The sequence below is a fragment of the Notechis scutatus genome, chromosome 6 (genome assembly GCF_049901735.1).
Source record: "Notechis scutatus isolate UNSWTSFEM ecotype Mainland chromosome 6, rNotScu1.2, whole genome shotgun sequence".
NCBI classification, from domain to species: domain Eukaryota; kingdom Metazoa; phylum Chordata; class Lepidosauria; order Squamata; family Elapidae; genus Notechis; species Notechis scutatus.
Genome location: NC_142014.1, coordinates 41,951,185 through 42,023,273, shown reverse-complemented (window position 1 = coordinate 42,023,273; position 72,089 = coordinate 41,951,185). Strand labels below are relative to the sequence as shown.

The following is a 72,089-nucleotide window of genomic DNA, read 5'->3' as shown; positions in this document are numbered from 1 at the left end:
CTCCCCTTTGGATTGGCATCTGCCCCCAGGACATTTACCAAAGTTCTGGCAGCTGTAACAGCTCACCTTAGAACTGTTCCAATTAGAATATTGGCCTACTTGGACGATATCCTAATTCAATCTGTTTCCCTTGATTTATCTACTAGGAACTTGTGCATCACCTTTCAAACTTTAGAATCCCATGGATTCTTGGCTAATCAGGAAAAGAGTTATTTTGAGCCTTCTACCAGACTTTTACATTTAGAGGCGATAATAGATACTGAATCAGATGTAGCTTTCCTCCATCAACAAAGAAGAGAGGACATTAAAGCGTTAGCAGCTCAATTTTTTTCTCACACGAATGGCCCAAATGTCAAAATTACTAGGCAAAATAATATCTTGCCTTGATGTCATACCATGGGCATGACTGCACTCTTGTGAATTGCAGTGGTTTTTATTACCATTTCAGTGAACACTGAAAGGTACCTCACCCATCCGAGTAAGATTGCCAACCAAGGTATTAACATCCTTGCTTTGGTGGACATCTCTGGCCTTAGATAAAGGATGCTCCTTTAAAGACAGAGATTTCCCAACCATAACTACCAAAGCTAGTCTTTCAGGATGGGGGGCCCATTGTCGAGACAAGGTAGCACAGGGCATTTGGAATGATATTGACCTCAAACATAATATCAATTGGATAGAGTTAAGAGCGGCCCACCTGGCTCTCAGGAAATTTGAGTCACTAATTGTGGGACAAGAAGTGTTAATCCTGACAGACAATGTGGCCACTAAGGCGCACATCAATCGTCAGGGAGGAACACAATCCAAGACATTGCAGAAAGAGGCTTCCCATCTCTGCAGCTGGGTGGAAAAGAATTTGCTCTCAATCAAAGCTAAACATATTTCAGGGATGCAGAATGTCAGGGCAGATTGGTTAATTCTATTCTATTAAGCAGATCCACAATAGATCATGCAGAGTGGGCTTTGCATCCGCTTCTCTTCTAAGAAATTTCCAACAGATTTGGACACCCAATATTGGATCTCTTTGCATCTGAGACGAATCATCAACTGCCTCATTTCTTCTCCAGGTTCCCATCCTGGGGAGCAGAGGGAGTCAATGCCCTTTGCTTCAGTGGCCAAGAGGACTCATTTATGGCCTTCCCTCCATTACTGCTCATCTCGGCAGTCATCAGGAAGACCCTACAACAGAAGGCGGAGATTCTCCTTGTGGCGCCATATTGGCCCAGGAGGCCGTGGTTCGTGGACTTGGTCAGTTTGTCAGTGTCGTGTCCATGGAAGATTACTCCCGACAGGGTTTCTCTCAGCCAGGGGCCAATTCAATGCCCAGGGCCTCAATGGCTCCAACTGGCCGCCTGGCACTTGAGAGGAGACTGTTGAAGAGGGCGGACCTTTCCACACAGATCATTAACACTATACAGGCAGACAGAAGACAATCCACTATTAGACTTTACGAGGCCACTTGGAGAGTATTATGTAATTGGTTCAAGGATAAGGATTCAGACCCTGGGGAGGCTTCAATCTCCCAGGTTTTAGAATTTTTACAGCAGGGACTGGACAAGGGTCTTGCCTCAGCAACTCTTCGTAGACAGGTTGTAGCACTTTCATTGGTACTATCATGTACAAGTTCAGACTTATTATCACAAAATCCTTTAATTCTGTGTTTTCTCAAAGGGGCAACAAATTTAAGACCAGGGGTCATTCATACATTTCCATCATGGGACCTTACCAAAGTCCTGCAGGTCCTTACGCTTTCACCTTTCGAGATCTTGAGAACTGTCAGCCTACAGTACCTATTTTATAAAGTAATTTTTTTGGTGGCAATCACATCTGCCAGAAGGGTATCTGAGCTTGCAGCTCTGTCAATAAGACCTGATCTCTGTATTTTTCATACAAATCATGTCATTTTACGATTGGATCCTACCTTTATACTAAAAGTCAATTCCCATTTTCATAGAGCACAAGAACTCATTTTGCCAACTTTTTGTCCAAAACCATCTCACCCCAGAGAGAAACTTTGGCATACACTAGATGTAAGGAGAGCTCTCCATATTTACATAAAAAAGACAGCTTCTTTTCGAAAGACAGAATACATGTTTATTTCTTATCATCAGAAATCTTTAGTCAGAGGGTGTCCTCTTCTTCCATAGGCAGATGGATTAGAGCAAACATTGCTAACACATACATAGCACAGGGATTACCTGTTCCATCTCACATCATGGCTAACACGTAGTGTGGCCACTACAGCAGCTTGGAGTACTCAGGCTTCAGTGGAGAAATATGTAAGGTGGCAATGTAGTCCACTCCTTCACCATTTGTTAGACATTATAAACTTGACTCTTTCGCCTCTGCAGAGGCAACATTTGGAAGGAGAGTACTACAAAAGATACTGATAGGGGATCTGAATAATTAGGGCCAGAATCCCTCCCATCGGGCATTGCTTTGGTATGTCCCATACGTGGATCCTGTCGAAACCATTTTGGAGAAGGAGCATTGGTAGACTTACCTGAGAATGTGCCTTCTCAGATGGTGTAGACAGGATCCAGGCCCGCCCATTTTTATGTTTCTGCCCATCATATTGTGTATTGGACTAACCTTTAAGATATTACTAATTATGAATGTAATACAAAGATGGGACTCTTGCAGCAACTACAAGAAGGCCTCGACTTCATTCAGAACTGGGGACGGTGATCTGGAAGGGGTGTGTCTTCAGTTTTTCTATTCAGTCTATAGCCGAACAGAGCTGAATACATCCCATACATGGATCCTGTCTACACCATCTGAGAAGGCACGTTCTCAGGTAAGTCTACCAATGCTCCTTTTCAAACGTTGTGCACCCGCATGCAGCGCTTATCAGCTGTCTGGGCAGCACAGCTTTAGGTGTATTACACACGCATGAAGCAAAACGTAATCACCGAACCAGTAATAACACCGATTGAATCCCACCCCTGGTCCTATCCTATTCTGGATTTCACTCAAGAATATTTTAAATGATTTGTGAAAAGAAGGGGGGAAAGAGCAAAGTGGAATGCAAATAAACAAGGGATAAGCAAGATACTCACACTGACGTTGACAGTGATGATTCCTGATTGCTAGGAAAAAGATTAGAGTTTTATAGAGCTTTCTTCTTCTATTTTCCTTCCCAGAGCTGACAGTCTGTATTTATTAAATATGGTAAATGGTGACATCTACTGGAATTTTCTGCACCAGCCAATATAATTTCAACAACATACTATATTTTATTCATTTAACTGTAAAACTGCAAAGTAACTTTAAAAAATAAATAACCAGAACTAATCTGTTTAGCTGGATCTCTTTAGTACCCTTAAAAACAGACGAGATAGAGACCAAGTAATACCATTGTGATCAGTGGTGGGATTCAATTTTTTTTTAACTATTGCTTCTGTGGGCGTGGCTTGGTGAGCGTGGCAGGGGAAGGATACTGTAAAATCTCCAGTTAGAGGTGGTATTTGCCAGTTCTCCAAACTACTCAAAATTTCTGCTACTGGTTCTCCAGAACTGGTCAGAACCAGCTGAATACCACCTCTAATTGTGACGCATTTTGTGTGAATGTTCACATAGAAAAACCCAAAACTACTTAATATACTGGAAGAATACCACAGGCAATCTTTACCAGGCAATCACCAACTTTCTCTGAAGGTAGATGAAATATTTCTCAGGTCATTCACTTTAAACATAATTTTCCTTTAATGTTCCTTTAATTACTTTTATCATATTTTGTGTCATTGTGACTTTTTTGAATTTCCTAGTAAAGGGTACTTCAGACTTGCAGGACTCTAGTTTTTACTATATTTTCAAATTCCAGTTACAATTTAGGCATACTATTTAGAATGCTTATTTTTGTAGACAGGAATTAAAGAGACAGAAAGGAAATTAAAGAAAGGGGATAAAAATTGCCTACACCACGGGTGTCAAACTCAATCATGTCACGTGACATATCATGACATATCATGATTTTTTTTTTGCCTTTGCAGAGCTGGAATGGGTGTGGCCTGCCCATGGCACATCCCGCCCACGAGTCACCAGTTTGATAGCCCTGACCTACACGCTGTTTGATTAGGTTCAGTAAAATCTAGGGGCAATTCTAGATGCTGGGAAAAAAATACAGAAAAAATTATTTTTCACATCTGGTGATTGTCTAGTAGCCCATATATAACCATAATCCCTAGCAAAACTTTTAAAGAAAGATGACTAGCAAACCAAGTATATTATTATTTTAAATTTTCATTTCTGTGCAGTTTTATCCATCACATGTAATTAATAGACTTGTGGTGGGGAGGCAACTTGATCTCAAAACCACATTGCCACATGATAAAAACATGTGAGCTTTGGAATCTTTCCACACATATTTAAAATTGGTGTGTGTTTTCTGCTTATGTTTTAAATACATCCAAAATGCTGTACATTAATCATACAACAATACTTGAAGGGCTGATGATTATACTGTATTTCCTGATCTTCCAAAAACCCATAGTGGTTTATCCATTGATGAGATGTCATCATTGGAAGGAGTAAGGCCATCTCTTTAATGCTGTTAAAGGGGAGGAAAAGAATAAGCCACTTTTATTTTCATATTTAATTTGCCCACCTCAAAATACAACCCAAAAAGCTACCAGTAGTATTCATTTTCAAAATGACCAAATACTGATTTTGGATTCACATCTTTGGGATGTTTTTAGGTAGGAATAGATTTGCTTCCTGGATGACTGATTACATTCTTTAAAAAGAAACAAAAAAAGAAAAAAATTTACTACCCAAATCTAGTCAGTCTTGGGGAGCTAAGAAACTATATAAGCCTATGACTGACTATGCTTGCAGTGATTTACAGACAGAATTAAAGAGTTGGAAGGGAAAGTTTTCTAGTCCAACCTCTTATCAGGGCAGAAATGCTCATATCATCCCAGACAAATGTCTGTTCAGCCACCAATGTTACAGCACCCATGACTTTAGGAGGCAGGCTGTTCCATTGCATAATACTCTCAGAGTCAGGAAATTCCTCCTTATTTCAAGTTTGGATCTCCTCACACTGGGTCTTGTCCTACAGTATAGAGAATAAAACCACACCTTCCTCCCTGTGACAACCCTTCAAATCTTGGAAGATTGCTGTTATATGTCCTCTTCATCTTTTTTTGTAGAAAGTTTTAGTGTGGATTTTACCTAAGTCAATGTTATCACTACAACAACTAATCCAAGGGGTGAGATGCTACCAGTTCGACACGGTTCTATAGAACCAGTAGCTGTGAAGAGCAGCTGACACGGAACTGGTTTGGTGTTTGGCCCACCCACCTGCCCGGGCTCTAGGCTGTCCTTTATTCCCTGCTTTTCCCTGCTCAGCTGCTTTGCGCGGCACAGCTGAGGTTGAAAAAACAGAAAACAAGAGGATTTTCAAATGCTGCGCACCCCCGCGCGCTTGTCAGCTGTTCAGGCAGCACAGCTGATTTCTTGCAAATGCTGCACATATGCATAGTTTGGAGAACCGGCAAATTGCTCCACTGTCTGGCCCCTCCCCTCCCTGCCCCCTCACTCCTTACCTGACATGCGAGCCATCCAACTTGCCTGGTTTGGTAAATTGCTATTTTCCTTTTTTTCCCCTGACCATCAGTTATTCTGCTCTGCTGGGAGATTTAGATGAGCTAGAAAGTAGGAAATCCTTGGATTTCTTGCTTTTTAGCTAATCTAAAAGCAGAGCCGAACCTTCCTTAGGACTGAACCTTTTACTTTTCAGTGCAGAGTCAGACTCAGGTAGCCGATTGGAGATAGATCGATCTCTAAGTGAATCTGTGATTCTGTGAGCAACTCAATCTGCTTGCCTGCTTTTGGGTAAAAGTTGCTTTTTTACATATAAAAAATTCAATATTTACATACATGGTGTGTTGTGAGTTAATTTTGTGAGTTTGCTTGCAAGCAAATTTTATGTGACAGACTCAGGTAGCCGATTGGAGATAGATAGATCTCTAAGTGAATCTGTGATTCTGTGAGCAACTCAATCTGCCTGCCTGCTTTGCCTGCTTTTGGGTAAAAGTTGCTCTTTTTTATAAAAAAATCAATATTTACATAAATATTTATAATACTTACATACAAGCCATGCCCACTGAGTGACATGACCACCAAGCCAAGCCCACAAATTAGGCCACACCTACAGAACCTGTTGTTAAGAAATTTGAATCCCACCCCTGACTAAACCCATACATAACTCACTGAGAAAATGTTTGCCCATTGCAAATGTAAAGCAGCAAGAGTACAAACTTGTTCAATGAAAAGAGTATCCTATTGCAAAACTACATCCTATTTGCTTAATGTCATTTTGTTTTATAAAGCCCATAGATTTGATATATTAAGACTGTATTTATTCTGCTCCACTTGTTTTGGTGAAATGATACGTTTATCTGAGAAAAAAAGAGCAAAGGAATGTGTGAATGGCAAAGTACAAACTGCATAATTGTAATTATAGAATGAATTGACAAAATGCTCATAAACCTAGTCTTCGGTTTAAAAATTGTAAATTCAACTTTATTAACCCAAGCCAAACGTTCATTGCTAATACTGCTCACAAAGTTCCTGTATTAATTGTTTTGTTCATGTAATACCATAAAATGGTCGGGGGGAGGGGGAATAATATTGAGAATTGTTACTAAGGCAAAGCAACAAGAAGCACTTTGATCTAGTAGTTAAGACACCAGGCTAGAAACCTATAGTCTGTGAGTTCTAGTCCAGCCTTAGGCATAAAAGCCAGCAGGGTGATTATAGCCAGTCACTCTCTCTTAGCCCATTTGACAAACTGTTTGGTCAATTCTTGTATAGTAACCAATAGATCATCCTCAGTTGATCTGAAAAAGAAAAGACCCTGCACTTATGAAAAGATGCTGGGGATTGGGGGGAGGCAAAACTACAAAATCCAGAAGCTACGCTTGGCAACAGATAATCCAATGAATGGTAGGAAATTACCACAGTAGCTAATTCTCTTACGTTTGATCATGCTAATCTAAACATGCACATGTGTTTAAATATAATTACAGTGGGGAATTAAAATTATATAGAAAAACTGTATATCTGTAATCCCACAGTTTATTTCCATAGGGTTTCACAGTCTGATTTAGAAAGACCAACCAAGTGTGTAACTACTGCAAAAGTAGTTGTTGTATAGTTAAATGAGAGCTTTAACTAAACAGGATCATTTAGGCCTTAAACAACAATGTATTTCTTGAAAAGAGTAACAGTAAGGTATGGTTCAGAAAACTTTTAGTACCCCTGTATACATAAAGAAATCTTTATAATGAGCCTGTTGATTTTATTCTCTGAATCCTTCAGGCAAAAGTACTTTTCCAGAATCTTATTACCATCCCATGAGATCAAGCTCTACAAAAGGAGACCAACTGAGAGAGCAATAATTAGTGCTACATTGTAGGAATTGTGATGTTGGATACTGCAGAAGAGACATAGCTTTTGAAGAAAGAAAAGGGAAAACAAAGCAATTTAATATTGATTAGCTTCTCCAAATGACATTAGCAGGCAGCAGGATAGAGTTCATAGGAGTTTAGTTCATTGCATCAAGCTATCACATTGGAAAAAATTGCCATAAATAAACCTTAATTTTTGGAAAGCTGCTAGTCCTCATTGCCATTTTAACCCCATCTATATTATTTTATATGGTATGAATCCATTGTGTTGTATTCCACAAGTTATGTTTAAATAAATATGATTATCTTGTGAACTCACAACTACACTGAGTGAACATCTAAACTGGACTTCTAGGCATCCATCATTACATGTACATGCAATGATTCTTGTACAATCAAATCATCTACATGTACATTATTGTACACGTGAAAATGTTCTCTTTCAGATGAAGAATTTCAAATGTAGCGAGATGGGACATAGCAAAGGACACAGAGGTTTCATAGCAGTATGGATGGATCAATCAGTTCTAGTTGCCATTATAGTAACACAATGCAGTAAAAAGAAAATCATTTTCTTCCAGTGAAAATTGAAAACAGCAATCATTCAACACTAATCTGAAGCTGCATTTAAAAATGTTTATTTTATAAACCATTGAAAGGCAATAGTAATGAAAACACTTGTTTTATATGTATTGCACTGTGCTGAAAATAAAGACATTAAAAATCATTCCCTAATTCTTGGTTCAGATAATTAAAATTAGCCTTCACGGCACTCAGTGTTGAATCACTGAATTATCCCCAATGATATGCTAAGCCACAGTAAAGGATTAAAGAGGATATGCAAGTCATCATCTCTTCTTCCCTCCCCCATGTGCCTCAGTAATCAAAATCAGTGGTTTATTTGAGGATTAGCATGTCACCCAAAACTGCCAAAATAGAACAGCCAGCAGTCTTGAGAGACCCCCCAGGACACCTATGGAAAAGCCTCTGGTAATGATACAGCAGTGCTCACTGCTCAAATGAGAGAAGCTGTTAGGAATATGAGTCACCTAACAGCTATTTGGGTTAGAAATATATAAACCAGGATAAACATTTTAAAACTGTATCTTTAAGAAAATGCAAAACTGTAATTAGGTGTGGTTTCTCAAACGGCCATAAGATGGAGCCAGAAACCTGGGTTGTTTAGCCTTAGTCTCAGAAGAGAGTGAATCTTTGTTTCCTTCTGTTGGACCCCCCCCCCCCCCCCCCAACCCCCAAAAACAACCCCACCCACCACCGGAAACCACCCCCCCCCCCCCCCCCCCCCCCCCCCCCCAAAAAAACCCCCAAACCCCCCCCCAAAACCCCCCCCCCCCCCCCCCCCCCCCCCCCCCCCCCCCCCAAAAAAAAAAAAAAAAAACCCCCCCCCCCCCCCACAAAAAAAAAAAAAAAAAAACAAAAAAAAAAAAAACCCCCCCCAAAAAAAAAAAAAAACACCCACCAACCCCCACAAAAACCCCCCCCCCACAAAAATTTCTGGGGGAGGGGTGGAATGTAGAAAAGAGAAGCTATATATTCTGAGCATAAAAGAGAACCTAAGTACTGTATTCTAAAACAGTGGTTGCTAGTGGTCCATGAGAAAATTTTGGTGGGCTGCAGTGCACCCATGTCTGCAACAGGGGTGATACCGGCAGCAGATGGACTGATGCACAGGCGATTGTGGCATTGGAGCCCTTCCCAGGTGTTCTCTGCCTGCGGTGGGGGGGGGCATCTGAACTGGTGCTGGCTGGTGGGAATCTGATGTCCAGAGGCCAACGAGCCACATGCTAAAGACCAGAGGGCTGGCAGCAAGGTGGGGCAATCCTGCAGTCTCCCTAGCAAACCCATGTTATGGCTGCTGCCTTCTGCCTCAGAGCATCAAGGAGGCTGAGTAGCAGTGGGAAGAGTGTGGACCTCCTGAGCTGCAGGAAGCAGCTGCCAGTGATGCCCTCAGGTGAAGATGTTGTGAGGGGGAGGCTTGACTCCTCCCCTCAGGAGCCACAGAGCGTTCGCTGCCCCCTGGCACCCACCAAGCCTCCACCCACTGTGCTTCTCTTCCTCCTTGCCAAAAGCGCTCACACACCTAGCGGGAAGGTTTGGCGGGTGCCAGAGGGGAGTTGAGCGCTTTGCAGCTCCTGAGGGAGGGGTCAAGCCTCCCCCTTGCAACATCTTCCCCTGAGGGCATTGCTGGCACTCAACCTCCTCAATGCACAGAGACAGGAGACAGGAGGTTACACCAGTTCAGAGGTTCCTTCCCCCCAACCCCACCCCATTGCAGGCCAGGGAACACCTGGGAAGGGCTCCAATGCTGCGATCTCCCGTGCACATCAGTCCATCTGCTGCCAGTATCACCCCTGTTGTCCCACCTCCCCACCAGCCATCTGACCTTCAGCATGTGGCTTGTCAGCCTCCGGACATCAGATTCTCATCATCCAGCACCAGTTCAGAGATTCCTTTCCCCCCACCCCTGGGTCAGGGAGAGGGGGAGGGGAGAGAGAGAAAGAGAGAGAGAAAGGGGGAGAAAGAGAGAGAGAGAGAAAAGGAGAAAGAGGGAGAGAGAAAGAGAAAGAGGGAGAAAGGGAGAAAAAGAGGGGGGAGGGAAAGAGAAAGAGAGAGATGAGAGAGAGAGAGAGAGAAAGAGAGAGATGAGAGATCCTAGTGTTCTGTTTTCTGTGGGAAATGGGTTCAAATGACTCTTTGAGTATTTGAGGTTGCAGAAACAGGCAGCCAAGCTAAGTGCCTGAAGGACCCCATACCATCACTGGGAGTCCAGGCGCTTCAGCAAGCAGCGTGCTGGATTCATATTAGTGGTCCACAGGATTTAAAATTATGAGTTTGATGGTCCCTGAGGTCCAAAAGGTTAGCGACCCCTGTTCTAAAAGATGCTTCATACCATTAGGTATTTCAGTTACTGAAATACTGAATATATAGCTGAATATGAAGACTGAAACAAGTTTAAGTTGGCGTAGAATAATTATATAAGGGGTTTCACATGGGGGGGAAAGAGTCTGAATCTCAAAAGCTTCACTTTCATTTTCTCACTGTGCATGCTGAGAGCATAATTTATTCTTGAAAACTGCATAAAGTAGGAAAGTATTTTAGGATGGAAGTGATTTCTCAAGGAATTGAATCTGTAAAGTGATCTGAAGTATAATTGAGAAAGGATATATATATCTTACAGTATCATAATATATAATGTCAATTCTCACATTTTTTCTCTTGCCTAGATGTATTCAATCAGAACTACCAACAGTGGCCAGGGATAACAACAAGTGATTCTTCAACATACTGGAAGAACTAATTTGGACATGACTGAGTTACAATATGCTACAAGGAGTCTCCAGTTCAAATTCTAAATCAACCACTAACCTTTATTAACTAGAGCAGTGGTGGGATTCAAAAATTTTTACTACCAGTTCTGTGGGCATGGCTTGATGGGTGTGGCAGGGGAAGCTTCCTGCAAAATCCCCATTCCCTCCCCACTTCTGGGGGAAGGTTACTGCAAAATCCCATTCCCTCCCCATCCACTAACCTGCTTTTCAGTTCTGTTCTCCTGTGCAGGGCAACAAAAAACTCAGCCAATCAGCTGGGACTTGGGAGGCAGAGAATAGATGGGGGTGGGGCCAGCCAGAGGTGGTATTTACCAGTTCTCCGAACTACTCAAAATTTCCGCTACTGGTTCTCCAGAACTGGTCAGAACCTGTTGAAAACCCCCTCTGAACTAGAGTACATTGTGTTGATCTGTAATATGGTTTGATTTTGGCTTGATTTATTGCCACTGAAGTTTGTAAACCATCATATTGCACATATTACCTATTTGACAGTTTCATAATTCATTGTGGTTTTTAAAAAATAACCTGAATTCAGATTTAATCTAAGATACTTTAGACCAGGGGTCCTCAACCTCTGCAGGCCAGTGATGGCTGTGGGCCATGGCAGCAGTGGGGAGGGGGTAGGAGAGAATGGAAGGTTTTGCGAGTTCAACCTAATTCCACCATGCATAAATGGAGATTTGTGCCTTCATTCATCACTTGCACGGCCCATTTCCCAAAAGGCCATGGACCACTACCGGTCCACAGATTGAGGATTGGGGACCCCTGCTTTAAACTAAAGGAAGGACAGCATAGGCTATAAATATTTCGGAGGAATATAGATAACAGTTGTGTTATTTTTAATTACTAAAGATACATTTAGTTAATAAAACAAGATCACTTCTTTTAAAAAAGTCTACATTTCCTGCAACACATGAAATCATTTCTGATCTATTTTTGTTTCCCTTTTTCAATAAAATGTTTTGCTGAGTAAAACAAAAAACAAAACCAGATAATCCTGAAATAGTTACAGTCCATGATCTGGAAAAGGTGACTGCATCAAATGCTAATTGAGTTAATTAACTATAAATCATTTCTCTCATAAAATGTTCTCACCAGCTGGACTATTAAAATTATTTGCAATTAGAGGAATAAGTACTTTGCTTGGGGAAACAACTAATGACCATAGATTTTTACACTCATTTATCAGACATTGTGGTGAACAGAAACAACACAAACTATGTAAAAATGTTTCCAAAGGAAGCCCTTTATTAAATTCTAGTTTCTTGTCAAAGTAAATTAATTTATCATCCATTATAATTATTAATATGAATTTTATATGAATTGGACACTGAAAAACATTATACTAAAACTATTCTAATACTAAAACTGATAAATATTTATTATTATTCATTAACATTTTGAGAATGTGTAGAAAACATTGAGGCTTTGCTTAATTTTTCAATTACCACAGTTTAGAAAGTTTAAAGTCCCACTAAATGACAGCATACCTTTAACACAGTAGAATTCTGTGAGTGTTGAGATCTTTAAAAAAAATTATCAAATCTTGAACGTCAGAAAAATTTATGAGTTTATGACTATATCATCATTTGTTTTTACTTTATTTTAAATCAAGTTAGAAAAAAAAATCTCATTATTCTCATGAGAAACCTATCTGCATTTTATTGTATACTTACTTAAAGTATACTTGAAATACTTTTCTCAGTATTTTCTAAGTCAAAAGTGCAGAATAGCTGATTAATTGTAGAGAAGTAATTTAAACTTCTAATGCCTACTGAAAGGTCACAAGGATTCCTCAATTATACAAAACAGCTTACAAAACAATGAAGAGAATTTCTAACAATTCATTAACTGGTACTGTCAATTTTAGTCTTCGTCTCCTTCCCCCAACAGCCAGCTAAAATCTTGTTAACGATGGCACATTCCCCAAAAACTTTTTAAAAAAATGTTTTTACTATGATTTTGTGCTTAAAAACAAAGCTATCTGTTATTTTTAACGTTTTAATGTTTTTAGATTCTTGCTTTTATTGCATTTAAGGTGTCCAGAGTCATTCCAATAGTGAGATGGGCAGGATATAAAAATAAATAAAACAATGCTGTTTCCAAAACATAATGTATCAGATGTATCAGATCCAATATAGTTGGGGTATTCCTCATGTATATAAAAGTACTTGGCCATCTTTAACAACTAATCTCTATTTGTTACATTCTCTAATTATCAAATTAACTCTTGTAGCAACTTTTCCGATTAATCAATTAAAAGGCACATAAAATGAATGAAAATAAATGTCAGGAAAAGGGCTAACATACCACATTCTTGTTGTTTTTGCCTCTATAGACCAACACTGTTCTTTTAATATTCTTAATCATCAGGTAAGCAATACCTCAGAGGCATGTATTTATGCTTTGAGAAGCAAAAATTACTGAAATGCATGAGTTTAATTAGAATTTTTTTTTAGACTTATCTATTTAACAATGAAATGTGTGGATCAATGAATTTGTCTGAATGTTACCTTGCAACTCAGAAAATAATCCAATTCAGTTTGGAAAGTGCTCAACAGCCTAATCCAAATTTTGATTCAAAATATAGAGGTTTGGGCCTCTTTCTTACTTTCACTGCAAATCAACCAGTGTACTTATTGTTTCTGTCTGACAAAATTGGATGGAATGTGCAGTGTTATTGCATTCCTTATGCAGAAGCCTGTGAAATGTCAATAAAGTATAAAATCTTTTTGAATCAGTGGCCTTTACATTGTGACCTTTAATTAAAAAAAAACCTGACAGTATTTTCTGAAATTTATGGGCATTCTTGCCATGCTAAGAGGGTCAAGGTTTTAAGTTAATAGGGTGAAAGGGAAGGGGGGATGCTACAAATTTTGCCCTTTTAAGAATGTTTGGATTTTTCCTAGGCAACACTTATAGAAATGTCAATCACTTTCCCAAAGAGATTTATGAGATTAACCTAGTTTGCTAAAGCAAACAGAATATTCTTTCCTGATTGGTAGATTAATCTACCAACTGTTAATAGGTAGATTAATAACCTTTTCTTTTTTCCCTTTCCCAATGTAATTTATGTATTAAGAGTTTCGTGCCTCTTCTAAAAAAAGAGATGAGAGCAAATTAGAACATTGTTATAGAATTGACTGTTGAGATTCAGTAAAAGCCAAGTAGAAGCTGAAACACCACTAGTCTCTGCAACATCTTTAAAATTTAGACCAGCGGTCGCCAACCATGAGGTGGGCTGCAGAGAAATCTCACCCCCAGATTTAAAATTATGAGTTTGGTGGTCCCTTAGGTCCAAAAGGTTGGCAACCCCTGGTTTAGACCTTGTTGGGAATGTTGATCTCTGGCCTGGAACATCTGAACTCTTAAGCAGCACCTCCAGTACCAAATAGAGGGATGGGTTTTTGAATAGTGGAGAAATTTTCAAAGACAAGGTCAAGCTCTCAGGATACAGAGAACTACCATGATAAGGGAAGGGAAGAAGATATCAGAAATAAAAATTACAAATGGACTCTTTGCTATAAAATGGACAGAAAAAAAATATAGTTGCCAGGATTTTGAGATTTTGTTCCCATAGCCTGTATAAAGAAAGTAGAATTCCAGTATTTCTTGTGGAGTCTTGGATGGGGTTGCACTATCCCAGAGACAGCGGTGGGATTCTACCAGTTCAGACCAGTTCTATAGAACCAGTTATTATGATTCTGTGCAGTTTGGAGAACCGGAAAATTGTGCTCCTGGCTGGCCCTGGCCCACCCCTCTCCGCCCGCCCCTCCCTTTCCAGTCATTCCTTATTGCAGATACATGACATCACACGCATGCCCGACATCGCTGACTGAGTTCTCCCCTGCCCAGTCTCTCTTTAAGGTATTTCTTTTTCCCCCCTCCCAGTGATCAGCTGTTCCGATGATCAGCTGTGCCAGGATCCCCCTCACTGTCTTACTGCTTCACCCAGGCTGCTTCCTTGAGGCCCAGGAGGCAAAAAGGGCCACACAGGGGAGGGGAGCAGGAGGGGTGCTGAGCTCCATTTTTTGCTTTCCTGGGCCCCAAGAAAGCCTCCTGGGAGTAAAAACGCCTCCCCAGGAGGCTTCCCTGAAGCCCAGGATGCAAAAAACAGGGGGGATGCTGCAAAAAAGCCACACCCACTGTTAGGGATAACATTAGTTACCTAACTTAGTTTGGTTAAATATAATATATGTTAGTTAGTTTAAATGTGTGTGTCACTTTAAACTGTAAGCCAAGTATTTGGGTGCGGTTGTAAATCGCCATAAGAGGGAGCAAGAGAGCTCACTGTTTGCCGGCTTTTACTGGAATGCTGACAGAGAAGGATTGATGGTGATTACTGTGTACGTTTGCTGAGAGAAGAAAAGAAGGTTTGATTTTGCTTCATATCTCTGACTGCAAAAGAGATACATCATTGGACTGATTGTTTGTGAGTTAAACGACCTATTTTCTACACTGGACTTTGCAAACTGAATAACCCTCGGACTGTCTGAACTTAGTGTATGACATTTGGACTGCTTTGACTATGCTATAACTCTTGCTGGAATAAAAACTATTTAATTGCACAGTGTATCTGTCTTACTGATTGTAAAGCTACGACAACGCTTTATCTCACACACACTCTCTGTCTGCTTGACTGCCGTTGCACGTTCTGCTAGGGTGTTGTATCCCTAACACCCACCCAGTCATGTGGCCATGCCCACCTAGCCACACCCACAGAACCGGTTAAAAAATCCCACCCCTGCCCAGAGACCTTGGAGTATAACTTGTGGGTCATCATGGACTCATGGCTCCTGCTTAATAAGTAGCTGGTAGCCATGGCCAGGACAGACTTTGCCTAACTCTATGTTGTGCACCAATTACACTCTTTCTTGGACAGGAAGACTCTACTATCAGTCACTCATGCACTGGTCATCTTCCGATTGAACTATTGTCAATGGCTCTACATGGGGTTACTGTTAGCAGTGATAGTCACCTAACAGTTGGGTTGGCAATATATAAAGCAGGATAGTTATATATTGGATAGTTACTGTTGTATCTTTAAGAGAATGCTGTAATTGTGATTGGCCGAGGTTCCTCCGACGGCCATAAGATGGAGCCAGAAACCTGGTTTGCTCTTCTTGCATTTCCCTATTGCCTTTTGCCTGATCGTCGTTCTGTTTGGATTGCTGTGAGTCTTGCAAACTGTTAGCAAACTCCGTTTACTGAACTTTGTTTATGATACTGGACTTCATTTTTGGATTATCCCTGGACTGATTGTATTGAATACTACCTGCTTTAACCATGTATGATTTGGAATGTTTGTTGGACTTTGTTTACCCATTTACTGGAAGTAAAACCTACATTTTACTATTCAGTGTATCTGTATGCTGGTTGTGTGTTATTCAACACCACTCTCACTACGTTTCCCTGAGTGCACTCATTCTCCTAATGGGGAATACCTCAACAGTTACACCTAAAAAGTATCTGCAAACTTCAGCTGGTGCTAAGCCCAGCTCTATGCAGCATACTAGGTGCCCGAAGACATATATATCTTTGCTGCACTGGGTACCAGTTTGCTTCTGGGTCCAATTTAAAGGTATCACATATAAAGCCCTACATGGCATGGGGCCAGGTTACTTATAGAACTGGCTTTGTTCTATCTCATCAGCCAGTCTCACTCAATCAGGTAGAGAAGGTATGCTGCAGACCCCTTCAAAGAATTTTGAGTGGCAGGGTCTACAAAGATAGCCTTCTCTGCTGCTGCCCCAACATTGTGGGCCATCCTTCTCCCAGATGTGAGGAAAGGCCCCAATCTCTTGACGTTCCACAAAGGGTTAAAATCTTGGTTTTGCTCTCTTGTATGGGAGGCACAGAAGACCATGAAAACTGTGTGGCTGGCTAACCTCATAAACCCCCCCTGCCCTTTTTAGATTTTTTTTCCTCTTTTGATGTTTGACGTTACTCTATAATTTAATTTTTTTAAATGCTAATTTAATTTTAATGGTAATTTTAATGCCTTATTAATTGATATTACATTATGCACTGTGCAGAACCCCTCTATGACATGATATATAAATTAATAATAAATAAGTATATTATTGTCTTTGGACCCACATACTAGGTTGGGTAAATCTTTCTTTAATATCCTAGTCTATCTTGGGTTTCAACCTTGGCTGGCTCTTATCTCTTTTTCTCTCAATTCCTACAGTTCCCCAAAATATCACAATGGTTCCTCCAGGCAAAATATTGGCAATTTAAAAAGAAAAAAAAATGAGTTATGAGTGGAAATTTTGTTGTGGTTGTAGTTTTTGTGTTGCCGCAAAGTTTTAAGTTATCAGAAAGTTTGGCATAGGGTATATGATGGATGTGGGACATACAGAACAGAGGAGTATGTTCATTTTAGTGACCACAAATACTATCAACTCTGAATTAAAACTCTGATATATTACTTCAGCTTCCTTCTCCCAAGGCACCAACTGAAAAATGTTGGCAAAAACTTTTGTTACAATTAGAAGCTAGAGCTATCAATCATGGACTATGTCTCTATCATTTCAATTTATACTCCATCTTTGTAGCCATTAATGGCCAACACCTTAAGCATAATTTCATTATATGGATGAAAATAATGGTCAATTAAAATGAAGAAAATATATTTTCTTACAGAGACAGGCTGGGAAGAAATATATCACATTCTGTTCTGGAACCACTCTGCATTGGTATCCAGATTAGGATTTCAGATGTTTTTCAATTTGGATAGTTCAAAGATTTTGTCAATGAACCCTATGCAAGATTAAACTCAGGATTTATTTATACCGAATGAACAATTTTATTAATGAACTCTTGCTGGATTGTAAAGAATTCTACTGTAAATAATTCCAAATCTGAAACATGATTGGAGGTAGGATAATTTGGACATACAGAAAACTGAAAAATAAATTTGTAAGAAAATAGTTTTCAATATCAATGTGCATATTTATGTCCATTATTCAGCAGATTAGTCTCCAGTTCTTTAATGTTGTTTTATGGCTACTATGTTCATATAAACATTATTTTATATTTATTATAAGTAGTACAGAACAATGCAGGGGTGGGATTCAAATTTTTTAACAACCGGTTCTGTGGGTGTGGCTTAGTTGGTGGGCGTGGCTTGGTGGTTATGTTATTGGCTGGGCATGGCCAACTCAATATCACTCACATAGAGGCACACATCTCCTCACCTGGCCTCTCATGACTGTAGGGATGCTGCAACAGTCGTAACTGAAAAACGGTCATAAGTCACTTTTTTCAGTGCCATTGTAACTTTGAATGGTCACTACCCACAAGCAAAGTACCAGCAAAGGAGGGGAAAAGACTCCAGAGAAGTTCCTGAGACAGGAAGTCTAGTCCTGCCAAGAATGAAATAAGGGTTAACGGAGAGGCAGTTTAACAGATTTAACAGATTTAACAGATTTAACAGATAATCAGAGTTGGAAGGGACCGTGTAGGTCATCTAGTCCAATCCCCCACCCAAGCGGGAGACCCTACACCATTTCTGGCAAATGGCAGTCCAATCTCTTCTTGAAAGTCTCAAGTGATGGTGCTCCCACAACTTCCAAGGGCTAGCTGTTCCATTGGTTGATTGTTCTCACTGTCAGAAAGTTTCTCCTTATTTCCAGGTTAAATCTCTCCTTGTTCAGTTTCCATCCATTATTCCTTGTCTGGCCTACAGGCACTTTAGAAAATAGCTTGACCCCTTCCTCCCTGTGGCAACCCCTCAAATATTGGAAGACCTCTCTCATGTCTCCCCTGGTCCTTCTCTTTACTAGACTAGCCAACCCTAGTTCCTGCAACCCTTCATTGTATGTTTTAGCCTCCAATCCCCTAACCATCCTGGTTGCTCTTCTCTGTACTTTTTCTAGAGTTTCAACATCTTTTTTATAATGTGGTGAACAAAACTGAATGCAGTACTCTAGGTGTGGTCTTCCTAAGGCTTTATAGAGTGGTATTAGTACTTCCCTTGATCTTGATTGTATCCCTCTATTAATACAATTTAGGATTGCATTAGCTTTTTTGGCTGCTGCTGCACAGTTTCTGTAAGCAACACCAGAATGTTTCCTTCTTGCCTTCCTTACAGGATTAGGCCAATAATTTCTTCTAACAACCAGTTCTCCGAATTGCTTAGAATGTTAACAGCCGGTTCTAGCGAATAGGTGGGAACTGGTAGAATCCCACCCCTGGAACAATGTTAAATAAATAGTTGGTAAGTCTGTGCACACACACATAAAAATATTTTATAACATTGCCATTGTTACAAACTTTTTGTTAGAGCTACTGAAGAAACCTCATAAGAATTAGCCCGATAATAGTCCCATAATTTAAACAGTGGTGATTTGGATGATCCATAGTCTTTTAAAGACCATTTTAACATTTTAATAAAGCCCATGGAACTATTAATATTGTCAGAATGTCCATTTGTAATCAAATATTAATACTGTCAGGATGTCCATTTGTAGTCATACCTCTATATGGAGTGGAAAGAAGGATTAGTAGTAAACTGATATTTAAATTTTGAATAGTTTTGAGTCTAGAGATAGTAGTAAGTTTACTTAGCTGAGTAAACACCTAAGGGAAATTGTTCCTATTTTCAATAACTGCATTTTATATGAATTCCTTAATCATAATTGCTGAATGAAGAAGGCATCTCTTTAATACTGAATAAGGAAGGCTGCACAGCAAATATTCAACCCAACACACTACTTAGGAAGAGAAGATTTGTTGCAGCTGAATGTCTGAAAAATGGGATTTTATAGCTTGCATATACTATTCCTCGCTGGGGACAAAATCTGAAATTTAGACTTGGTCTATTGTATAAAAAGTTCACTGAAACTGTAAAATGAAGGATTTACAAACATGCTCAATAGATAAATACTGTAGATTATAGTTATTGACCACAATATAACAATCAGCAATGGACAGAACAAAATAAGTTACATTCACCTATGTAATCAAAATAGCCCCAATTTTGTAGACAGTGTGATAAAATGCACATATTTCCCAGCTCCTGAATCAATGTTTTTCAGGATTTTGCAATGTTTCGCTCCACAAAAATATGCAGGTATGTTTATTAAAGAGTAAAGCCACACCTCCTTTAATGGCTTCCTCATTTTAGCAACTGTTTGCAAATACAATGGTAATTTAAAAAAAAAAATTCTTCAACCAATGTGCACATTTCTAACCAAATTGTGTGGGTTTGACAACCAAAGCCTTTAATGTGGAACTGATTAAGTTCAGGTCAGTTTCAGCATCAGCTGAGCTGCTGAGGACTCTAATGAACTAATTAAGGCACAGAGTTGAGCTTGTTAACTTGAGGTTAATGCTTTTATTAGATGTGCTGTGCAGGTGCAAAAAAAGTAGCTCAGGAAGAAAGCTTTGCACTATGACGGGGCAAAAAAGGGGGAAGAGGTCAAGTCGACAGAGATAACTATCTGAATGAGACAGTAGCAACTACTGATCTTTGCAGTTATGTGCTTAGTTAGCAACCATTTCACCTCAGATTTTCCTGTTTTGTGAAAGATAAAACATTTTTTAACTTATAACACCCAATAATACTTTTACTAAAACATTACTAAAATGTTCTTACATAAGAACATTTCATATCAATAGGAATGTTATATTGATATGAGGAAGACCAACACTAGGATATCAATTTTGGAGTAGCATATTTTAGAGGTCATATGGAACTCAATTGCTTGGTAGCAACATTAAATGTGTATGAATGTTATTCTGGTAGAGAAAAGCTCCCTGAGGATGGGCTCCAGCATGAATCTGAAAGCTCGGAAGACTAAACCTCTGGTTCTGTGACCGAAACAGATAGGATCTTGCAACATTATCCTGGGACATGTATATTTGGTTTCATTTATGAATTTTATGTATTTTTCAATATGTTTTTCATTATTTCAGAATTTTAACTCAAGAAAGGTAAATTCATCCTTTCTGGCTGAGAAAGATCCTGGGACTTTGTGTTGTCAATTAATTAACGCAACTTCGTCCTCAAATCGATTATGTAAATTATAGCCAAGAAAAATTATCATATTGTGTTCAGCTCTCATATAAAACTGAAAAAACACTGTTTTTTAACAACCCTTTTATTAACATGAATATTATCTGTCACTGCTTTGGACTCAAACATCCTTTTTTAAACATTAGAATTATTTGTTCATTGTTTCTTAGATATTTTGAGATATTGTGATTTTCCAACTGCATAATGCTGCATTAGTTTGTTATTGCACAGTGCCTTCATTCTCTACTCAGGAAAAAAAATCTACAGCCTAGTTTTCACAAACAGCAGTTGAACAGGCAATGCTGTGTCTACAGTAGTCCACACCACTTAAAGCTGCAGTGGGAAGCCAACATGATTAAATGAGCCTCTATACAAAAACACAGTTGCCTGGATGTTGAGAAATTGCACTTCAGAGACAGCCTAGTTTTTTTCTTTCGTATGCCAATTCTTATCTACGTGCAAAGAATTAATTGAAGGAAGTTCGGTCATGTTTATTTCATTTCAGCATTGTTTTCAAAGAAAGCTACCTATGAAGAAAAGAATAATGTCTTACCATCTAGAATCTCTAATTTTTATATATACATAAATGCCAATTATTACTTGATGTTGCAATCATCAAGTGATGATGACAATGCCATGTGTGAAATTCCTTTCTATTCTTAAAATTTGAAGTATTTGGTCATGCTACGGGATTTGCAGGTAAAATGCTTTGCAAATGTCAAAGATAATTTATTACAGTCTTATAAGAATCTTTGAACATAAATCTTAATATAAAGTATCTATGAAGATTCTTAATCATCCAGGTCATAGTTGTATCAAAAGTGGTTTTTATATTTAAGTTGTCTTCCCAAAAAAGAAAAATAACAGTTCAGTTTGCCTTTGTAAAAAATAAAAACCACTTTTAATTAATACAAACTACTTAAACACAATTGTTAAAGTTATATCAATCTAACTCTGTGTCAGGTGAATACTTCATGTTAAAATGAGGTAGAAGCAGTTCTCATACAAGGACTATATTAATTGATGCATAATTACCATTGCAGCAGACCTGGTTTTTTGGGGGGGTGGGGGGGAGGATTAATATGTTGTTTTGAAGAGGTACTCCTCTCAAGCATCCCAAAGTAAGTCTTCTGAATAATTTTTGAAGTAAACACTACACTACTAAATAGTACTATTTTCAATAAAGGGGGTTGTGGAGATAGGTGGATGTGGGTTGTGGAGATAGGTGGCTGTACTTTTCTTTCAAACTTTCAGTAAAACACATTCAGGTCATCTGCTAGTTGTTGATTTCCTTCTGCCTGGGAAGGAGGTTTGCTGTAGCCAGTGCTTTTTAAGTTTTCCACATGTTTGCTGGTTCATTTGTTGAGAACTGATTCCTTAACTTTTCAGAGTAGCTTCTTTTTGCTGCTCTGATCTCTCATTAGTATGTTTCTGGTCTGATTGTATAGCATTCTGTCACCTTTTCTGTAGGCTTCCTCTTTGGAACGATGTAGCTGCTCAAGTTTAGCTGTGAACCAAGGTTTATTGTTACTGTGATGACCTGTAGTCCCTCAAAATAACCCCAAACCCAAAACATATATTAAAGCCCAGTAAAGCCTTCAACTTAACTTCACTGTTTTATTAGGCACAGTTTAAAGTCACAAAAGTAAATAAGTAAGCAAACAGAAAAACCAAAACAAACCGCATTGATGAGAGTTCTGAAGCAAGCCAAGATAACTAATTATAAACTCCAGGAAAATAACCGAGAAAAGTCCACGTGAAGAACGCCAGCAAAGATAAGCCTCTTTCAATGACTTCAGCAATTCTAACTGTGCAGTTGCAAACTTATATACATAGCTCCCACCTGCAAGCCATGAGGAGGATCATGGTAATCTCCTCCTGAGTAGACCTCGCTTTTCCCTGATCCTCTCCTCCCTGCGTGACCTAGGATGGATAGGGGATGGGCCTGGATCCTCCTCTGACTGCTCAGCCGGCCTCTGCCCTTCCCCAGCCTCCTCCACCACCTCTGGAGCCACACTCCCACTCCCTGTTGACTGTTCCTCCTCTTCCTCAGAGTCAGACTCCACCAGAGGCATGACAGTTACTATATATTTGCAGGTTCCTTGTTGGTACCCATAAGTCTTTGCAGAAGCTGACATATGATGTTACAGCATCTGTGAGCTCATCTAGGTCTGCAGAGGTATCTTCAAAAACATTCCAATCAGTGCAATCAAGGCAAGCCTGGAGCTTCAGCTTTACTTCATCAGACCAAGTCCTCACTGATTTAATTGTTGATTTCATGGTTTTAAGTCTGTCTGTAGGCAGATACAAGGTGAATCATGCAGTGATCAGAGTGTCCCACAGCTGCTTGTGGTAAAGACCTATAAGGATCTTTTAATGTTGCGTAGCAGTGGTCTAAAGTATTTTTTGCCTCTGGTGGGACAATTTACATGCTGGAAATATTTTGGGAGTTCTTTGCTTAAATGTGCTTGATTGAAATCTCCTAAAATGATGGGAAGGAAATCTGGGTGTTTGCCTCCATAATTTGATCAGCTAGAGTTTGTAATGCCTTGTTTACACAAGCTTGTGGAGGAACATACACAGCTATTAGGAGAAATGTGGAGAACTCACGTGGAGAATAAAATGGCTTGCAGTTGATATGTAAAGACTCTAAATGTTCATCACAGAATTTATATGTTATAGTTATATCCGGAGACCAGCTGTTGTTGATATATAAACATAATCCTCCACCCTTTGTTTTACCTGATGTCTCTTCAATTCTGTCTGATCTAAATATCTGAAATCCTGGGATGTAAATGGTGTTGTTCCCATGAATTTGTGCATTAAGCCAGGTTTCAGTAAAACAAAGAACTGCTAAATTGTAGAAATCAGAATCCCATCTATTTAAGAGATGTATTTCATCCATCTTGTTAGCAAGTGAGCGTAAATTAGTCAGAAAGATTGAAGATCGTTTACCTCGTCTCCTTTTTCAGTGCTGTGCTTCTCTGCTTTGTTTATTGTAATCCATAGCACCAGGGAATTAGTTAGAATCTCCTCCTCCTTTGCAAAAACAGTTTTTTTGTTTTTTTTTGAGGGATCAGAAAATTAATCCTTAAGGAAACATTGCCTAATTATTAGCAGATGGTCTCGTATGAAATCCGTAGTGAATTTCAGATAATAATAAAGAATAAAGAAACCATTAGACAGCATTTCACCAAGGCTGAAAATGGGCCTGTTTCGGCACTTCTGGTATTTCCAGAAGGCCTGTGTTTCTGCCTCCTGAGGCTGCAGAGGCTTCCCTCGAGCCTCCAGGAGGGCGAAAATGGCCTCAAACATCTGGGAATGGCCGAAAATCAGCTGGGAATCGTGCACATGTGCAGTTCAGGTAAATTTGGCTGGGGCTCACGTGCCCACACAAATAGCTCTGTGTGCCACCTGTGGCATGCATGCCATAAGTTCGCCCTCACGGATGTAGTGTGTTTCAGTAGGCAAGAAGCAGACCAGCATAGCTACAACAACATTTATTGATTCAAAACTGGAACTGAGGAACAGCAGGCAAATGCCTGTAATTTATACCCTGGACCCACAGGGCTTTAACCAATCATAATACTTGAAAAAGCCCGCCCAAATATGAATGTTCTAAGTTTCCTTCCAAAACAGTTGGAATTAACAGTTAGGGTCCTCTAAAGGTTAGTTTCACTTGAGCAGGGCTTAACACAACTTTATATATTCAATACGTAACAGATTTAATCTTAATATACAAGATATGGATTATATTTTACATCAGTATAGAACACATATACAGAAAACAGGTTAGGAGAGTGAAAGAGACAGGAAGGGGATTTGAAACACTTCATTCCACTTCATGGTCCCAGGAGTAGAAAGAGTCTTCAGCAGTTTGCAGAAGAGAGTCCTGCACTGTATCACTAGCTGTTCACCAATGTTTTGTGACCAGGTCAGCTAAGCAAGCATTAACTCAACAAGCGGTTTTCCAAGCCTATGGTTCCTCTGAAGTCAGGGACTCATATTTGTTCAGAGAACAGGTATTTGTATACCATTTCTTTCTCTTAATCTGATTTCAGCTGTTCAAGAAAACCCGTTAAACTCTGTTAAAGAGACTTGAAGGATGCCTCAAAGAACTTCTGAAATAAGCAAAGACTGGCAAGAAGTTCATTCCTAGGATCTCAGCTCCTGCGTCCCCTATGATTTACTTCAGCATGGAATGAAGATAAAATCTCAACATGAGATTTCTTTCTCCCCAAGAAGGCTTTAAAAAGCAGGATTTTTAGACTAGGTCCCTCCAATATAGACAATTCAAAGGGGCAGCTAAATTATCCCATCACCTAGCTCCAAAAAAAAAAGACCTCCCAGTTCTTAGAAATATGCTTGGAAATATTTACAAGATCATCCTCTTCTTTTTACATTCATACCCACTGACATTCATGAGCATTGATTATATTTCTAATGATATTAATATTTCAATAGCAAAAATATCTGGGATGGATGGCTCTAGATTACTATTAGATGGAAGTAAAAATATATAGAAAATTTCAACGCTTTGCTATCAATTAATAATAATTTAGGGTTTTGCAACCAAGTTATGAAAGCATTTTCAGCAGGATGTCAAGTGCTGCTTCCATCTCTCCAAAACAGTTATTCCTGGTTCAGCATCACCATAAACAACATTAGCATCAAACCTGGTAAAAAGTGATGTTTGCAAATGGGAAGATGGAGAATGAAAATAAGACAAAGAGGATCTCTCTCAAAAAAAATTGTTCTACAGTTATCCCATATTTATCGAAAGCCTACTAGGATAGGAAAAAGCTTTTCTTCCTATGTAAGGTTAACATGTTGCAATATGAAGATTTCAGAGGTATGAGTAGGCACATCAGGAACAATTTAAAAAGCAAAGATGGTAGCTATAGTCATGGGATCAAAGTCTGCGCTCCTTTTTAGGTGAATGATATATACAAAGTATACAAGCGGATGCAGGCTTTAATCATGCAACCGCATCTTGACTTTTTAAAACTTGCATCCCTGCAATAGATGCACCTGAGTGAAAGTTTTTCAAGACAAGTTGAAAGGCAAAGCTTTTTGACCAAATTGGAATTATGACATTCCTTTTCCTACCCATTGATATGCCATTTTTATCCTTTTGATTAGACAATACAATCACAAATATTGCATTTCTTTTTAATTTGTTTGCTGGATTTTTATTACATTTCTCTTCAGATATCTGCATATGGTCAAGATGGATTGTTACATATTATGTTAAGTTAATAATTTATACCAGGGGTCTCCAACTTTGGCAACTTTAAGTCTTTGGACTTCAACTCCCCGGAATTCTGGCTGAGGAATTCTGGGAGTTGAAGTCCACAAGTGTTAAAGTTGCCAAAGTACGAGACGCCTGATTTTATACATCAGCATGAAGGATAAACTTTATTTTTATATTTCATTTGTCATAATCTCTAAATATATTAACAATAAAAATACACAAATAATGTAATTCTTAATCATGCAAGATAGTCATAAAAATCAAAACAAATTTACAATATTTTTTCCAAGTTTTACTTTATCCTGTATTTGAAAAGTCTTATTTCTTCAAAGCCACAACTGCATAGCATCTGGGGGATTTTATGGGATCAAATAACTTTACAAGTCCAGACCAGGCAATGTTTTCCTGTAAAATAATATTTGATCAGAAAACATCAAAAAGAGATTAACATGAGATTTAGCAATATATTGAAATAAGGAAAAACCATGTTATAAATAAAACATGAACAGTAATTAATCCTCCAATATAGATCAACATTATTCACTATTCACAATCTTAATAATATTGGTGTAAAACCCTTTATTGGTTTTGACTCAAGCCAATGGGAAATACATCTTTATATGCTGCTGGAATTAAAAAATGACAAATCAAGTAGCATAAATCCTAAATGGTCACAAATCAAGTAGAATGAATCTTAAGACAAATGTATCTGCCACAGAAGTACAATCTGTTATAGACAGACAATGGATTAATATTCAAGAAACTATGTCTTTAACTTTAAATCCTTAACTTAGAGCAGGGCTGTCAAACTTGTGGCCTGCGAGCTGAATGCATCACACACTGGCCACACCCACACCTGGTTTAGCGAAGGGGGAAAAAAGTCACAATATGTCACGTGATGATGCCATGACAACTTGAGTTTGACATCCCTTAGAGCAATTAGTAATTCACAAAATAATTTTACAGTCACTTGGTAAAAATTATCAAGGATCCACAATGTATAGACATATTTTTGAAACATAAATATAAGATCTTAAAATAACAGTTGCACAAAAGTCATTTACTATTTCAAGCATTAATAATTAAGTTTTCTATGTAGGCAATATCACTTCAATATTACTGCAGTAATTTAACAAGCAATTTAAACTACACAAAAACTTTATTACAGCAAATTTTCCCAAAATAAAAAAAACATTTGCTGGTAAATGATGGATGTGATAGATTAAACACACGAAAACAACTATTTGTTTCTTTTAATATGATTTTCTTCAAATACTTTAAAAAAAACTTATATCATGGATAAATCCACCAAGAATTACCTGTTCTTTGAGATAGCAGAGACGATCTAGAAGTATCAACACCTCTATGCAAGGTCCTAGAACAACTTTCAGCTGAAAATTTAAACACAACTGAATCATATTTCTAAAATGCATACTCAAGAAGAAAGAAATACTACCTACAACACAGATTTAGATTTCTTAATTAAATATTTGAAGGTAAACTCTCATATGATCTCATTACTTCCAGGATATTAATTATTAAAAATGTATGAATCAATTCCAATCTGGTTCAAAATGTTAATCTCATTTGGATTGTTTAATTCAGTGGTCGCCAACCAGTGGGCTACGGCCCACCGGTGGTCCGCAAGAAAATTTTGGTGGTCTGCAGAGAAATGTCACCCCCAGAGCACCCCCCAAAGCAATTAATCCAGGCTGCGCAGGAACACAAGTCTGCCCCACCCACATGGCCCGCGGGAACCCTCCCTGCCCACTCAAACTTGGCAAACTTACCTGGCAAACTTGCCTGCTAAGTTGCTATTTTTCCTTTTTTTTCCCCCGACCATCAGCTGTTGTGCTGTGCTGGGAGATTTAGATTAGCTAGAAAGCAGGAAACATTGGATTTCTTGCTTTTAGCTAATCTTTAGATCTTCAGCTCTGCTTTTAAGCAGAGCCAAACTTCCCTTAGGACTGAAGGTTCTATTATTCAGTGCAGACTCAGATAGCCGAAGGCAAAAAGATAGATCTTCGAATCGGTGGTTCTGTGAGTAATTCAATTTGCCTGCCTGTTTGCTTGATTTTGGGTAAAAGTTTCTCTTTTTTTATTTAAAAATTCAATATTTACATACATGGTGTGTTGTGAGTTAATTTTGTGAGTTTGCTTGCAAGCAAATTTTATGTGACAGACTCAAATAGCCGATGGCAGAAACACAAATCTCTAAGTGAATCTGTGATTCTGTGAGCAACTCAATCTGCCTGCCTGCTTTGTCTAATTTTGGGTAAAAGTTGCTCTCTTTTTTATAAACAATTCAATATTTACATAAATACTTATAATATTTACATACAAGCCATGCCCAGCCAGTCACATGACCACCAAGCCACACCCACAAATTAGGCCATGCCCAAGAACCAGTTGTTAAGAAATTTGAATCTCACCCCTGCCTCTGTGGGTTTGTGTGTGTGTGTGTGTGTGTGTGTGTGTGTGTGTATGTATGAGAGAGAGAGAGAGAGGGAGGGAGAGAGAAAGGTTAGATCAGATATCTCTCTCTCCCACCAATGTCAGCACCCCACCGTCAGTCAAAATTCATATTAGTGGTCCCCGGGATTTAAAATTATGAGTTTGGTGGTCCCTGAGGTTCAAAAGGTTGGCGACCTCTGGTTTAATTCATAAAACCAAGGCTATTTAAGAAAAGGCTTTTAGAAATAGTTAAAAGATATTATAATTCTCAATTAGATCTGAAAAGTTTAGTTGACTGGGAAAGTCAACTGAATGAGTTTTTCATTGATACTAAGCAGGATTTTTGAAGTGGCTAGGCCAAAACAATTTTAACTGCTGTCAAAAAGATATATTAGGTAACGTAGGGTTTATCCATGACTAATTATTAGCTATTTAATATAATCATGTAAATATTATACAATTATTTTGTAACTTCATAGAACATCTATATTATTTTTGTTTCATGAAAATTTCTGAAATCATTTTTGGCATTTATTGTTTTACTACTGAACAGAAAGTTACTACATTTTCCTACCAAAACTATTGAAGAACATGGAATATTTATCTTAATAAAACAAATTGTGTATTATCTTTCCAATTCCATTTTATTGGACATCTTCAAAAAAAGCAGCATAATCTTGATCAAAGTCTATGAAAGGTGTTAAGAATGGCATCTATTACTTAGTAGTTCTAAGGTGTAACTCAGCATGAAAAACACTTAAGTGGCAGTAATTTTGTTCAAAGTTGAACAAAGCGATGTATTAAAAGGAATATAGAAAAAAACAAGATGGGTCCAAAATCCACCCAGCATTGCTAACACACTTGTTTGGTAAGTGTGTTAGCAAAAGAATCTTCATATGTTCTCAATTGAGTGTTAATATAATTTTGGAACAGAATATGCTCCTAGTTAAAAGCTATTTAGTTTGTTTCCTTCTTTACAGAAAATATCAAACACAAACTGACTGACTTCATCATAAAATGTTACCACAAGTGTTATTAATGCCATGGTAGCAAAAAATCATAATATTTCTGTTACCATATTAAAAGCTTCCAGTTCATTCATTCTGTGCTTGTATTTTTCGAAGTATTCCAATACGAGGCTGTCTGAAATCTGCAACAGCAAGAACATTGATGATGGCAACAACATTTGCCTGACGCATATGCTAAAATTATTTTTATAATTAAAACAGTTCAAAAACATAACAATTATTTTACAATCAACATTTTCTAATTTATTATAATGGCTTCTCAAACTTTTTTCAAACACATGACAATACATAAGAAACTATATTTAAAGTGTTCAAAAAACAGTCTAGTTTCAGTATCCAAAAGTATTTTGTATCAAATCATGAACACATTAATCTGTGAGCATCTTTAAAACATGCAGCAATTATAAATCAGTGAACTTTATCAAGTCTTACCAGAATGTTCTCATGTCACTATTTTTTTAAGAAAATCAGGTAATTTCTGAATATTCAATAAACATAGCAATAGTAATTTATAAACTGAATATGAAACAATATAGCATGACTGTAAAAAAAGGAAATAACATTTTAAGTCACATTAATAGAAGCATAGTTTCTTATTAAATGTTTAAATCAACAATCAGTTTGAAAATCTGTGGCTAGACCTCAGTGCCCGATTAGATTCACGAAGCATGAAGAGTGAAAAAACTATAGAATAGAATAGAATACCTTTATTGTCATTGCATTCTACAAATACAATGAAATTTGAAAGCTACTCCAGCACAGTGTCCCAAACATCACATCACAATCACACTAGAGTATTTAAAAATTACAATAATTAAAATAATAATTAAAAACCTAGTCTAAAACCTATCTAAAACATATAGTAAGTTAGATAGTTTAAAAATGCCACATAGGGCTAAATCACATATGCATTGTTTGATTCAAGACAATTATTGCCTTGGAAAAGAAATTGTTTCTCAGTCTATTAGTCCTCATTTTAAGACACCTATAACGCCTCCCTGATGGTAACAATTTGAAATATGAATGTCCAGGATGAGAATGGTCTGTGGAGATTTTTAGTGCTCTAGAGAGGAGTCTGGTCTTCTCAATCTCTTCCAAAGAAGAAAGAGAGCAACCAATGATTTTTTGTGCTGTGTTTATAACACTCTGGAGCATCTTCTTATCCACTACAGAGCATCCAGAATACCACACCGTTACACAGTATGCCAAAATGCTCTAGATGGTAGAACGGTAAAAAGTAACCAGCAACTTCTCACCCAGGCCACTCTTTTTCAGCAACCTCAGAAAGTGCAGGCGCTGTTGGGCCTTCTATGCAGTGGCCATAGTGTGGACTGACCAAGTAAGGTTGTCGGAAATACAAGTTCCTAGAAATTTAAAACTATGAACTCTTTCCACACAGTCTCCATTGATATATAGTGGGAGAGGCTCTGCTTTGCATCTTCTGAAGTCTATAATCAATTCTTTGGTCTTTTTGATGTTCAGGGCGAGGTTATGACTCTTGCACCACAAGACCAGTCTGAGAACCTCTGACCTATAGGCCGTCTCGTCTCCTCCTGATATGAGTCCCACCAACGTGGTGTCATCTGCAAATTTTATTATAGAGTTAGTGGGACAAGAGGGAGTGCAGTCGTAGGTACAGAGTGAATACAAAAGGGAGCTCAGCACACAGCCATGTGGAGAGCCAGTGCTGAGAGCAAGAGTGGAGGAAAAATAGCTGCCAATCCTAACAGTTTGGGGTCTGTCAGTAAGAAAGTCCTTTATCCAACAGCAGATGTGAGAGGAGAGGCCCATTTCTAGCAACTTATTAATCAGTATATCCGGAATGATGGTATTAAAAACTGAGCTGTAATCAACGAAAAACATCCTTACATAGCTCCCACTATGCTCCAGATGTTTCAGTGCAATGTAGAGTGCACTTTGTGCAATGAAAGTATTTTCTAGTTTAACCATTTACCTGTACTACCTCAGAACATATACTATACATACTGCATGGTTATATACATAGTTTTGAAACTCCTTTTCAGTGAATAACTGAGATTCAAAATTTAAAAAGTAAAAGCAAAGAGCAAAAAGCTTTCATGTATTGATCCAATAATAGTCAAGAATGTGCTGCTGTTTCATCTCCATCTCTTAATTTGCACTGATTTTATCTGGAAATCATAATTTTAACCAAATTTCTAGCTTAGAAGCAAATGATGGTTTATACCATCTATATTTTTAGATATAACTGATAGGCTCAAATATGGAGGGGCAGAAAACAAGCCACACAGGAAGGAAAGAACATGATTACTGAATCCATTACAGATAACAGATAATCAGAGTTGGAAGGGACTTATAGGTCATCTAGTCCACACACCCCCCCCACTCAAGCGGGAGATCCTATACCATTTCTGGCAAATGGCAGTCCAATCTCTTCTTGAAAGTCTCAAGTGATGGCGCTCCCACAACTTCTGAGGGCAAGCTGTTCCATTGGTTGATTGTTCTCACTGTCAGAAAGTTTTGCCTTATTTCCAGGTTAAATCTCTCCTTGTTCAGTTTCCATCCATTATTCCTTGTCTGGCCTACAGGAGCTTTAGAAAATAGCTTGACCCCTTCTTCTCTGTGGCAGCATCTCAAATATTGGAACACGGCTATCATGTCTCCCCTGGTCCTTCTCTTCACTAGACTAGCCATGCCCAGTTCCTGTAATAGTTCTTCATATATTTTAGTGTCCACTCTCCTAATCATCCTGTTTGCTCTTCTCTGCATTTTTTCTAGAGTCTCAACATCTTTTCTATAATGTGGTGAACAAAACTGGATGCAGTACTCTAGGTGTGGTCTTACTAAGGCTTTATAGAGTGGTATTGGTACCTCACTTGATCTCAATTGTATCCCTCTTTAATGCAATTTAGGATTGCATTAGCTTTTTTGGCTGCTGCTGCCGACTACTGGCTCATATTTAGCTGGCTGTCCACTAAGAATCTAAGATCCCTCTCACAGTTAGCTACAATCTAAGAATCTAAGATCCCTCTCACTGCTATTGAGCCTGGTTTCATCCAGTCTATATGTGTACTTTTGGGTTTTTTTTGCCTAAGTGTAGGACTTTACTTTTCTCTACATTGAATTTCATTTCGTTAGATACGGCCCAGTGTTCTAGTCTGTCAAGATCCATCTGGATCTTGAGCCTATCTTCTTGGGTGTTAGCTATTCCTGCCAGCTTAGTATCATCTGCAAATTTGGTAAGTTCCCCTTCTATTCCCTCATCTAAATCGTTAATGAAGATATTGAAGAGTACTGGGCCTGACAGAACCTTGTGGCACCCCACTGTTTACTTCCCTTCATGTAGACTTAGACCCATTAAGGACTACTTGTTGAGTAGGGTTTGTCAGCCATTTGTGAGTCCATCTATGGTGGTGCTATCTATTCCACTTTTTTCTAGCTTACTATGAAGTAGGTTGTGGTCTATTCTTCTTGGACATCCAAGAACTGTCCACTATGCCTAAACTAGCAGATGTACACTTCAATGAATGATCTTTCTATGCAACTATATAATACCTTCTGAAGAACTGAAAGAGAACTTTGTATCTCCAAATCACTAAAACGTTAGAATGTAAATACAAGGTTATGTGCAATTTTTATCAAGGACTTGCCATAATATGTTCACGTAAAAGAGGTCATCAACTCTCGACAGTGCAAAAATACCAATAATAAAAGTCCATGCTTATTTGATCTTGAATGTTTATCTATCAGACATTTGTTCCTTCTTTTCCAACACCTTACTAAATTTTCAGTTTGTTTACTTTAAACTGAAGTCTGTAGTTTGTCAGATGATTCGTGTAGCTATTACAGCTGTTAAAACTGTCAGATTAAACTGAAATTTGGCACTGGGATCATGGACGTTGCATGTGAGTTTATATTTAAAGTACAGTTATCCTTAAAATATTGCATAAATAAAAGATTTTACAACTGTGATATCAGCCTTTCATAATCTCACTTGACAACGGAAACTACATTGTCTTGTTCACGAATGCCTGATAAATACTTCTACTGAAACGCTTATTATAATTTAGATTATCTATTTGCGTTAAAACTCAAGTTAATAAGAAGCAGGCCAAACCAAATTCTAAACAGCTGCAAATAATTTCATACCAAAGTTTGCTTGACCAGGCTTACATCTGAGTAAACTATTGCTAGAATTGCATCATTGCTGTTGAAGAAAATTTCACCAGCAAAAACTGAAGGTTTTTTTAATTTCAGCTGTTTCTCATTAATTAGTTCGAGACATGTATATGAATGTGTATATAAAACACTGTGCAAGACCCAGTTTAAATAAAATAGATATACAGTAATTCCTCCTGAAGGGCCAATTTATATCTTATATACTTAATAAAAGCCATTGTTACTGCTAAGTAAGCAGACAAATAAGTGGAAGATAAAAACATTCTCCTCCCTGAGATTTCATTTATTCCCTGAATTTGAGATAATTTTAACATATAGTTTTTTTAAAAATATCTAAGTAGTGTACGGGTATGAAGTCTAAGAGTATGTGACTATTTTAGCTACATGCACTAAGGCCAAAGATATATCAAGATATTTCATCATGAACAAATGATGCTATCTATGTTCTTTAATAGTAATTCCAAAGGAGAAAAAGAAGGAAAAGTTGCAAAGTTTGGAAAAGAAATGCATTTATGGATGATATAGTGACTTGTCTCTCTGGCAAAAATGTTTTGGGTATCATACAATACAAATAGGCTGTAATATAGGGCTAGTGAGAAGTTAATAGCTATAGGCATATTATCATCCCTTAAGTTAGGGAAATGTGCAGTCCTAGAAGCAATATATTTATAAAACAGAGGTAGAACTGAGAGAGCTCAATGCAAAAATGAGATTGTGCTATCAACATCAACATGTACAGATAAATTATTCTAGATACTTTAAATGTTTTAGATCAATCTATGTATAAAAAGAAGTCAAATCTTATTTACAAATATTCTTTTTCACATTGTAATTACATTTAAATTTTGCAATACCACAATATATTAAGTTATTGCTAAAAGAAATGTTGGTATCATAATGTGCTTCATGAACATTTATTCTTTTTTTTACTAGATCATGTTTCATAACAGATTATGGTAGCAAAACTCATATTCACATTACAGGCTGCTAAACTAAAAGAAACATAGGAATTTCGTGTTCTTCAAATTATCACACCTGTTTCTTGTTTACTACCGCTTGTCAAAGTGAATTTACCTGTTTTATTGTATATTTGATATGATTGACTAATCAATAAGGTATACTATTACTACTGTAACTACTACTATTGTCTCCTTGTGATTTGACAGAGAAGCAGAAAGACTTCAAACTGTATAAAAATATTGATAAATGCTTATTTAAATTTTCATTGAATTAGAAGAGATGTTACACTGGCATGGGATATGCAATGTCCCAACATTTTCTGTAATTGCTGTTCTAGCATCATTTATCCATCTCATTTTACTTTTTAATTACAGTACATTAAATGCAGAGTGGGGAAATATTCCTCAGATAAATAGCAATAGAAATAGCATTTACATTTATAGCCCACTTCATAGTGTTTTACAACCCTCTCTGAGCGGTTTACAGTCTCATCATATTGCCCCCAACAACATGGGTCTTCATTTTACCGTCTTTGGAAGGATGGAGTCAATCTTAAGCCGGTGAGAATCAAACTCATGGAGTGAGCAATGAGTTAGCCTGCAGTGCTGAATTCTAACAACTGCACCACCATGGCTCTTATAAGCCATAAATATTAATCTGCTAGAAGTTGGCAACAACTATTATATGTAACAGTTTTAATTTTCAGCAAAAATGCATGTTCTCCTTGATCTCAGCATAATTTATTTTACCAAACAAATTACTGAAATAATCTGCAGTGTGTTCACTATAGGAATTTCAATTTATAACCAGATATTTACCTTTGATTCATCTAGTTCAAGCTTTTTCAAGGAAATTCTAACATAATCCAAAAATGAAGATGATTTAGAATATACTTTTCCAATATTACGATCACTGAAATGACAAATTATTTATTCTGTTATTTTTCCAACATCACATGCAAAAAGACACTCAGTTCATGAAGAACAATTCTGCAGTTTTTTTTGAAGAACTGTCTTGGTTTATCTTCCTCATCCTGAGATGTAATGTAACTCATAACTCACTGGCATATTCCCTTCCAGCCTCCCTCCTCTCTACATGTACAGAGAAAGAAAGAGAGGGAGGGAGGGAGATTTAGTACCTGGACAGTTCTAATAGGTCTGAAACAGATACTAGTATGAAATTCTGGAGAATCACTGCCATTCTCACTCGGTACAAGCTAGCTTCCTATCATTTTATCAGCTAACCTACAGTTGTGCTGACTAAATGATTGTAGGAGGTATATATTAACACTATTGCAAACTAAGGTTGATGAAGGCAAATCAAGAAAAGTAGAGAAATGCAGAACTTCTACACTTGCACAATTAGAGATTTAGATATCTGGTTATGTTCTGTGGTCTGCCAGTGTTTACTTAAGGGACTACTTCTTACCATTGACAAAGAAATGCTATAGTGGCATTTAATTAAAAACAAAAATAAAAATATATTTATTGTATGTAATGGTAATCATGTGACCTAGGTACTGTGAAAGTGATAAACGTGCTGTAAAATTTGAATGGTCAATAAGTAAGGATTCTCTGTATTCTAAAACTCAATTCTCAGTTTTCAGTGATAATGACCTATCTTACAATTCTACAACCATGAGCCACATATATTCTCTTCTAGGGGTAGCACAGAATTAAAGCAGATTTCAAAAGGTTAGCTTGCTGACAAAACCCAAATCAAATTTACAGATAGATATTTTTTCAAATAGACAAAAAACAAAAAAAGCTTTGTAAATAAATGCATTGTTCTCAGATTTCAATTTCAAGAAGCAAATGTTCTGTTTCTATAACAAAATATAAAAATGCAACATATTACCTTCTCTTGATGCCATAACATTCTTCTACAATAACCTGCAACACAGCCCGATAAAACAAAGATTCTGTGGGTAGCTAGAACAAATAAAAGAACAAGAAGTTAAGCTGCAACCATACCCCACAACCAAAACAGCAACAATTATTAGCTATCTTTAACCAGTATTTGTATTCATTTCATCTAATGTTACTGGAAGTTTCTTATTACTAAAATAAAACATTGCTCTGTTAATATATTGCTACCAAGGGGAAAAAATAAGTAGAAAAGCTTGTGCAGAATTGAAAAAAAAAGCTATAAGAATGACAAAGCCATATATATCAAATTATGCTAATAGGTATTTAAGTTGGACCACATGAATGAACTCATTTAATCTCCCTAAAATCAAGGGAAAACACTTAGCAAATAACTGTCTTTTCCCCCGCTCCTTAGTAACTTCATCTTCTCTCCTTAGCACAAACAGTACTGTTTCTAAAACAATGCAATAATGTAGAATATCTAGGAGAGAGATTTTTTTAGCCATTTTAAAATTCAGGGTCAAATTCATCCTGTATAAATTCCATCAAGATCTATAGCTTTATAATAGGAATACAATGGTTTATAAACCTGGACTCAGTTTATGTACATATTTCAAAAGGGATGATAAATGATATAGTACTTATTTAACTTCTACATAAAAGAAATTTAGCTGTTGATTTAAAAAGAAAGAATATTTAGAGTCCTGCCAACATCTAGCATTTGTAGCAAATCAAAGTAAATGATTCCAAATTTTTGCTATTGTTATATTTTTAGAAATGAAAGAATAATATTTAAGAAAAGTGATTTATTGGGAGTTTTGGCCAAGAGTAGGAAGCCATTTCAATCTAACCAGTGTGTTTCTGGTTAAATGTTGGAATATGAATTAGATGATGAATAATCTAGCTTTAAAGTAATGCTATTCCAGTCTAGAAAGAAACATTGGTACCATTCTTATGAAAACAGCAGCACCACATTATAAGGAAATACAGGCAGCTCTGCAGTTATAAAACTGGAGACGACAAGCATATTCATTTAAACAAACAATTTATAAACATTGACTGCATCACAGGAAACATAGGGAAGAACCCAAATGCAAACAATTCACCTCAATAGATAGCTATTAAATCTCTAGAAAAAATATAGGTGTCCTTATATTTGTTGCTCCATGTAACTATACATCTATATTAATAAATATGTAGAACTTGTCAAATTAAGTGAGTCTAAACTGTACTTATTCCATAAATCATTTGTACTTCAGAAATGAACCTATACTATATATGCTATATATACTGTATATACTATAAAATTACACACACACACACACTATTTGAAGAATTGGCTTCTTTTCTTAATAAAGATATGCACTACTATTCAATACAGAAAGTGAAACTCTATGATCTTCTCAGGGTAATTATTTAGAGAGAATTCCTAGCCTGAAAGATTGGCAAATAGACACAAAATTGCTACAGAATAAGACATTCCAATGTAACATTATTCGATACATGTCCAATTTCAAAGATCTCTGGAACAGAGAAAATGAATGGAGAACTGCTTGCAAGTAAGTCATGTATTCTTGTTGAATTATAAAAATATGAACTTTTAAAATATAACATATATAACATTTTTGTACCTTAATTCCTTTACTGTTGGAAAATTAAGGTTTTTTTAAAATGTTCAAAATAGTAATAATCAAATTATAATACTACACCAGTGGTGGCTAACCTTTTTGGGCTCCTGTGCCAAAAGTTGTGCATGTGCTTGCACGCTCATGCTCGGCCTACAAAGCTTGTAGAAGCCTGAAGAAGCCTTCCTCAAGCCCTTGGGAGGCCGAAAAAGGCCTCAAACTGGCTGAAAATCAGCTTTCAGGCACGCACATGCGCAGTGAGGTAAGTTTCCCTGCAGCTCATGTGCCGGCACAAATGGCTCTGCGTGCCACTTGTGGCACACATGCCATAGGTTCGCCATCACAGTACTGTACTATCCTCAACCCAATGAATCAGGATTGATTTTAAACACTGGTACTGCGATGAAATAAGAATCACAAATCATTTATATGGTTTTAATATACAGGTGTTCTTGCTTAATGGCTACTTGCCACAGTGACCATTCAAAGTTATAAGGCACTGAAAAAATTGTATGTGTGTGTGTGTGTGTGTGTGTGTATTCTTTCTCACAGATGAACACAATACAGAAGCCTGATGATGGCAGATGAGATTCTGCTGAAACGTTGCTACAACTTTAAAAGCACAACTATAATGACGTGGGAAAATACCCGAACAAAGTCGAATACCATATATATAGCCGTCCATTTACTCGGAGCCAAGCTGCACTAAAAGCCTCCAATACAGGAACACAATGTTGCCAGCCAATCAAGACAAAAAAAGCCACAAAACAGACAGAAGATATTAGAAACACCAATCAAGCAGAACACAGCAAACTCCAAGACCAATAAACACAGACTAAGACTCCCAACCAATCAGGATGAAGAAAAAACCATTCTGGCACAGCAGTAGGCTAGCCCCAAATTTAAAACAGAAATGGCTGTGAAAGTCTGACTCACAGACGAACACAATACAGAAGCCTGATGATGGCAGATGAGATTCTGCCGAAATGTTGCTACAACTTTAAAAGCACAACTACAATGATGTGGGAAAATACCCGAACAAAACTGAATGCCATACATGTAAGTACCCGCGAAAACTTATTGTGTTCGGGTCTTTTCCTGTGTAAGATTAAGAGTATCTTGGTGACGTTTCATCGAGGTCCCACTCGCCGAAACGTCGCCAAGATACTCTTAATCTTACACGGGAAAAGACCCGAAGACACCTAGACCTACACACACACCCACACACATATCTCCTGATTTGCAACCTTCTTTGGCCAGTTCCAACAAGCAAAGTCAATTAGAAAGCCAGCAGGAAGTTATAAATGACAAGTGATGTTCCCGTTTAATGACCAATAGTAATCTGCTTAATGATGGAAAGTAGGAATGCCAGAATTTCCACTGCTAAGTAGCATGATTAGACGACTTCTTGCTTTATGACATTGTTTAGCAACAGAAATTCCAGTTCCAATTAAGAAACTTGTTAACTGAGGATTATCTCTATGTTCCTTATATTTTAGTCACTCTTAATTAACTGAATAAATTATTCCGTTAAATTATTTTATCACAACGAAGGCCAGAAAATGTCATGGTGCTGATGATGCAAAATATCAATCTATCTCCAGTTCAAGCTTTACTGTTTGCCAGCTATTCAGCTCTAACAAATTACAAAGTTCAACATAGTTATATGTTGAAATATTCAAAAAAAGAAAATAACTGTCATTAGAATGGTTAAACAGATATTACTTACCATCTGACCGACTGCAACTCTTTCCAGAGCCTTTAAAAAGAAATTAATGTATTTATTCATTTAGCTAACTTTATAAATAAGCAGACTTAATGAAATAAAAATATTTTAACAAATTATATATTAAAATGCTTGTTTAAAAAATGTAATCACTTCATGATATTTAAAAATATAATATTTGTATTTGTGTTTGTAATATATACACACACAAACTGATCACTCTTTTCTGCAAAGAGTCAAGATGATACTGAGCTGTTTATTTTATACGTTATATTTTTTCCAAACTTAATGAATAATTATTTTTAGTCTCTTGTTTTCCTAATTCATATTTAGTGAAGTCAAGTACATACATTTGGAACATATGACCTTAAAATGATAATGTAGTTTGAAATGTGCAATCATGAAATAAAAATTATTAGATTAAAGCAGGATATAAATTCACTTCTGCAAAATTACAAAATAATGCATCAATGTCTCCTCATTAATATATAAACTTAATAAAGTAGAACATCAATCCACAATCTCTATGCTAATATTAGATACTATCTCTGCAGGTCTCTACCTTGCTGAATTAAAGTTTACTGAACTAAATTCAGTTTGTTCATTCAGTTCATTCATAATTATTATGCTTCCTTTCACACTTGAAACATATAACATTCTGTTAGGAAGTTTCTTTTGGGCTTTAGTAACAAAAGCTACAAACCAGGGCTGTGCATGATTTGCAAATGATTCTGAAGAATTGCTTTAAATTCTATGCAACTGTAAACTCAACATTCTCTACTAGTAATAAAAGCAGATGCACTGTTTTCATATTTCTGTGCAATCCAGAAAAAATATATTTATTACAAGCTTAATACCCGTGCTTCGCTACAAAACTATGTGGTCGGGCTTAATTTTTGGGGAGGAAAATAATGGGGGAAAATTCTGCCTCTGCCTACCAGCATTGATCAGTATTCATCTGGCTAGCGTCCTGTCAGTGTGTGAGAGAGTTGAAGGCTGTTTGGAACCTGAAAGAGTATTTGCTGTGTGAGCAAGGAGACAGCAAGGAGCCTGACCGTGGCTTAGCTCAACTGTTCTGTACTGAAGCTGCTTGGTGCTATGAAACTAAAACTGAAACTCCTTTCCTCTTCTTGTGTTTTGCATTTGGAACAGATTTTTTTTCAGGTGGGGAGGGGGAGTAGAACTTCTTAGCATCAGAGTGTGTTAATAATAATATACAAAATACTAATGCTCTTGTGGTCATTTCAAAAAATCCTTTCTTAGTAAGCACCTAGAAGCCAAGAGAAACATACATGTCAAATTTCAAATTTGTAGGCTTTATGGTTAGGAACAAAATGAAGTGAAACAAGCAGCAAGAAAACAAAATAGCAAGTAATATGGCTTTGTCTTAAATGGTACTTTTTAAAGAAGTCAGGTCATTAAATTGACTCTTAAAAAGTATCAACATCCTTTTTCTACTTCACACTTGTGTTGATTTTTTTAAAAAATCAGAAGTTGATGGATGAACAAGATTAAGATCCTGGGGGCTTGAGCATTTTGCACTTAACTTTTGATCCAAACCAGATTGTGTCAGCTTTTCACATGGAAGGAATATCCAAACTAGTATAATGTGAATAGGAGCCTTTTCCTCTGTACCAGAGGTGGTATTTAGCAGGTTCTCACCAGTTCTGGAGAACCAGTAGTGGAAATTTTGAGTAGTTCAGAGGACTGGTGGTAACCTTCCTCCAGGAGTGGGGAGCCATGCCCACAAAGCCACACCCACAAAGCCATACCCACCAAGCCACGCCCACAGAACCAGTAGTAAAAAAAATTGAATCCCACCACTGCTCTGTACATAACATGTGGTATACACAGAGTTATCCAAGTCTCTACTCATTTGACTAGATCCTGACTGGCATCCACACATTTGCTTGAAAAATCGCAACATTCCACAGTTGTTAATTTCCTGACTTATTTCACATCTAGTTAGACTCTTCTTATATGCACTTATTAACTTTTATTATAAACTTTTGTTTTCAAGTTTCTTTTAATTTCTCATTTTTGTAATTACATATAACATATGAACAATTATCACTGAAGGAATGTCAATGCCATTCAAATACAATATTTTACTGACAAATCTCATGAATTTATATTTTTACTTTCTGCATCTTGCCAGTTAATTTTTTTTTACGTGAACTATTAAAATTCATACAGCTTTTATTCTTTAAAAAAATCTAACAAAAAAGTATACAATTTTAAATCAACTTCCTTCTTTCTATTTTTCTCTACGGCACCACATTCATGGTTAGAGATACGATACATATTGAAGATTGAAGAAATAAATAATAACATCCTACTTTTTAATATGGCAGAACTATGTTCCCAAAACATTTGTTAAACTGTTGAGAGGCCAAAATGAATGGAATTCAGCTATTGTTTCCCCCCCCCACCCCCCAAAAATCCCTCTATGTAATCATATACAATTGTACATCAGTAAAAATTAGACTTTTTATAATTCCAGCAAGTGTTAGTAAAAAGATATATTTAGCCACTAAACAATTTGCAATTTGTTGGCTACACAGAGAGATAAAAGTATTTTATTTGAATGGTCAAATCTATTGACAGTCTTTCTAAAAAGGATAACTTTTAATTATCTTCCCTATTTTAAAATCTGAGCAGAGTGTTCAAAACAAAAATAGAGAAAGTCAAAGAAACAACAACAGGAATGCATATGAATGTCCAGTCAGGAGATCCAGATGATCTCTCTTCAGCCATCTTCTGAAATGAATACATGCTAAAACTCAAGAACTATTTTAGGATTGTGTTGCCCAAAATATGGTTCACAGCCTGGTATCAGTGGTTGTAAAAAAAAATATGGTCCTTAGAAAATATACTGATCTCTTTTCTCTCCAATCCAAGTGCTACAGTCAATCTTGCAAGCACTCTAATCAGAGAATAGGAACTTTTGGACAGAGTTGGATTAAAGCCTTAAAATCATGTTTTATGCATACATAAAAACCGATTGGCCATTTTCTGCATGTATAATATAATAACAAACTTGACAGAAAAGCCGTAGTCCCTAACTGTAACGATTTGGGAAATCTTATTTTAGGAGATAATTAGTAGGTACCTCAGCCAATCAAAATAACTTGACTGTATTTAAAATTCTATGGGTATGTTTTTTGCCTTCTTTATTACATTTTCCTTTTTTCTTAATATATTATTTTATTGGCTTAGTTGATTTAATAAGGAGATTTCTCATTAAAATTTTCCCCACGTGAAAGACTGCATAAATTGGCAACTTCTCTTGTATTTCAGAATTTCCACATGGCTTATTACACATTTTAGGATTGTTGGCTATTCAAAGGCAATTTCCTTTCTGTTCTTCCTGGGTAGACTGAAAGAGATATCCTTGTTGGAAGCAGTAACAATATTTCAACCAAACAGAATAGGTATATCAGGAGGTTCTTCTTTAATTGATGACTACCAATTATAATTATGAGGTACCTTTAGAAGAAGTCTGCCAGTATGGTTGTAAACCAATCCTAATCCCAGCTATAAAAATGTATAACTGAAATAGAAATAGCACTTAAGACTTATATAGCACTCCATAGTGCTTTACTGCACTATCTGGGAAGTTTACAATGTCAGCGTATTGCTCCCAAAAATCTGGGCCCTCATTTAATTGAATTCGGAAGGATAGATGCCTGAGACTAGGATTGAATTGCAGGCTGTGGGTAGTTTGTCTACAATACTATTTTCTAACCACTGTGCCACAAGGATCTTATAATAGGACTAAAGCATCCCAAAATCCATTTTCTTTTCTTTCCAAAATCCAGTTTCTGTCAATATAAATATTAGTTCATGCAAACTATTTCACAAATGAAGTATTTTTAAATACGTTTTCTTTGGTCATGTTCTTCACAAATGTGGAACGTATCCATGTAGACACATGCTAAGATTTGGGACGGCCTCAAGGCAACTACTGTACGTTGACCCTTTGAGCAGTATAGCTGCTTCACAACTTTGAAAATGGATCTGTGTGTGTGTGTGTGTGTGTGTGTGTGTGTGTGTGTGTGTGCTTAATTTACTTTACTGAATGATTTGCAGGCCTTCCTGGTACAATATTTGCCAAATATGGTACTGTCTATGTCAAACAGAGATATCTCAACTAGCTTGGGAAACCTCCAAATTTTAAAAATGCTAAGAATGAGAAAAGAAAAGAAAAAGAAAAAACTCTAAAAGATGGAGAAATATACTTTAAAAAAAACTAAGAACACTGAGGTATTTAGAAAGCAAGAACACAGAACACTTATAAAAAACTTTTACCAGATCCGTAGAATCACTTAAAAAAAATAAGTAAATTTTGTGTTCCAAGATTTTTGTTCACTTTTTAGATAGGAATTATTTGAGGAATACTCCACAACCGTTCAAATACTAATGCTGACAGGTGCTATTCAATTACATGAATCAATAATAGTTCAATTATCTGCCAAAAGAAGGCAGAGCTGAAGAAACTTCTTAGATGAGATGCAAAACGTCTTCAAACAAAAAACTGAAAGTCCAGTTGCCTCTTGAAAAAACACTTTTGGGATAACCATGACCAGGATGACTGAGAATCTCTATAGACATAATTTCTTATATTATTTAACATATATTCCACATAAAAAATGTGAAATGTATCCTACTATATTGTTATTATTAATTATATTTTTCTATTGTGCAAATACAAGGTCAATGATAATATGGTTTGTCTGAAAACACATTTAATTTTTTAAAAATGTAGAAGAGAACGATGCAGTGGGAGGAAAAAAGAATGTATCTTTATTCTCATCAGGCTACTGAAGGGGGGAAAAAGCTAAGTGCAAAGAAAGCAACAGCTGCTTGAATGCACTTGCTGGAATTATGAAAATAGAGGTAGAGGATGAGCAAGTCAAAGGGGCAAAGATTGAAGTATATAAGAGGATCAGACAAGGATTAAATAATCATTTGGTTCATAGGAAAGATGTTTCAACACTGCATTGCAACCAGAAGCAGCGAAGCAAACCTAATTTCTGATTTGTTTAACATTCTGCTACCCATTCTGATTTATAGTTAGCTTTTGTGAAAATGCTAATGAGTCATATGAATTTGAATCTAACTAGAGAGAGGATTTAAGTGTCAGAAGAACAGACACTCAAAATAAATTTGCTTAAAAATCTGAATGCATTTCATGGCTTGTCACCATGCTATGATAATATAAAGTGGAAATGAATAAATATTACATATTTAAAAATTCAGCTGTGTCCATAGCTGTGAGCAACACAATAGTCAATTGCATGTAGCCTAGCATATTTAGCAAATCCATTTATAATTTACAGAGTTCTCTATTGATGCAAACCCAGAAAGTAGGATTAAGTAAATGATGGTTACCTAAATATCAGGTAACTGCATTATGGATATATAGTCATTCTATTAAAAAGACACCATAGATCTGATTCTGCAGTGAAAAGGCCATCTTATTCACTATGCAAGTATTAGAACTAGTAAAGACTAATGAAATTGGCAATTGTACTGCATTTTCACTGACTTTTTCCTTAATTCTCTTCTTTTACATTAGCACTTCTCCTCTAAATTTAATAAAATATGGATTCAACTCAATCAGATTTGATTATTTTTTACCAGTGTCCATTGTTTCAAATTTACAGAGACACAATATGCAAATATATTTTCATTTTGTATAAATGATCATTATTTTTGTTAATTGATATATCATGATCTATTACTCAACACATTCTGAATTCTGTGCCAAAGCTATGAATTTGCAAGTCAAACAGAAGCAGAACAAAAAGGAATCCATACCAAACAGGCAGCCATTCTAGCATTACGACCACAGAACCATCCCTCTTCTTTCAAATAGCGGCCCAAAGGGAAACCCCATATTCTCTGAGTCCCTTCTGCAGAAAAAAGTAAAACAATTATATTGTTTCGTCTTGTATATATCAATCCATAAATCCCTTTATGAACACCTATGTCTGTGTTCAAATCACGTAACCATAAAAAGCAATGACATTTTATGTTAATGAACTGTGAAAATGCAATTCTTGCAAGGAGTTTAACAATCTGTTGTATGAAGCAAGAAAACTGGGTTAATTAAAGCATGGTAGCAATTTACGATATGGTTTAAAATATGGGTGTAAGAATGCAACTTAAACTGATTAACAAAACATAGTGTATTAATAGAAATTATTTTGAAGCTATTTAAGTCACTTGTTTATTTCAAATTTATTAAAGCTATCCAAGTTCAATGAATTTGGATCTAACAGTCTGAATAAAATCATTTCAATTAGGAATTATATTTAAAAAGTGTGTGTGTGTGTAAAATTCCTTTCTCACCCCTATGGGTGGTATGTGTGTTCCTCAATTCAGGTTTTCTACTAGAGGTCTGGGAGTTTGAGGGTTCTTAGCTGTTTCTAGCACTGCACTCTTTTGGACAGAGAGCTCTGATGTCATTTTTAGGATCTGTTGATCTCTCAGTTTAGGAGTCACCATCCGGTGTGCTCCTACCATTATTGGGACCACTTTTGTGTTTCCTTAACACATCCTCTCTAATTCCTCCTTCAGGCCCTGGTATTTCTCCATGATCTCATACTTTCTTGCTGTTGTTGCTGTACATTGGCATGGCTGCATCTATCACCATTGCTGAATTCTGATCTGTTACCATGATATATAGTTGATTGGCCAGTACCTACCTGTCAGTCAGGATCGTAACCCTGTAATTCTCCACTACCTTCTGTGGCATGTCCCATCTGGTTTAGGAAGCTCTAGCCCATACACTGAGCAGCTATTTCTCATGAGACAAGAGAGTGAGTGAGTGAGTGAGTGAGTGAGTGAGTCAGTCAGTCTATCTGTCTATTTTTTAATGAATTAAATCCTTCCTGTAACAGAATTATTTTTTAATTCAGCACATTATTCAAAATAATAAATTAAATTAATAAACAGAATGTCTATTTTCTTTTTATCACCATACTTATGCTAGCCAAACAGGAAGGGATATTTAATTGAACTTGAACATGTGAAATATTTCTTCTTGTAGCTTTACTTCAGCCTAGTAAGGTACATACTGTATATCATGCTGTGGTAAAAATCCTTGTTCACCTCACAGGTTGCGATCACTAATAATGATTTATTTTTGTTTTAATGTTGCATAAAGACAGCCATTTGTGTTAAGCCATACACTATAACAATGTGTGAATACCCAGCCAGTTGTAACTTATTACACAAATCATGGTAAAGTAAAAGAAAAAAATGACATAAAAATGATGGCAAAACAGGAAACAACCTCGACTGTCCTTCATCGGTTATTTTGCACACAAGCCTGCAACAAGGATTTGATGGATATATATTTAATAGTTATTTTGATGGAAGAAATCAGTGAAGGAGAAATTGCTTTTAAATCACAGCAGGGTACAGCATGTAAACATTGTAAAAGAAAACTGGGATTGCATCGTGTGACACAGTAAGCTAAATTTAATTCACACTTGTGAGTCTAGGCTATTACCTTTAAGAAGCCAATAATAAAAAGTAGTTTAGCCTGATGGAAAACATATACACATGTAAAAACTCTTTCAGAAATACACAAATATAAATATAGGTTTTAAATATGAAAATAGATTTTGTAGTTTCACCTCAAAGACAGAAAATCCTTCATGAAAATATGATATGATATTCATATAAAGTGAAATTACTAGAAAATGTCATGTACATAGGCTGTCCCTGAAGATCACTTGGTAGCTACAGGTTGTCCAGAATGCAGTGGTATAGGCAGATGCCTCAATGTGCTCATGTTACACCTGTGCTGTATGACCTAGTTCTCATTCTGAGGTGTCCTTGGTGACTAGCACTCATGGTATTACCTAGTTTGGGTAATAAAATGTCTGTAACAAAACAATCAAGTTCAGAGAGCACTGAAGACGCCTTATTTCAAATACTCCTTTATTACTTTCCATTGTCTTTTGGGTGGAATTCAAGGTGCCAATTGTCATCTATACAATCCACCATGGCATGTGGCCAGGTTGTTTGTGGGGCTACCTGTCCTCAGTAGCATTCTCTAGATCCAGAAAAAAGTCCCTGCTCCAGATCCTTTCAACTAAAAATGTGGACATTTTGCATTTTTCATATTTTATACCACAGAAAAGCATGACAAGCGTATTCCAAAATATATACATATTCCCAAAATTTTCTATACTTTCTGTAATGTACAATATTATACATATGCACTATTATCTCTGAACCTTTTAAACTTCTGTACATGACTTTACATCTATATTGACCACTGCTCATGTTTTAAGCCAGTTTGGATGAGATATTTGCAACTATAATATTCTACCACTAACTTTAAAATGTCACATTCTGAAGTTGAACTGTTTTATAATGAAAATTTTGTAAGCAGCAACAATGTTTCCAGAGACATATATGCATAAGTTACCATATAATGTGTTACCTGAGGTTGTTCTCTGTACATTGCCAGGGGCATTTATTCTTTAAGATGATGGAATTGTAATAATAATGAACAAATACGTTTTTTTTACTGAGGTGAAGTAAAAACAGATGTCTCCACAACCACATAAAGTGTTTTGCATTAATAAGCCTACAACCATTACAAAACTGAAAAAAGAATCCCAAACAGGAAAACCACAGGGCATTCAGAAGTGACTTCTCCACAAAGCATAATTAAAAACAGCAAAAATGATTCAATGACAGGAAAAATGACAAGTATTTATTAATTCCATACACCCTTAAAAAGACTTACCTTCATGAATTTCATGTACCTCTGAAAGCAAATGGTAGCAACAACCCACACTGCAAACTGCCTTGATTTCAGGTACAGCATTAAATAGTCTTAACGTGCTTGGAGCAAGATCACCACAGGTATGCAGACCCACAATTACACAGTCCTAGGAAACAAAACACAATTCAAACCAGGATATGAGGGTTAGATGAGCACATATGCTAATAATTATCATTGTACACATCATAACAATCTTGGACTGAGATCAGTAAATTATGAAACCTAGAAAAATTCTAGTTACTTGAGCTTAAGGCGAGTTATATTACTATTAATTTCCCTCTCATCCAGGGGTGTAAAATAATGGAAAATTAAAAGTCCTTGGCAATCCTCTACCATAGTAATGGGAAGATGGTCTGTTGACAGGATTACAGCAGTTTGGAAGAAGTCTGAATTAGGAAAGTCTGCCTATAGAAATCACTCTTCCCTCCACCATATTGTAGAGAGATATTGCTTTAAAAAATGGAGGGAGTGATTTCTCCTGTTCCTGACCTGTTTTTCCCCTTCCCTATCACTTGTGGAGCAGAGATTGAAGTGGAAGGGATTTCAAGAGAATAAGCAGGCACACAATGGGGCACACCAGGCTATTTAACATAACATACTTACAGCTTCCAGGCCCACAAAGCTTTTGATATGTATTTCCCATTTATGTGTCTGACTCTTCTGAATTCCCCTTTTCTCCAATGAATGCAAATACAAAAAAATAACTTCCTTCCTTACTGGGGTGCGTGTTCTTAAAGGCCAGAGAGTGAGAAAAAGGAAAGTAGTCGCAGTTACATATTTACAATTTAGCAACCTTCATTTAACAACAAACATATCAGTTCCAATTGTAATTGCTAAATGAAGACTGCCTGTATTACTTTTTACATGCAGATTCACTCCATCTTAAATGCATGTTTTACACATTAAAACTTGATGTTAATCTAAAACTATTAGAGTTGCATATAGCATGGAAGAATGTGATAGAACAATAATCTGCTGAGTTCTATTAATTAGGTGGTAATGTATTTCTTGATTTTGTATCCATCTTCCCAAATATTGTCAAGCTGACTTAGACACATTATATCTAAAATGCAACAATCTGAAACAAGAAATTTACTATATACAATTTTTGCAAACACAGCACTGGTAAAATTTGTTTGGTACATTCACTGTTTGATTACATATCTTAATTTACAATTTTTTTTGTCATGATAAATTGAATTGCATTCAAGCATTGGCTCTTCCCATTGTCTTCCTCGCCCTACTTCATACATAATTAAATTAGAATAATCTATACAGGATTTAATTATCTATACACTGTGTATATTGTGCTATAGTCATTATTAATATGAAATAATTAAAATTTGAACATATTCCCAACAAAACTTTCTGGCAAAAAATGTAAATCACATCACATGAACATGGAATATTGTAAAGGAGCTGGTTACCAAGTGCCCAAAATGTAATTATGTGACTGTAGGGATGGGGAGGGAGTGCCAGCATCAGAACTGGGTTATAAGTACATTTTGGGAATTCTGTCATAACTTCAAATTGTCTCAAGTGCCCAACTGTTGAATGAGGACTACATATACATATACGTACATACATACATACATGCGCACACACACACATACACACACGTATATATATAACATATATCATATAATAATGTAACTGAAATGTTATATATAAATGCAAGTGTACTACGCCACTTTTTAGGAACAATAGTATTCCTATAAATATATTTATCTTGTATCTCCTTGAAGCTCTTAAAGAAAAGTAGTCTTAATTCAACATTTTTCAATTCAGACTCCAAAATCAGATTAAAAAGGAACAAGAACAAATAACCTCCAGATCGCCAACAATATCATGTAGCTCTGTTTCTGCAGTTATGAATGATGTCAACGGAGAATAAATGTTGGCCTCTTTTGACCGACTGGCTTTGGCTTTCAAAGAAGCCACCTTCCTTTGTTCTTTCTCTTCTTCACAGAGTTCTCTGCAATTACTTTTGGATGAACAATCCACTTCTACGGCATCAGTAGGCAGAATATCTAGAAATACATTTTCTGTTATATTGTTTTCAATGAATTGTACCTGAACCTCAGGATTGAGTGCATACTGATTTTTAGTAATGCCTATATTAGGATCTGGGCTAATTTCAGCTGATTCAATACCAAAGGCATCTGAAACAGCCACTTGGACATGGCTCTGAAGACTGTTATTAGTTCTTAACCACGTCTCACTGGCGTTTGCATTACATTTCTCCTTATCTTGTTTTGCACTTTTCTTTGCTTCTTTCAATGTCTGATCTCTGACATTTGCTTCTGCACGTCTTTGATAGGCTGTCCAGTGTTTTTTTAATTTCCTGTTTCTTTCATTAGCTCCATGGGTGTTTGTGTTTGAAGAATCAATTCCATAAACCTTTAGATTATATTGCAATGACAAGAAAGAGCTCAGGTAACCTTTTCCAGAACCCAGGTCAATTACCTAGAATATAAATAATAAGAATTTTTTTAAAGTGGCAGATACTCCTTCTAAAACTCATAAAAGTTATAAGAAAAAAAGTGCAGTTGTTAAAAGTGAAGTTATTTTTAATAGATGGCAATGTTTGAAAGATAAGATTTTATATTAATAAACTATAAATGAGCCTCCTGCATTCATATTTATTTTTGCATTTTATGGGAACAAGCCAGCAACATGAACCACAGAATCTTGTTTATCTAATCATGGGACATGATAGTCAATGGCGAGAAATGGAAGCCAAGAGGCTTCATATCTGGGCATGGATCAAAAATTCTGTTGATCATTTTGTGGAAGACTTGCAACATGACTAGATGAACTGATTTTTTTAAAATCACAAAACCATTTTTCTCTTCCTTTAGATGGGATCTCTCACCCCTAAAGAAGCAGATTTGTAACCTGGAGGTTCTTCTGAACTCAAGAGTTCCTTCTTTACAAGCAAAAAGTATGGCTAGAAAAATCTTTCCACACTTTTGGTGACTATCATTGGATGTTCTTTTCATCTCATGTTTGGATTGCTGTAATGCATTTTACTTGGCACTGCTTCTGCAAGGTATTCAAAAATTAAAATTAATGCAGAATGCAAAAGCCAGTTCAGTAGGTAAGAACTGTTTCAGACAGATTATCACCTGTATTGTGGATGCTGCACTGGCCAGAAATAAATTTCTGGGTACGTATCAAGTGCTGGTTAAGTATTTTATGATTTGAGTTTTTATCCGCAGAACCATCTTCTCCAAATGAAATCTGCCCATTCTGTCATCAGCAAAAAAAAAAAAAAAAAGCAAAGCATAATCAAAATCCAATCCCAGTGTACAGCTAGAGAGATAAGAGTTTAAAACTGGCCTCGATAGCTGTCCAAGCCCTCTGTTACAGCTTGTTCCTAAGGTCAGATTGGTCCCTTCTCTTTTTAAATTTTGGCAATTAGTAAAGACAATTTTCTGTTGAACATGTCGGACAGAGGTGGAACATACTGAGTTTGTGATCTCCTGGGCAAATTTTTGATTTTTTTAAAATCTAGTTTTGTGGTCCAAATCTGGTAGCTCTACTGAAGTTTTATCTTAGAAACAAAGGGCTGAGAAAAGAGAGAAAATCCACATGCCTTTTAACAAGTACTTTCTTGTTAAAATAGGTAAAATCCACCAAAAATACTATTATCTCCAAGAAAGACAAAATAAATTTTATGACATAGGTACCAACAGTACTTGTGTGTATTTTTGTTACACTGAGCTCTTAAAAATGATTAAAGTATTAATCAATTTTAAAGCAAAAATAACCAAACATAAAATTTTATTGCAGACTATTTCTTATTTCATTTTTTTTATTAAAGCTTGTGTTTTTATAAAGTTTTAACTGAAGAATCTTGACCAACCTAGATTGGATCTTGCAACATTACCCTGGGACATGTATATTTGCTTTTATTCTTAAAAATTTCTGTGGAATGGTCAACAAGAAGCCTGTTAATAAAGCATTTTTAAAAATTCGAACATATTAGGCATGACTGGGATGTGGATGAGAAATATACTAGAGCTGACAATTTGTGAAATATGAGATGACTAGCATCCTCTTAGCATTTCCATGGCCTATCATGAGCTGACCTTTAGAATAGAGCAAGCTGATATGCATCAGATTGACATGCGGCTTGTTCTACCCCAATTCTAGGCTATATAAATAATCTCTGGATATGATTGGATTCACTGAAGCCAAATGTTTTTTCCCTTCTTTCTATAGATCTTGTATATTAAAATGAGCTTTATGCTTCTTAGCCTGCTATGACTTAACATTATTAAGCCTAGGTCTAATGGCATTCTATTTCCCACAGCAGTTATTCAAGAACTTTTTTTCTGATTTCTTGCCATGTTGTGTGTGCACAACTAATTATCAGACATTGCTTGATTTTAACTGCTTGGCTGTTAGGTAGAACCAACCAAGGACAATGTCAACTCCTACATGCTACAAAAGGTTTCTTAACAATCAAGACCCTGGTCCATCTAAAATTTGGGCTCTGATATGCATCTTTGGTTGCAGAAAGACAAATTATTATCTATCTCCTTTAAACATTCAAAATTGCCAATGAATGAACAATACAAGAAGCCCGTGACTTACAATTGAGCCCAAAATTTATATCACTAAGTAAGACATTTGTTAAGTGAGTTTTACCCTATTTTACAACTTTTCTTTCTTGGTTAAGCAAATCATTGCAGTTGTTAAATTGGTAATAAGGTTGTTAAGTGAATCTGGCTTCCCCACTGACTTTGCTTGTCAGAAAGTCGCAAAAGGAGATCTCATGATTCTAATCACATGAATTTGGGACACAGCAATGGTCATAAACATAAGTCAGTTGCCAAGTGTCTGAATTTTGATGATGTGATCATGGGCATGCTGAAATGGTCGTAAATGTGAAAAATGGTCATAACTCACTTCTTTCAGTACCATTGTAACTTCAAACAGTCACTAAACGAACTGTCGAAGTCGAGGACTGCCTGTATTGTGAAACATTTTACTAGGAAAGCCCCAATAGATGTTATTCTAAGGAGCTGTTTTTTTGCCACTTGGTAAAGATGGTTTTAATTTAACAAATATTTCTTACATCCTAAATATATTCTATTGCATTTGAAGCATTTTTAACTGGGGTCTCTGTTGATGTTCTTAAGTGTGATTTGAAATGCTATGAAATATAGGGCATACACACAAGAAGAATGAAACATTATTTTTATCAGGGTGTTTCCTCATCAGATGATTGGGCTATGGTGCATTTTAGACCTACCCAGTTGTCCTAAAGATGATTACAATCATCTTTCACAAAGAAATCAGAAAAGCAAAGTGCTATTGTATGAAGTTTAATTTTTATCATCTAAACAATATTGTATATTTCACATATAATCATACAGTTTGGGTAGAAAGATAAAGCTAAGGATAGTATAAATCCTGAATTAGAAACTTTTAGAAAGCACCCTTCAGATCACTATTGCTATAAACAGTGTACTTCATTTTACAGATCGAAACTCTGTTTACATTTGGCATTTCTTATAAGAAGGATGAAAAAAAAATCTAATATAAAGCTGCCCTTTGCAGTTTATTAAAACAAAAACACTAATTAGTAAAACTTAAGAAATTGTGACTGCCTCAGACAGTGATCATTCAGTTATGATGATGATTAAAAAGGTACTTTGATATCAATCTTCACATTTATAACCTTTGCAGATATGTAAAGCAAAGAAAAGCTGAAGCAAGATCATCCAGTCATGGTTTCAATTAGCAACCACACTGCTGAATGATCAAGTTGATGGCTCCAACTGTGGTTGTTAAATTAGGACAACCTATGCACACAAATATACTTATACTTACAAATATATCTTAACTTCCTTCACAACCAGAGATAATTAAGTCAAATATAATTTTCTTTAGTTTAATTTAAATTCAATTCATGTTTAATAAAAACGCATCTTGTTTCTAGCTTCTGACTCTTTAATTGGGCTTCTTAAATGGAGAAAAGCAAACCTAGAACAAAGTCTGATTTGATATTATCATCTTCCTCAACAGGCAATAGCATCTCCTCAAGCACATCCAAGCCTTTGGAAGGAATTCAACCCAAAAGAGATAAAGTAATAAAGATTCTTACCTGGTTTAAGCCATAATATTTTGCAATGCCATCTACTAAATCTGACATCAGTTTTACTTCATGTGATTTCTTATCATTCATAAAATTATCTGTATTCATTTCTACCTCTGATCAAAAAGAAACACACATTTAGCTTAAGAGTTTTGGAGGAACCTGTATCACTAAAATATTGTTACATGTGTATGTTTTTTTACAAACTATGGCTGTGCCCCAATAAATAAGTAGAAATGCTCTGAACCAATATTACAATATATTTGCTATGCAATGGTTTCTGCTTCTGACTTTCTGACAAAAGTTTCCAAAGATCTTAAATAATAATTGCAGGCTCACAAGTGTCATGTTTAAACTCTATTTGTAAGCCAGTTGAAACATAAAATTACATATCATCGCTTGATTTGCCTTTATATACTAGAACAATCAGACAGATGTCAACTCATAGAAATACCATATTGCTCCTTTTGTCCTGTGTAAAGGAAGGTCATTGCAGAGATAGGAAGAAAATAGGAGTCAAATGAGAAAGAATGATTCAAGGGCTGAGATTGCTCCCTCCCATTTGAAGTATATGCAAAATATTTATGTATTTGCTTAGAGCAAGAATATTCAGGGAATACTGAATATTTCTGGTAAAAGGAAATTCTTTCCAAAATAAGGGAAACTTTTTCTTTAATCAGCATTAAAACTACTTCACATGGAAACCACAAGCTGGAAATCCATGTGATACAGAAACAGCTTATTCTGTCTGTTTTTTTTTACAAATAACTCAAGGTGGCAAATATACTTAATACTCCTTCCTCCTCCTATTTTCCCCCCCCCCCACCACAATAACCCTGTGAGGTAGGTTGGGCTAAGACAGGGTGACTGGCCCAAAGTCACTCAGCTCACTTTCATGGCTAAGGTGGAATTTGATTTGGAAGAGTCAATATATTACCCCCAACAATCTCTGTCCTTATTTTACCGACCTCGGAAGGATGTAAGGTTGAGTCAACCTTGACCCAGTGAGAATCTAATTGCTGGCAATCAGCAGAATTAGCTTGCAAAACTGCATTCTAGCCATTAGGCCACCATGGCTCCTAATAATTGAATTTTAAGGAAAAAGTTTTACAGTTATAAAAAACAATATACGGTAACATTAACTTACTTGATTTCTTTTTTCTGTCCATTGCTTCAAGTATCTGTTCTAATGAGATGCATACTCCAAGATTTGGCATTGAATAGAATTTAGCAGCTGATACAAAAGCCTGGACATTAATCAGCCTCTGAGTACTTTTACAAAAAATGTTGTAAAATCCAGAGTTATCTGTGTGGAAAGAACAGGAAAAAGTTTATAATAATGAAACTGGATGAAACAGGGCATCCCAGAGAAAAACTTTTCAATCAATGTACCCAAAATAGGCTAACCTAAAGCATCTGTTCTTAATCTGCAATTAAACTGAACACATTTTTCCTTTTGGATTCAACAAACAGCAAAAAACCTACTAGCTTTAATACCTTCTAGACGAAAACCAAAATCTAATCTAGGAACCGTACTGAAACTAATCTTTTAATAATGTGGAAATGTTTTATTTTTCTGCTGTAAAAAGATAAAAAGTGCTGGCTTCAAAAATTGACAATAATCAATTAGATAAAATTATCAATTCCATTCAAAGAGAAATCAAACTATCTCAGTAATATTTAAAACCCAAAATACTTTCCAGAAGCTTGGAAGAGTTCCTGAAGATCAGTCCCTGAACTGCAAACAATACCAATACGCTAAATAAAGCAGAGAGAGCATCATGAAGTGTTAGCTTTTATTTATGTGTAGTAATAACTTACATATTCCCTTTATTTTTTTTACATTTCAAGGCAGGCCGCACAAAGCCGCTTCCTCCCATTTCCCCCACAACCATCATCATGTGAGATGGGTAGGACTGAGAACAAGCAACAAGACCCCCTCCAACAGTGCCGATAGCTCTGCCTCTGAAAGCATGGTTTTAAATATATCGTCACTCTTTATTAAATGTACTATGTGAATAGCTTGAGGAAAAGGAACTGTATAAATTAGGACTGGGGGCATCCTGAAACTAAGCAGATCTCAGGGCGGGGAAAGAGGGAGAGGATGAGAGAGAGAAGAGAGAGATTGCCCAGGGAATCTCCTGAGTTCCCCAAAGCAATCTTTCTCGACCTGGGCAAAGTGGGGAATCCTGGTCCGCCTTTTAAAGTTGGGCAAGGTTGAAAAACTGTACTAAAGCATGTGTCTCCAACCTTGGCAACTGTAAGCCTGGAGGACTTCAACTCCCAGAATTTCCCAGCCAGCAAAGCTGGCTGGGGAATTCTGGGAGTTGAAGTCCTCCAGGCTTACAGTTGCCAAGGTTGGAGACACCTGTACTAAAGGATGAACGTTGCCACAGCAGTTAACATTTTCATCAAATCTTCATAGACCGAACAAGCACATCCTGATTCCAGACGGTGAAGAAAGAAATGATGAAGATGCCGGCATAGTTGACAGAGACTTGGACGGACAAGAGCTAAAGCAAAAAAAAAACAACCGAGAAGGAACGAGGCGGCTCCCGCCTCTCTTCACGCTCCGCCCGGCGCTCTCGCACTGAGGGCGGAGAAAGCGCGCGCACTGAGGGCGGAGTTCTCCTCGAAGAGCTGCTGAAGCCAGCGCCGGCGGCTTTCCAAAATGATGGCTCTTACCGGCGACATCCTCTAAGGGGCGCTGTGGCGTTGGCTCTTCCAGGAGGCGCTGCAACCTGTCTCCGCTCAGCGCGCCCAGCACCGCCTCGGGAGGAAGAGCTACGAACTTCTCCCAGAGCCCCCTCGTGTAGAACTCCACCGTGTGGGTCTGGCACAGCGGAAGTCCCCACCGGAGGAACTCTGCGACTGCCCGCAGTCGCTCGGTTACTGTCTCCGCGGAAGGCTCCGGAGGCAAGGGGTAATTCTCCCGGGAGGCGGCCGGCGAGGGCTCCCGAGGACACCTCGACATGATGAGCCCCGCACAGAAGCCGCGAGCCAATCACCGACGAGAAAACGCCGGGAAGGAGTACCGATAGCTCAGCATCGATGGGGCCTGGTTTTCGCCTCCTCCCACCCCAACGTGCGCGACTTTTCTTCCCAGGCAAAGGGAATCGAGTGCCGAGCAAAGCTATTTATTTCTACGTTGTTCCCAATCGGATATCCCTGCAGCCGAAGAGACGACGGTGACACCTATTGATGACACAGGCAACGTGCGACAAACTCGAATAGGTTGCATGATGGCGCCGGTTGGAAAGAATAGAGACTCTCCGAGCTTCAATAGAAAAGGAGGAAAAGAAAAAGGTCCGGCTGGTCTGAGTCGGAAGCCGCCCCGGCGATGGGACACGCATCAGTTCAAGGGAAGCCTCCAGGAGGGTATGAACTTCGCCGCGCTGGGCGAGCCAAAGGGGAAAAGATGTTATGGTTTCTCTGCAGGATGGTCTCTTGCTCTCTTTACTTTTTTTCCGTGATGCCACGCTAGGTAACAAAGGTAGACGATCTTGACCGGTCTCAAAAGAAAGCAGAAACGGGCCAGACTGTGAAATTAAGGACGCGTAACCTGGAAGAAAATATTTCTGTATTATTACTATTGTGGCAAAAAAAAAGTAATATCAATATTTGGGAGATCATTTGATTAATACAAGATTAGACTATTACAGTGAGTCGGTGATGTTTTGCATCCCAACAAAGAGCAAGAGCCACAAGGTTACATAAAATAGATAATCCCCACTACATTAAAAAAAAGATTTTATTCATGAGGAAATTAATGAGGGAAAGGACAATAACAGGAAGACAGTTATATCCTATTTGAATAGAGACAAATACGACTTGTGTATCATATGTTAAAGAAAAAAACTTTACATGGGCTTTACTTTTTCATATGACTCTAGCAGATTTTATTTATAACTTAGCCAGGAGTCCTCAACCCCTTCCGGTCTGCAGCCTGTTGACTACTGGGCTGTACAAGTGGCAGACAAGTGCACAAAACTCCTTTTGTGCAAGTGGCAGGCAAAACCACCCTCTTCCCCCTTGCCCGCCGCTGCCAGTCTGCAGAACCAGAAACTTGGCAACTGCTGACTTAGCTAAAGTTCTAATTGTTAGCTGACATTGAATTAAACAGATAAAGGGGTATGGCAATATGTATCCTTGAGTCTTGTTCCATCTCAAGGTGTATACTTTGTAACCAGTTAATCACTACCAGATACACATTGGTATAGTAACAGAATTTCAGCTCACAATATCAGATTGGTGAGTACATGTTATGAAAGAAATACCTTAAAAAGTAATTAATCTTTTTGTCCTATACTTTTAGGTCAAGGCTTTGCCATTTGGAGAAAACAAAAAGTGCAACGTGCCTACAAAAAGTTACTTAAAAAGGAAAGGCATGTGAATCCTCAGAAGAATGTTGGGTACACTGAAGATTATCCAGAACATCTGAAACATCTTTATTTAGCTGAAGAGGAAATGCTTCGGAAACAGCAGAAACCTAAACATAAACCAGTAGTACTTGAAGAAAAGGAGACTCGAACTTCAAAGTAAGAATGCAAGTGTTCTTAGTAGTAAAATGGTTTCTTTATAGTAATGTTATTAAAAATTACAATTGCAACAATAAAAACTAATACAAATTGAAAAATAAAACAAAGCAAAAATAGTGTAGAAAAGAAATAAAAATAGAGATAAACAGAAAAGAGAAAAATAAGACTATAATAAAGAAAAATATATAAAGTAATGACTTCATCACAACAGGTATAAACAATTTTAGTTACTCATCACCTCTTAAAATAAGATAAATGATCTTATTTTCGAATATACCATCTCTTACCTATAAACAAATCGCCTTGTCATTCAGTTCTCATTTCAGCAAAAGTGTATTAAGGGTTGGCAGAGAGAACAAAAGCTATTTTAATCTTGATCAAATAATCAACTTTATATTTCCTATCAATCTTTTTCATTCTGAATTTGTAAATGTTGTTTAATATAATCCTAGAGCAGGGGTGCCAAACTGGATTTCATTGAGGGCCACATCAGGGTTGTGTTATACCTCGGGGGGCTGGGGTGGGCATGGCCAGTTCAACATCACACATGTTGTGGGGCGCCTTTGGTGGCCCGAGTGCTTAGAAAAGGAAGTATGTAAATCCAGTGACCTGAACTGTGGTTTGAGCAAGATTCCCTCATCTGCCGTGGAAACCTGCTACAGACTGGTGTCTTTGATCTCCTTGCAAGAAGCAATTGCCTAGAGAACTTGTGAGCACTCTCAAGCTCCCAAGAGGCATTGTAAATATTTATAGACCCCTCACATCCCGGACATACACTGTTTCAACGCCTACCCTCAAAACAATGCTATACAGCACTGCATACCAGAACAACTAGACACAAGAATAGTTTTTCCCCGAACACCATCACTCTGCTCAACAAATAATTCCCTCAACCCTGTCCAACTATTTACAAAGTTCTGCACTATTACTATAAATCTTCTCATCACTCTTTATCACCCATCCCCTCCCACTTGTGACTGTATGACTGTAACTTTGTTGCTTGTATCCTTACGATCTATATTGACTGTTTCCTAATATGATTTGATTGCCTATTGTACCCTATGACTATTATTAAGTGTTGTACTTTATGATTCTTGACTCTTGACGAATGTATCTTTTCTTTTATATACACTGAACATTTGCACCAAGACAAATTCCTTGTGTGTCCAACCACACTTGGCCAATAAAGAATTCTATTCTATTCTATTCTATTCTATTCTATTCTATTCTATTCTATTCTATTCTATTCTATTCTATTCTATTCTATTCTTATTCCTATTCCTATTCCTATTCCTATTCCTATTCCTATTCCTATTCCTATTCCTATTCCTATTCCTATTCTAAAGAGCCAGTCTATTTGCTGGCTCTTCATTCCACAATCATTAGCTCTGCTTTTAGCAAGCCATTTTTACTTCACCATTTCACCGGTTTGGGCAAACCCCAAGCTCCGATGATCAGCTGGCTGCGAACCGGTTTGCTCCAACGATCATGTGGGCCTGCCCCCCTGCCCCTGTACTCACCTATATCTGCTCAGCTGATTCACACAGCAGAGCGGATTGCTGTGCTTCAGCTATGTTGCTTCCCTGAAGTAACATTGAAGGTAACAGATAATCAGAGTTGGAAGGGACCTTGTAAGTCATCTAGTCCAATCCCCTGCCCAAGCGGGAGACCCTACACCATTTCTGGCAAATGGCAGTCCAATCTCTTCTTGAAAGTCTCAAATGATGGCGCTCCCACAACTTCCGAGGGCAAGCTGTTCCATTGGTTGATTATTCTCACTGTCAGAAAGTTTCTCCTTATTTCCAGGTTAAATCTCTCCTTGTTCAGTTTCCATAAGTAATTGTGATAGCTGTGCAGGCGAATGTGCGTATGCGCGCAAAGCACGCGATTAGTGAACTGGTTGTACACTGGGAGAATACCACCCCTGGGCCAATGGTAAAATTATTTCTAGCGCTGTTCCTCAAAAAAGTTACAATGACTAAATAAGGTACTGGGCTGAATAATAATAATCCAAGGATCTTCGCCATTCATCTATTCCACAGGTTTTCAGTCACTGAATCAAAGTTCCCAACTGCTTAAAGAATATAGTTCTGCTTAACCAAAGGCATATTTTAATTTCCAGTATTCTTGTTTAACACAGGAGCAATGTGATTCAGAGAAAACTTAAAGCAAAAACTTCAAACCAGAAAGCAAAAGAGGATTATGAAAAAATAAAGACTGAACGAAATGAGAAAAAAGAAGTATGTACCTTTTAAATAAAGTCATTGGTTTTAGGGCTATATATCTTGGTTTGGTTTTAATTTTTATATGAGCAGTTACTTCCTATATAATAATGATATCAATATTGCTGATCTCTTTTGAGTATCTTATATAGTCTTAAAAGCATATGTTTATGTTTCATCAGTATAAGAAAGTTATGTCAACACTTGTATGCTCTGTCATGTGAGCAAAATGAGAAGAGCATTGAGAATGTATGCTGATATATGCTGTTTTTTGTTATATACAGTATATAGTTGTGAAGATTGATGCAGCATGCGTAATATGAAATCACTCTAAAGGAATGAAATAAGTACATGTCTTAATGATTCTACTTTTTTTTTTCAGGCAGCTAAAAAAAGAAGAGAAGAAAGAGAGAAAGCTCAAAAACTTTACAAACAGAAGAAAATGGAAACATACAAAATATTAAGTAAAAGGACTAGAAAAGGACAACCAAATCTAAATTTACAAATGGAATATCTACTTCAAAAAATCGAGCAAAAAGCATAATGTCATATTGTTTTAAATTATTGACACAAACATGATAATAATCTGGTTATAGACTTTTTTTCTACAATGGCCTACCTTTAAATTTTGTAGCATCAGCTGTTATTAAAGTTTATTAAGTTATAATGAAAATATTTTTGCAAATTAAATTCTACTTGCAAGGACTTTTAAACTTTAAATTACAATTTGAATAGGCTAACTATATTAAAGTGTTCTTTGCATTTTTCAGAAATACAGATAAACTTTCTGAATATATGTGGTGCATTTGTACTGTGACTTAAAAGCAGGTAGCCCTCAACAGGTAGCCTTAATACAGGTAGCCCTCAACATACAACAGTTGATTTAGTGACTGTTCAAAGTTACATCAGTACTGAAAAAAGTGACTTATGACCAGTTTTCACACTTACAATTGTTGCAACATCCCCATGATCACGTGATCAAAATTCAGATGCTTGACTGTTGACTCATGATGGTTGCCGTGTCCCGGTGTCACATGATCCCTTTTTGCATCTTTCTGACAAGCAAAATTAGTGGGGATGCCAGATTCACTTAAAAAGCATGTCATTAACATTTACAATGATTCACTTAACAACTATGGCAAGAAAGGTCATTAAATGGGGCAAAATTAACTTAAATGTTTCACCTAACTACAGAAATGTTGGGCTCCAATATAGTCGTAAATTGAGGACTACCTGTACAATTTCTAAGTGGGCATGCAAAGAATTGCATTGCTATTTTCAATACAACTGGCTTTTGATTTAGTAATAAAGTTTGCAATACTTTATTCTCTGTTTTCTTTTAACTTTAACTTACTGTAAGCAAAATGTTCTTGGCACAACTTGATAAAATACAGAAATACGAGTTTGTAAATGTTTGCCAAATATAGTGTAATTATTACTATGATAAATTTGAGCATATAAACATATTTAGAGAAAAATGCTTATGTAAATATAATAGGATTAATTTTTAAAAAGCAGGAATATATAGAGTTAATGGGATCTAGTTGGAACAGAGTAGGTGTCAGCCCCGGGTCCATCTTGAATTAGATTTCGGGCTGCCACAATGGGGAATGGGCAGCTGTGGGAATGAGAGAGTGGTGAGAAGGGGGAGGATAGCCACAACAACATTATTTGAGAGCTCAAGGCTGAGTTGCTGGAGTTTAGGGGGGAGTGACTGGACTTGGCGGGAGTTCAGAATGGAGGTGGATTGGTGAGAGTGACTTGAGGATCATCCATAGGGGCTGGGTGTGAGTTTTAGTGTAGCGGGGAAAACACGGGAATTCAGATTTGGATTTTTCCCAGATGTGCCAACATGACTTCTCTAATAAATTCTTACTTGGATGGACTTTGTCTCTGAGTGCTGAATTCTGAGTGCTGGATGGAGAGTTTGGTTGGAATGCTGACAGCAGGAAAATTTTGTGTATGTAATTATCTAGGTATAGGTAACATTCAACACTGAATTATAATAAATGGTTTAGGAATACCTTCAGCAGCCAGATGCCTGCATACTACCGTGTTTGTCATATAATAAGGTCTTTTTTTTTTTTTGAGCCCTGAAAAAACGACTAGGACATCTTTTCGGGGGTGAATTAATTTCTTCCCCCCTGCGCGCACCCTCGTTGGGTGCCCCACGGGCAGCCACACCTCGCCACCAGCCACTCCTAACAGCCGATCATGGCGGAGCGCGGAGGGCTCACTACCCCTGCCAAGCACCTTTGCTGCAGACCTGGGTCAGTGGGCGGGCAGTGTCGGCGTGGATGTCCACTGGCAGCGTTTCAGCCACTTGGGCCTCCGTAGCTTGCATCGTTCCCGCTGGTGCTGGTGCCTCACTCGCAGCGCCATCTCCAACAACAGTATCCAAGTTGCTCCCGCTTTTCCCCCATACCCGTCCCCGCAACAACAGGAAAAAAAACATTTTGAGGCACTTGGGAGCCCTGTGTGCTGTGTTTTGATTTAATCCCGAGTGGCTGGTTGGGCGTGAGAAGAGCCAAGCGAGCGTCTCTGTTGCTGCTACCCTTGGTGCTCCAGCCTCGGACTCTGCAAGTTTCCAAAAGTCCCAGTGTACAGCCCGTTCCTGCATTCCAAGTGCGCCCAGGCCAAGCTGCAGCTGTCCCTCTCTCGCCAGCGCAGTCTCTAACAGCAGCAACAGCAACGGGAACTGTGGAAACGTTTCAGCCGCTTCTCGGGTGGGGGAGCCGCCTCCGTAACTTCCACAGTTCCCAGCCGCTCAGGACTAAACCAAAACACAGCACGCAGCGCTCCCAGGTACCTTAAAGTGGTTTTTTTTCCTGTTGTGGGGACGGGGGAAAAGCGGGAGCGTCTCAGACGTTGTTGTTGGAGACGGCACTGGTGAGAGAGGTACCAGCACCGGCGGGAACCGTGGAAGCTATGGAGGCCGGAGAAGTGGCTGAAACTGCTGGCAGACATCCACGCCGACGCCACCCGCCCACTGACCCGGGTCTGCAGCAAAGCTGCTTGGCGGGGGTAGGGAGCCCTCCATGCTCCACCAAGATGTGCCATTAGGAGCGGCTGATGGCAAGGCGTGGTTACCCGCGGGGCACTCCTAAGGGCAAGTTTCCCCCCGCCTTCCCTCCCAATTTCACATGTTTTAAAATAGGCCTAAATTTGGGGGGAGGGGCTTAATTTCATTTTATGCCTAGAAAACATGCTGGGTCTTCCTATGGGGGGGCTGTATTGTTGGAGAAAAACGGTAGTAGGTCAATACTATTATTTCATAAGCAATCTTTGCAGTTTGCTATACCTAGCAAAAATACCTAGGAGAGGTATTTTTTTTAATAATTTGCTCAAGAATTCCGTAACAAATTGCAATAATTTAAGACATACAGTCATGGGGGCGCACTCTCTGAGTTTTATGGCTTTATGTATCAGGACATAGTAAAAATCATCTGGTCCTTAGCAGTTCTTAAAAGTAGGTAAATACAACCTCAAATGAACACCAACAGCACATGATGGCGAACCTATGGCATGCCTGCCACAGATGGCACACAGAGCCATTTGTAAGTTGGCAGGCAAACTTACCTCACTGCACATGCGCACGCCTTACAGCTGATTTTTGGCTGGTTTGAGGCCTTTTTCGGCCTTCCAAAGGCTTGAGGAAGGCTTTGCAGGCTGAAAACTAGCCCTGTTTCATCACTTCCTGTTTTTCCGAAAATACCGGAAGTGATGAAACGGGGCTAGTTTTCAGCCTGCAAAGCCTGCAGAAGCCTTCCTCAAGTCTCTGGGAGGCCGAAAAAGGCCTCAAACCAACTGAAAATCAGCTGTGAGGTGCGGTGTGGGTAAGCGTGGTGGTGGGTGGGGATCGCATGTGCAAGTGTAGGGGGTGTGGGGCCATGCACATTGCCTTCTGGGTGCTGGCACGCAAGTGTGAGCATGCAAGTGCACAATTTTTGGCACAGGAGCCCTAAAAGTTTAGCCACCACTACACTATATCATGTATTTTACAAAAAGAATGCCAAAATGAGAAGCCATGTGTGGAAAACTAAGTGCACCCTTACTGCTTCCATAGGTATGAAGAGGCTAGAGCTGTGATTGCCATTTTCCCCCACCCCTTTGCACTTGAAGGAATTTACTACCAGCTTCAGAACTGTGCATGGCTGCTCATCATTCACACCTGTCATAGCACCAGAACTTTCCTATTCTGAATTGGAAATATACCCCAAACCAAAAGGAAACGTCTCCCTACCCTCTAATTCTCTCAGCCTTTCTTTTGACCAGTCATTCATTTCACCTTAGTCTCTATAAATAACACAGTAGGCTATATGCCATGGTGGGATAGGGATATTATTCTATATAAGATATGGAATGATAGGTTTCAGCCAGTGAGATGAAGTATGTATCAATTGGATTACCTATTTTAACATACCCATCACATCTAGCATTCTGATGTTCTTCTTTGACAATAGTTTTTCTCATGATCTAACAGTGCTAGATCTAAAATATAACCTAATGATATGAGCAAATATAGCATGTATGAGGTAAGGTCCTATGTTGTTGGACTTGCAGAAGAAGTTTGATTTAGTGGTTAAGACATCAGGTTAGAAACCAGGAGATTGTGAGTTCTAGTCCTGACTTGGGCATGAAAGCTGGTTAGGTGACAGTCTCTCCCAGCTGAACCACTTCACAGTGTAGCTGTGGGAAAACAGGAGGAAGCAGTATTAGCTACAGATAGTCTTGACTTGAAACCATTTGTTTAATGACTTAATTTACAATGGTACTGAAAAAAATTATGATCACTCCTTGTGCTTACAACCATCACACCATCCCCAGGATCATGAAAATTCAGGCACTTATCAATTGGCATGTATTTACAATGGTTGCAGCATTCTGGGATCACATGATCATTATTTGCAACTTTCTCAGCTGACTTAGACAAAGTCAATAGGAGAAGGTGGATTTACTTAACGGTGATACTCTTAACCATGGCAAAAATGGTTGTAAAATTGGGTGCAACTCACTTAATGACTGTTTCAGTAATAGACATTTGGACCTATTGTGGTTGTTAGTCACTGACTACCTGCATGTTTGCGGCCGACTTATTTATAAAAATTGCAGTGTTGGGATATGAATAAGTAAATATAAAGAATATAGTTCTTTAGGTGGAACATTCTGAGTAACAATACATTTGCTTAATTTCTTTTTGTTAATTGCCTCTGACTAATAAGAGAATCAAAAATATTTGCAATGGGAAGCAGTGCTACTACAACTACTATTGCAATGTAACTATACAAGCATTTCAAGAAGTTAATCCGTTTTTTATTATGGGACATCTACGCAGGAATCAACTGTGTCCAGGCTTGTTAAATCAAGAAAATAGAACCAGGTTTAGCATACACACATTTAGGATGAAACAACAAAATGTTTCTAAATTCTGAGCCAAGAATTTTACCTAGAGCTCCGCAGAGCCCAAAACCCTTTTACACAGCAGTCTGTTCCTTCCTAGGCCAAGCTTTCTTTATTTCACCAAATTTAAGAAGATGTATAGATGTTTTTTATCTGTTTGCTATCCTTCCTAACGTGCAATGTAAAATACAGTACAAATAAATCAGAAAATTAGCCCAGTCCATCAGCGTACTGTATCTATACAATACAATAACAATTGCCTATTTTGTGGACTTTTTATAAACCTGTGGAATGTTTTAATATTTATTGGCTATAGTATGTAATATGGATTGGCTGAGATGACATGTTAATCTATAAATTTATACTGTAGGGATTGTAATTTCTACTGTTAACTGCCAAATACATAGTTTATGTATTGTGAGTGTGATGTAAAATGACCAAAGCCATTGCTAGATAGTTATTTAATTTAATGATAGTAACACTTCATAAAAATAGTATAAATGTAACACTGTATTTTACCCCAATGCAGCAGGAGAAAATCGTTTCATCTTACTCCTGTTAAAAATGCTCTTCAATTTTTATCAAGAAAACCCCACTGGATGGAAGTATGGAGCTGAATTTCACCAGGAAAAATGTGTTTGCACTCAGTAGTTCAATAGAACCTATGGAATCAGATAAAAATATTCACCTGTGCTAAAATACAGTATAGGGATTTTTGAGGAGCTTCCATTTAATAAACATGATACATTTTTAAAAGACTGCCTAAAGTGGGTGTATCAAAGAGGCGTTTCTTCTTTAGATGCTTTATGCTGTTAGGGAAATCATTAGAGCTATGCAATGCTTTTGATTTGATGTCAAAAATGTGCTTGGAGCGTGAATGCACAAGTTTTTTAAAGCAGCTACATTTTAAATGAATTCCAGATGAGTGCTATATTTGCACACCCACATGCCCTGAAACATTTTATAGGAATCATACCTAGAAGCATTCAACAGCCCTCTTAAACCTAATTTATAGTAACAAAATAATATAGGAAATGATACTGGGAGCGGTTTCCTTGGCAGTTTACTTTAATTCTATTCTATGTTTACAGTGATGCATTGTTCTGTTCAAGAAATTGCATAATTATTTTTTTCATATAGATGCTTTCCAATAATTGAGTCATTTTCATCAACCAAGTGTGTTAGGTGATCAATATCTTTGTTGATCAATCATGGAATTCTGTGATTGCCACATTTTTTTATTATATTCAAGGCCTGACTAGCCCTTTTAGCAATGGCCTTTTCACAGTAGCCATGGTAAAATAAAGTAACACATGATTGCTGGAGGGCTTAACTGGATAGGAAAAATGATGACAACTGCAAAGACTGAAGAACCGGTGACTACACTAGTTCTTTAAAATGCCCCTGGAGAGGAGAGGATGGAAGATCATCAACATGTCCCCTAGATACTGTAGCTGTTTCTTATGAGGACACCACTAATTGTTTTCCTCAATTTGAGTGCCCCAACATGAAGGGATCAATCAAGCTCACAATGGCAGCAGAACTCTTTAAACTTTTCAAGGACACTAGGCTTGCTCATCTTGCTTCAATCATTTTCAGAAATCTAACCATCTCACAGTTAAACCATCTTAAAAGTATTAGAAATCTTTGGAATGACAAATTCAAAAAGCTACCTGTCTACATTTCTGAACAAAAGAAAAATAAATTGTAAGTTTAAGCATTTAAAGAATTTGAAATAAATAACCAAAAGCTAAATATGGTTTTGAATCACAAGACTTATAAACAAATTGCATCAGACAATTTATCCAACATTAAAATGTTTCTTTTTTAGAATATTCCAGTTAGTAGACTAAGGAGTGCAAGGCCAATAAATGTAAATGTTAGGTATTATGCTACAATCGCCACCAGGCTTTCTAACTGACCTATCTTGCTTTACAATAGAAATAAATAGAATAGAAATAAACTATAAATAATTCAAAGAAAAGTACTAGCCTCAGAATCTTTATTTCCAGGAATGCCTCTAGACTACCACATAGACATAGAGGCATTTTAGTGTATATAATATTGTGAGCTGCTATTCCAAGTCTTTGAGATAAAAATAAAAATGTACACCAAGCAAGGCATGGAAGATTAATCTCACCAGATTGTATTTTGAAAAATAGGTATTGATGACCACGTTCGTCATCAATGGCAATCAATACCACTCATGAAGTTGTGTTTTGTCAACCTTGCAAGGTAGTACAGATAAAAATACACCCAGAAGTATTAGCTCTACTTCATTGTAGGGTTATATTAACATAATCTTGCAAGCCTGAAATTCATTTCTCCCCCTTGCCTTTATAGCTAAATAACTAGGGAGAGCCCTTTTGAGATATTTGCCATGCCCACATTTCCTCTGTAGTCAGTGACCCCATATTCGACTATTGCCCTGACTGCAACTTTTCCCACTGTCTCCCATCGTTAACTCCACACATGGTGTTATATGTGCCAAATAAAATATGTTATTAACTGGCTATGCTGCCACTTTCTATACCAGGATGCTTCTGAATATTCGTCAAGGGCAGTACATTTATATGTAGTATAATTTACAGTACAACTGTAATCACTTGAGAAGGATGGAGAATATTTGTGACAAATTGTTTTACAAAATTTGAAACAAAGCTATGCTTTCCATAGATTTCTTATATTCATTGCTCACTTAATACACTTGGTAGTTGTAGATAGAAAGGCTGCTAAACTGAGCATTGTCTTTAAATCAAAAGTTATTGATCACTGAACAGTGTGCTCCCTTGTCTGTTAGTAATGTGGAGCTGCTTCTGAGCTCTTGCCAAGTCTTTGTTGCTGGGCAACAGCACTTGCCCCTACAGTTAAACATTTATAGTATGTATGGATGGATTAAAAACAAGAATGACGCTGAAGGAAAACCATTCTACTCACTGTTCTTAACTGTTTACTAACTAAGCATGATGACTTGCATAATTAGAGCATACTCAAAATTTGACGAGGAACAAATTATAGAGTAAAGCATGGAGATTCTGAGTCACACAAACTGCAAGCTATAAGAAATCCAGTAGTATTTATTTAACAACAGCAACTAGTCTCCTCCTCTTTCCTTTTTTACCTTGAGGTGTTAGCTGCTTGAAGAACATGTTTCAGAGAGGCACAACATAGTAGTCTTCATAATGTTTAGGTTTCTTGCCATATTTGACCTTAAAAATGCTTTAGTGTTAGGACAAAAAAACCTGGAGGGGAATGACAAAATGCAGCATAAGCCTCCAACTCAATCTTGATATTCAAAAATGGTTTTTGATTCTTGCAGACCTCAAAGGCATTATTAGAAAATAAAAATGATAAATCTATCTGTTTGTAAATATAATACAAAGGCAATAATGAGTGTCTATATGAGTAGCGATAGTGAGCATCTGTACGAGGAGAGGAGATGGCTAACTATTTTGTGAAGATGATGCATCATGAAAGCCATTTCATAGTCGGTCCTTGGAGGCTTTTTTATGAATAGGACCGCAATATACCATTAAAACAGATAAACTGCCCAAGTGTTGACTATACAGTTATGAAGAAGGAAGCATTTAATAAAAACTACCTTTGTTAAGATTGGCTATTTTTATTTGTTAAACAAATTTATATGACCATCCAAATCACACACAGGTGACCATTGCAGAACCGGGGTGGGCATGGCCTGCATGTGATGCATCTGGCCCAAGTTTGACAGGCCTGCTCTAGGAGAATGATATCCCATAGAGAAGAGACCAACAAAAAGGAGAATCTGATCCAGTGAATTAGGGAAATGTCTGTGCCTGAGTCACTTCTGAATATTATCTTACTTGGCAAGACTTAAAAAATGTTTCGCCCTCTTTTACCTAGGCAATGTTTCTTGGGTATTTCTCTCAAGGTCTTATTTGGTACAAGTACTTACTCTCTGCATATTTACTCTCTCTATATGTTTACTCTCTACCAACCTCCTCTCTACAGAGTTATTACTCTGCACATATACTGAGTCATATATAAGTTAAAATGTTAGTTGGAATTGATTGTAAAGCAGAAGTTCTGGATTCAGTAACGTTTTGGTTCATTCACTCCTGTTTCCAATTAAAACATTTGCTATGGCCAGAGATCATGGATTACTGTACTTACAATTACAGTATACAATTTTGAATGAAATGAAGTATCAGGCACATCTCACATATTAAGTTATACTCTAATATGATTTATTTCATTAGAATTTAATATGAATATATATGTATATGTATATGTATAGGTATAGGTATAGGTATATGTATATGTATGTATGGTATTCAGCTTTGTTCAGGTATTTTCCCACGTCATTATAGTTGTGCTTTTAAAGTTGTAGCAACGTTATGGCAGAATCTCATCTGCCATCATCAGGCTTCTGTATTGTGTTTGTCTGTGAGTCAGACTTTCACAGCTGTTTCAGTTTTAAATTTGGGGCTAGCCTACTGCTGTACCAGAATGGTTTTTTTCTTCATCCTGATTGGTTGGGAGTCTTGGTCTGTGTTTATTGGTCTTGGAGTTTGCTGTGTTCTGCTTGATTGGTGTTTCTAATATCTTCTGTCTGTTTTGTGGCTTTTTTTGTCTTGATTGGCTGGCAACATTGTGTTCCTGTATTGGAGGAAGTGAAGTGAAGTGGAGGAAGTGGAGTGAAGACACACATAAAGACTGAACTATGCACCCTGACTAAAGTACTGACAGCTAACGGCTTCCACAAAAGCAAAATCACCGGCTTGATCCACAAAAACACACTAAGACATAATGGAGACCTAGAAGATGAACAGACCTATGGAACAGCTGTCCTGCCCTACATAAGAGGTACAAAAGACAAAATCAGTAAGATACTACACAGGCATCACATCAAGACTGCCTTCAAAACAGACAGAAAAATAGCAGCCATCCTAAGAAACCCCAAAGATAAAATTGACTTGGAAAACCAAGGCATATATGAAGTCCCCTGTGCATCATGCCCTGCCACATACATTGGACAGACCAATAGAAGAATAAGTACCCGCCTGGATGAACACAAAAATGCAGTAAAAAAGCTGGAACACACTTCCTCACTAGTCTAACACATGAAAGCAACAGGTCATAGCATCGACTTCAATGCCACCAAAAC

At 37.3% G+C, this 72,089-nt stretch overlaps 2 protein-coding genes across 3 annotated transcripts; one reads left to right on the top strand and one right to left on the bottom strand.

The window, feature by feature from the left end:
* Positions 1-24,274: 24,274 nt before the first annotated feature.
* On the bottom strand, positions 24,275-57,887 carry METTL25 (methyltransferase like 25). 2 transcript variants are annotated; one of them, XM_087968039.1, is made up of 12 exons: positions 57,469-57,887; positions 55,931-56,089; positions 54,793-54,899; positions 50,502-51,140; positions 48,636-48,780; positions 45,686-45,780; positions 39,866-39,895; positions 36,501-36,574; positions 35,462-35,555; positions 29,573-29,647; positions 27,363-27,434; positions 24,275-26,448 (listed from the first exon to the last, which is right to left on the bottom strand). In XM_087968039.1, exons 1-12 carry the CDS (start codon positions 57,755-57,757, stop codon positions 26,362-26,364), a joined length of 1,866 nt encoding a protein of 621 aa, XP_087824165.1. In that variant the 5' UTR covers positions 57,758-57,887; the 3' UTR covers positions 24,275-26,361. The 2 variants fall into 2 exon arrangements, with proteins under 2 accessions (XP_087824165.1, XP_087824166.1); XM_087968040.1 differs by having other exon boundaries at positions 50,748-51,140; positions 57,469-57,873.
* A 99-nt stretch (positions 57,888-57,986) lies between these two features.
* Positions 57,987-62,867, top strand: CCDC59 (coiled-coil domain containing 59). The gene is made up of 4 exons (XM_026667682.2): positions 57,987-58,161; positions 59,099-59,321; positions 61,462-61,561; positions 61,926-62,867. Exons 1-4 carry the CDS (start codon positions 58,023-58,025, stop codon positions 62,085-62,087), a joined length of 624 nt encoding a protein of 207 aa, XP_026523467.1. The 5' UTR covers positions 57,987-58,022; the 3' UTR covers positions 62,088-62,867.
* The last annotated feature ends 9,222 nt before the right edge of the window (positions 62,868-72,089 follow it).

What these genes read in the sequence shown, in the direction of transcription:
- METTL25 (XM_087968039.1), bottom strand. Translation starts at nt 57,757, where the DNA reads ATGTCGAGGTGTCCTCGGGAGCCCTCGCCGGCCGCCTCCCGGGAGAAT. An exon ending in CTAGAATGGCTGCCTGTTTG is followed by an intron (nt 39,896 to 45,685) that starts GTATGGATTCCT and finishes TTCTTTTTAAAG; the next exon opens with GCTCTGGAAAGAGTTGCAGT. An exon ending in TCTGCTATCTCAAAGAACAG is followed by an intron (nt 26,449 to 27,362) that starts GTAATTCTTGGT and finishes ATTATTTTACAG; the next exon opens with GAAAACATTGCCTGGTCTGG.
- CCDC59 (XM_026667682.2), top strand. Translation starts at nt 58,023, where the DNA reads ATGATGGCGCCGGTTGGAAAGAATAGAGACTCTCCGAGCTTCAATAGA. An exon ending in AAGGAGACTCGAACTTCAAA is followed by an intron (nt 59,322 to 61,461) that starts GTAAGAATGCAA and finishes TGTTTAACACAG; the next exon opens with GAGCAATGTGATTCAGAGAA. An exon ending in AACGAAATGAGAAAAAAGAA is followed by an intron (nt 61,562 to 61,925) that starts GTATGTACCTTT and finishes TTTTTTTTTCAG; the next exon opens with GCAGCTAAAAAAAGAAGAGA.